This window comes from Triticum aestivum, chromosome 7D, assembly GCF_018294505.1.
Source record: "Triticum aestivum cultivar Chinese Spring chromosome 7D, IWGSC CS RefSeq v2.1, whole genome shotgun sequence".
Classification (NCBI taxonomy): Eukaryota; Viridiplantae; Streptophyta; class Magnoliopsida; order Poales; family Poaceae; genus Triticum; species Triticum aestivum.
Genome location: NC_057814.1, coordinates 114869232 through 114941042, shown reverse-complemented (window position 1 = coordinate 114941042; position 71811 = coordinate 114869232). Strand labels below are relative to the sequence as shown.

The 71811-nt window shown below is 49.3% G+C and overlaps 2 protein-coding genes and 1 pseudogene across 8 annotated transcripts; 1 reads left to right on the top strand and 2 right to left on the bottom strand.

Moving 5' to 3' along the window:
• Positions 1 to 19314: 19314 nt before the first annotated feature.
• On the bottom strand, positions 19315 to 21464 carry LOC123167402 (galactose mutarotase-like; annotated as a pseudogene).
• Positions 21465 to 23041: 1577 nt separating this feature from the next.
• On the bottom strand, positions 23042 to 38302 carry LOC123165972 (uncharacterized). Its single transcript, XM_044583734.1, has 3 exons — positions 38153 to 38302; positions 37724 to 38060; positions 23042 to 23871 (listed from the first exon to the last, which is right to left on the bottom strand). The coding sequence occupies exons 1-3, from the start codon at positions 38300 to 38302 to the stop codon at positions 23042 to 23044; spliced, it is 1317 nt and encodes a 438-aa protein (XP_044439669.1).
• A 10900-nt stretch (positions 38303 to 49202) lies between these two features.
• LOC123165615 (putative pentatricopeptide repeat-containing protein At5g08310, mitochondrial) lies at positions 49203 to 57185 on the top strand. Of its 7 annotated transcripts, none has more exons than XM_044583301.1 (5): positions 49203 to 51953; positions 52058 to 52304; positions 53909 to 55886; positions 56539 to 56603; positions 56700 to 57183. In XM_044583301.1, exon 1 carries the CDS (start codon positions 49345 to 49347, stop codon positions 51838 to 51840), a length of 2496 nt encoding a protein of 831 aa, XP_044439236.1. In that variant the 5' UTR covers positions 49203 to 49344; the 3' UTR covers positions 51841 to 51953; positions 52058 to 52304; positions 53909 to 55886; positions 56539 to 56603; positions 56700 to 57183. The 7 variants fall into 7 exon arrangements, with proteins under 7 accessions (XP_044439236.1, XP_044439241.1, XP_044439238.1 ...); XM_044583306.1 differs by having other exon boundaries at positions 55712 to 55886; positions 56700 to 57176; XM_044583303.1 differs by having other exon boundaries at positions 53909 to 53999; positions 54367 to 57185.
• Positions 57186 to 71811: the final 14626 nt, after the last annotated feature.

Sequence of the window (71811 nt, the reverse complement as noted above, 5' to 3'; positions counted from 1 at the left end):
AATCTTCTTGGTCTTGGTAGCTCTTCTCGAAGAGGTCGATCCATAGCGTTGATGTCTTCATTCCTATGCATCAATGCATCACGATGAAGTTGTCGTCCTTCCTTCAGGATCTAAACTGTACTTACGAAAGGATAAGAGGGGAAAACTCTATAAGGACGGATCCTAATAAAATTGAGCATCGGACGGTTAACTCAGGGGAAGAAGCATAAGTATCTCCCGAGTTGAAACTTAAGAAGATATCGAGAGCAAAGTAAGAAGGTACCATGAGAAGTTTCAAACGGATAGGCAATCGTTCGATGACTGAAAGACCGTGCGGAAGGGGTCCAGAGCAACGAGATTGAGTATTGCGTCTGTTACCAGAAAAGATCACTAGGACGGTGGCCCGTGAATTTCATACGAAGCCAAGCATGAGGAATAACCTTCGGAACAGTGATGTACATGAGAGTCAGGTTTCAATCCTATGGAACTGTGGGTTATGGGCCCACCATGTGGGTTAAAAGTAGGAAGGGTGGTGACATCTTGCACGATCATGTAAGCAAGGCATGTCAGAGGATAGTCTATCGGTTATGTCGGCAACAACATCGATACCAAGGGCGAGGGACGAACAAAACCATTTTCCTGCTCATTGAACGAGGCGGACCAATAGGCAAAGTTCTAGTCCATCGGCGGTTACCGAAATGTCATCAATAATAGAAACAGGGTCTTGCTGACAGAATTGTACACCGAGATGTTTACATAAGCAGGAGAATATTACTGCTTAGATCATATAGATCACAAGCAACGTTAAACCAACCAATGGAAAGGAAAATATGATTATCAGATTAAACAGAACAATGGAAAGAAAAATGTGTTTAAACACATATTTCAAGGTTATATCCTTCCCAAGGACAAGCAGAGCATGATATCCATGACAGGATATAATGTAGAAAACTCTTTAGGTAAGGGGAAGAATTTTTCATGACATTACCCATACATTGGTGTTTGGATAATTGAGCAGGAAACATGTAGCATTGGGCTTCAAATGTTCTTGTTGAAAATCGGAGTACCATAGACATGCTTCGAGATAGCACTGACATGGTCTTCAAGGAAAGGTCGGACTTTGGATACACAAGGGATCCATCAGGAACAACTTATAGAATAAGTCTTACAATTTCCTCATGGAAGAATGGCTAACTTTGTTAAAAAGGAAACTACAACAATAGGGCCTCCGGCCAGGTGTGCTAGGCATGACATCATCTTACCAGTTCATATAAAGACCAATGTTATAACCCTTGAAAATATGTTCCAACCATCATATCTAACCGAGATTCAGATCTGATTGGTGTCAGGATACCTCAAATTCAGGATGCCTGAGAAGGAAAGGTGCAACACAATTGACGAGATGACATTATATGATTCTAGGGAAATGAACTATGTAAGCGAGTTTCGAACAAGGGTTCATCATTAAGCCAAGGAGAGCATGAGGAGGTGGCTGATGGACTCAACGATAATTCAACGAGGTATCCAAAAAAATGGATCTCCACAATTATGTGGATAAGGAGATAACATTTGTCAGATCAAATGATATAATGAAGTAAGCTCGAGGAAAACATACACAATTAAACATTGGTTGAAAGGTGCGCCCGAAATATGGGTTGGGTTGCACGACCAATGTCAGGATGGTGATTCAATAATCAATAGTCTAAGAATGAACGGCCGACCATTAACTTCAAAGCAATATGGTTGCTAGAAGGGCAGAATCCAAACAGCACCGTTCGAATCAACACGAGGACCAAGAAAGAAGGATGATGGTGAGAAGTATCACTATACCCAGAATTCTTAAGAGGTGGAGCAATCCTCACAACATCCTTGTCATAAAGGACATTAATACTTCAAGGTAGAACATCATACAAGCTGGACAGCAAGTTGCATCTATAACATGAACAAGTTTTTGTTGGGGGAAGGCAAGAATGTTGTCGATGATAACACAATCATCGAGGGGCAACGATGGTATGTCTCATCATGAATTCAATTGACATCCTGAAAGGAGTCAAAATATTGATGATGATCACGACAAATTTTGTCGAGAGGCTCCATGAAGATGTATTCGAACAGCGACTGCATCCAGCAAAAGGACTGATGCAGCGAGAGATTATTGGATCCACGGAAACGACACAAACTTGAAATCAAGTTCAAGTTTGCTATTCGAGGTGAAACGATAAGACGAGGAAATCGACATAAGCTTAGCTCATTGTCGAAAGTTGTGCTCCGGGAATAAGGACCATGTAGCACAGTTAACATTTAGCACGATAATGATATAGCCGATTAGGCTTGGATTAACTTGAAGGATTATTAAACTCGTAAACAATGAAAATTACTTAGAGTTATTGAATCGGAGTACAGACTCGGTTCACTATTGGTGTCCTTGAGTGTCTAACAACTCAGAACCCAGGGAAAATTGGAATCAGTGAGAAATAATACTTGAAGAAGAACTCATAAGACGTAATATGGTTCTGTGATATTATCGAGATACCTCGGGGTAATACTCGACGACAGATCAAAATAGAGGTTGGACTGGGGTATTGCTCTACAGAAGACAAGTGCTTAAACTTGCACGTGAAATGGTATTTAAAGGAGAACATGGTCGGAACCACGATTGCAAAAGGCCAGATCCCAGATATAAGATGAACTTATACCAAGGGAATAATTTAATTTAGGAGAAGCTTTAATGGTAAGATCTACATCATGTCCATGGGCATGAACACAAAGTTCAAGGTCGACTCCCACTTCTCCAATGCATAACCTTTCATTCACTGCTCTAATAAAAATGATTTCTGTGTGAAAACCTACCGGGTGAATTACTAGAGGAGTATGACCCATGAAAAGTTTTCGGGTTCACACAGATTAAGGAAGGCATAAGGTTCAACCCATCAAGACATCTTATAAACATATACCACGAGTTTCAAGAGTAAATATCACCAGCTCGAAAGCAGAGCATGGTTGGCCAAATCAGGGAATAGGATTTACTAATGGCATTTTGTTTCAGGGAAGAATTCACAAGGCGATTAAATATGAGGGACATTGTCAAATAATAATCCAACAAAGGATCTGACGGTTTATAGTGGAGCTGATGTGAGCATCGGCACACAACTAGTTGAAGAAAGAATGCAAGGAGATCAGGTTTTAGAAATAACAGGCTAATTCAAAGCTCAAATGCAAAAGAATTATGATTTCCAAATCAAGGGATCAGAAGCAAACGCTCTGATAAAGGATGGATAAGTTGAGTAGGCTTAGGGGTACAATCGATGGCAATTTGATTGGTCGAGATCCAGCCCATGTTTAAAATGACGTCTGAGCCGAAAGGATGAATTCCAGGATCTGATTAAGGATTGCAAACATTCATAACATATTGAATCAAGGGACCCAAGATGATATAGGAAAAGGACATCAATGAACATTGCTAGGCATTTGGAATTAACCATAATGTAGGCAGACAAGAATCTCAAGAGCCATAGGCTGCAGAGGATTCTCAAAAGATCAGATAGTATTTCCATGTATCTTGTGAATCATAAGAACAACGGGGGAAGAACGGATACTCGATAAGTGCGAGGAATTATCCGTAGGGGGTATTCATGTGGCAAGAACTGCAAGGCAGTAGGCACAAAGTATTCTCGGAGCAATAGTGAAAATTCCAGGGTATCTTGTAATAACAAGATCAACGCGGAATGATTGTATGAATGGCAAGTGCACGTGGTTACCCATAGGGGTTTATCGATGGAAGGGAATTGCAATACCGATGCACAAAGTCTCGAGAGAACATCGGAGGGTATCTTTGGAATCCTTCGATGCACCAAGCAATCATCTGGAGTGAGGGTCTCTCCGGGAGGAAGTAACTACGAGACCATAGAGTCAGAGTTAGTAAATTCATTTTAACCTGAATAGAAGAGAGTTCAGAGACCCAGAGTAAAGATCGAGGAGTAAAAGATCCTAATACCACCCAAATGGCGACGTGAGCCCGTAAGACACACAGCCATGTTAGTAAAAGTTTTGCAATGTCTAGACTCGACTTTGGCCAAGGAGTGTGGAAGGGGGATTCCTACAGGCAGTCGGCTCTGATACCAACTTGTGACGCCCCCAATTCAATCATGCACTAATCATACACACAAACGTGTACGATCAAGATCAGGGACTCACGGGAAGATATCACAACACAACTCTAAAAATAAAACAAGTCATACAAGCATCATAATAAAAGCCAGGGGCCTCGAGGGCTCGAATACAAGTGCTCGATCATAGACGAGTCAGCGGAAGCAACAATATCTGAGTACAGACATAAGTTAAACAAGATGCCCTAAGATGGCTAGCACAAACTGGGATACAGATCGAAAGAGGCGCAGGCCTCCTGCCTGGGATCCTCCTAAACTACTCCTGGTCGTCATCAGCGGCCTGCACGTAGTAGTAGGCACCTCCGGTGTAGTAGGAGTCGTCGTCGACGGTGGCGTCTGGCTCCTGGGCTCCGGCATCTGGTTGCGACAACCAGGTAGAAGGGAAGGGGGAAACGAGGGAGAAAAGCAACCGTGAGTACTCATCCAAAGTACTCGCAAGCAAGGAGCTACACTACATATGCATGGGTATATGTGTAAAGGGCCATACCGGTGGACTGAACTGCAGAATGCCAGAATAAGAGGGGGATAGCTAATCCTGTCGAAGACTACACTTCAGGCCACCTCCATCTTGCAGCATGTAGAAGAGAGTAGATGGTAAGTTCACCAAGTAGCATCGCATAGCATAATCCTACCCGGCGATCCCCTCCTCGTCGCCCTGTTAGAGAGCGATCACCGGGTTATATCTGGCACTTGGAAGGGTGTGTTTTATTAAGTATCCGGTTCTAGTTGTCATAAGGTCAAGGTACAACTACGGGTCGTCCTTTTACCGAGGGACACGGCTATTCGAACAGATAAACTTCCCTGCAGGGGTGCACCACATTACCCAACACGCTCGATCCCATTTCGCCGGACACACTTTCCTGGGTCATGCCCGGCCTCGGAAGATCAACACGTCGCAGCCCCACCTAGGCACAACAGAGAGGTCAGCACGCCGGTCTAAATCCTACGCGCGAGGGGTCTGGGCCCATCGCCCATTGCACACCTGCACGTTGCGTACACGCCCGGAAGAAGACCTAGCCTAGCAGGCGTTCCAGTCCAATCCGGCGCGCGCCGCTCAGTCGCTGACGTCATGAAGGCTTCGGCTGATACCACGACACCGAGTGCCCATAACTATTCCCGCGTAGTTTGTTAGTGCGTATAGGCCAGTGGCCAGACTCAGATCAAATACCAAGATCTCGTTAAGCGTGTTAAGTATCCGCGGACGCCGACCAGGGCCAGGCCCACCTCTCTCCTAGGTGGTCTCAACCTCCCCTGTCGCTCCGCCACAAAGTAACAGTTGGGGCCGTCGGGAACCCAGGCCCACCTCTACCAGGATGGAGCCACCTGCCCCTTCAGCCCCCATCTCCGAACAGTATCATAAGTAATGTAACAGTATAAAGTATATAGCATATGCCCGTGATCACCTCCCGAAGTGATCAAGGCCCAGTAGTATAGCATGGCAGACGGACAAGAGTGAAGGGCCACTGATGGAACATTAGCATCCTATACTAAACATTAGGATAGCAGGTAAAGGTAACAATTGTAGCAACAATGACAGGCTATGCAGCAGAATAGGATTAAACGAAAGCAGTAACATGCTACACTACTCTAATGCAAGCAGTAGAGAGAAGGAATAGGCGATATCTGGTGATCAAGGGGGGAGGCTTGCCTGGAAGCTCAGCCGAGAAGGAGGGGTCGTCAACACCGTAGTCGTACTGGGTAGCAGCGGCGTTGGTCTCGGTGTCTAACGAGAGAAGAGGGGGAAGAAACAATAAATATAATGCAAACATAAGCATGACGGTGCATGACAAGACAATGCGCGGTGCTAGGTGTGCCCTAACGCGGTAGGAGGTGATACTGACGAAGGGGGAAAACATCCGGGAAAGTATCCCCAGTGTTTCGCGTTTCGGACAGGTGAACGGAGGGGGAAAGTTGCGTGTTCGCTATGCTAGGGATGTGTGGCGGACGAACGGACTGTGTTTTCGGATTCGTCTCGTCGTTCTGAGCAACTTTCATGTACAAAGTTTTTTCATCCGAGCTACAGCTTATTTTCTATGATTTTTCGAAGTTTAAACAATATTATGGAATTCCTGAAAATTGGCTAAGTCTGAGAATTGTTCAGTTTTTTTTTAAACTTCACTTGGCTGTTTTCCAAAGGCTATAACTAATGTTATGTAGACCTAATGAAGACACTACATATAAGTGTTTTACTCTACATCAACAGCACTACAAGGCCATGCCATTAGATAGCCGGAACAACTTCTGTAATAGGTCCATTTACAGCTCTGAAGTAGTTAAGACAGTAAATCTGTTTTTCAGTTTTCTCTCTTAACAGAACATAGACTTTTGTTATTTTTATAGGAATGAATCCATGCCGTATTTGAATTTGGTCCAATGGAATAATTTGGAGGTTGTCATGTGTACTCCCAACACAAATTAATTTCAACGAAGTTAGACTTTGTTTGACCATAATTTTGTTGCCATCCAGAGAGCTAAGAAGGTAGAAATAGCAAAAGCTAGCCAGCGCTACAGTAACATTCAGTTACTGTAGCAGCGGTAGCAGAGCAGTGAAACGCTGCGGCAGGAGCAGTACGCGGCGGTAGTGGCAACAGCTGACGGTCAGCAGCAGCGACGGCCGCGGTCGCGGGGCACCGACAGCGGGCAAGGGCGGCGGCAGCGGGCAAGGGCGGGCGACAATGGGTGCGGGCGCGCGCGGGGGCACGCAAGCGGGCACAGAGGCGCGCGGGGGTGCAGGGGAGCGCCCAGGCGACGGCTCGGCACGGGAGGACGCGGGCTTCAGAGAACTCAAGGCACGGCGACCAAATCACGGGGACGGCGCTACAACGCGATTAACAGAGGGGGAGACAAGGGGAATCGGCGCTGCTCACCAAGGGAGGGTTGACGTCGAGCTCGGATCGGTCGGGGGCGTGCCGGAGCATGGATCCGCGGCGGGGCATCGGTGGCGACCGCCGATGAAGACGAGGACGACGGCGATGATGGGGCGGCTCCAGGCTCGATCCCATGGGTGTAGACGACGAAGGGGAGGATGACGGAGCGGATGGGCACCTCCCTACAGTGCGGGGACGACAGAGGGCGCGCGTACGACGGCAACCATGGCGCCGGCAGCTCGGTGCAGGGAGGGGAGGAGAGGAGCGGCTCGGGAAAGGGGAAAACGAGGCAAGTGGGGGAGCTAGGGTTTGTGGAGAGGGGGCGCCGGGGCTGTGTAGGGCGAGGGGGAGTCGTGGATGCGCGCCACGGCGCCATGGTGTAGGTGGATGTGCTCCACGCAACCCCCTGCTACAGGTTGAAGGTAACCCAAGTGGGTTGGGCCTTCCAGTCCCACTTGGACCCTTTTCTTCTTCTACTTCCTTTCTTTGTTTTGTTTCATTTTCTATTTCCTTTTTCTATCATTGTCTCCTATTTATTTGAGGCACTAAATAATTTTAGTAAGATATGAAACCTAGCACATAAATGCAATGTCGTGTTATGATGATGCTCACAAACTTTTTGGAGGCAATGTGAATTAAATAAATAATTGTTTATTTTAAAAAGGTCATTTTAATTGCTGATGGACCATTTATTATTTTCTTAGGAATTAATTGGTGGGTCAAATAATGTTGGGTTCAACATGACAATGACCAGGTGAAATTTATAGAATATTCTGAACATTTTAGTTTTATTTTTTTGTAGAAATAATTTATCTTAATTTAGGTTAAATTTGAATTCTGAACCGGTTTTGAACTAACGCGAGATTAACAACAGTAACCGAGGTGACGTGGCATCATTAGCTGAGGTTCACTCTAGCTTAATTATCTGGGCGTCACACATCCACAGCAAGAACTGATGGCATCGGCGAAGTAGGAGCCACATGAGGAATTGGACACGAAGAACAGGGGACCTCGCCAGAAAGAACACCCCAGAGACGATGCCATGCATATGGCTTTGGTGGCTACTCTCGCCGGAAAATACGCTGGAGGGAGGACGATTGGTCACCGGAGAAGATGAAATGCGGCGAAGGAAGATAAGGGAAAAAGGAGAACGGGACCCTAGAACGACCCGGCGCTGGTGTATATCATGGATTCCGGGGCAAGTTTACGGGCCTCTCGTAAATGTTTGACGGGCCGGGCCGTTTTTAGCGGACCTGGTTGTCTTGCGATTTTTTGGAGCATCCCGGAAAAACGCGGCCCGGAGAGTTGCTCTAACCATCGGCGTTTTCGGCTTCTTAAACGTTTTTATTCTGAGTTTTTTTTTATGTTTCGGTTTTCCACCGGTCTTCCTTAACTTTTGGAGCAAAAACTTATTTTTGAAAAACAAATTGCGCGAAAAAACGTGTTTTTTTATTTCACGAGAGTCACTGTTTTGCTTCCGCGAGAGGCATGGTTTTTCTTTCATGAAAGTCACGACCGTGACTCTCGGAAACGAAAAAAAAACGCGTTTTCTGTTTTTTTCCTTTCGCGAGAGGCATGGCCGTGCCTCTCGAAAAGGAGAAAAAAACACGTTTTCTGTTTTTTTTCCTCCGAGAGAGGCACGGTTTTGCTTCCGCGAGAGGCACGATTGTGCTTTCACGAGAGGCACGACCGTGCCTCTCGGAAACGAAAAAAACGCATTTCCTGTTTTTTTTTCATTTCGCGAGAGGCACGGTTTTGCTTCCGCGAGAGGCATGGTTGTGCTTTCGCTAGAGGCACGGCCTGTTGGGGAACGTAGCAGAAATTCAAAATTTTCCTACGTGTCACCAAGATCAATCTAGGAGACTTCTACCAACGAGAGGGAAAAGAGTGCATCTACATACCCTTGTAGATCGCGAGCGGAAGCGTTCAAGAGAACGGGGTTGATGGAGTCGTACTCGTCGTGATCCAAATCACCGATGATCCTAGCGCCGAACGGACGGCACCTCCGCGTTCAACACACGTACGGAGTGGGGACGTCTCCTCCTTCCTGATCCAGCAAGGGGGGAGGAGAAGTTGATGGAGATCCAGCAGCACGACGGTGTGGTGGTGGAAGTAGCGGGATCCCGGCAGGGCTTCGTAAAGCGCAAGCGGGGAGGAAGAGGTGTCACGGGAGGGAAGGAGGCGCCAGGGCTTTGGGGTGCAGCTCCCATGCGCCTCCCCACTATATATAGGGGTGGAGGGGGCTGGTTTTTTGCCCTCCAAGTCCATTGGGGCATTGGCAAAGGTGGGGAAAAGAAATCCCATCATTTCCCTTCCTCACCGATTGTTATCCCCCTTTTTTAGGGATCTTGATCTTATCCCTTCGGGATATGATCTTATTCCTTCTAAGGTGGGATCTTGGTGCGCCTTGACCAGGGGTGTGGGGGCCTTGCCCCCACTACCCACGTTCATGTGGGTCCCCCCATGCAGGTGGGCCCCACTTCGGAACCTTCTAGAACCTTCCCGGTACAATACCGAAAAATCCCGAACATTTTTCGGTGGCCAAAATAGGACTTCCCATATATAAATCTTTACCTCCGGACCATTCCGGAACTCCTCGTGATGTCCAGGATCTCATCCGGGACTCCGAACGACTTTCGGATTTCCGCATACTAATATCTCTACAACCCTAGCGTCACCGAACCTTAAGTGTGTAGACCCTACGGGTTCGGGAGACATGCAGACATGACCGAGACGACTCTCCGGTCAATAACCAACAGCGGGATCTGGATACCCATGTTGGCTCCCACATGTTCCACGATGATCTCATCGGATGAACCACGATGTCGAGGATTCAATCAATCCCGTATACAATTCCCTTTGTCAATCGGTACGTTACTTGCCCGAGATTCGATCGTGGGTATCCCAATACCTTGTTCAATCTTGTTACCGGCAAGTCACTTTACTCGTACCGTAATGCATGATCCCGTGACCAAACACTTGGTCACATTGAGCTCATTATGATGATGCATTACCGAGTGGGCCCAGAGATACCTCTCCGTCATACGGAGTGACAAATCCCAGTCTCGATTCGTGCCAACCCAACAGACACTTTCGGAGATACCTGTAGTGCACCTTTATAGCCACCCAGTTACGTTGTGACGTTTGGTACACCCAAAGCATTCCTACGGTATCCGGGAGTTGCACAATCTCATGGTCTAAGGAAATGATACTTGACATTAGAAAAGCTCTAGCAAACTAACTACACGATCTTGTGCTATGCTTAGGATTGGGTCTTGTCCATCACCTCATTCTCCTAATGATGTGATCCCGTTATCAATGACATCCAATATCCATGGTCAGGAAACCATAACCATCTATTGATCAACGAGCTAGTCAACTAGAGGCTTACTAGGGACATGTTGTGGTCTATGTATTCACACATGTATTACGGTTTCCAATTAATACAATTATAGCATGAACAACAGACAATTATCATGAACAAGGAAATACAATAATAACCATTTTATTATTGCCTCTGGGGCATATTTCCAACAGTCTCCCACTTGCACTAGAGTCAATAATCTAGTTCACATCACCATGTGATTAACACTCAAAGTTCACTAGAGTCAATAATCTAGTCCACATCACCATGTGATTAACACTCAATGAGTTCTAGGGTTTGATCATGTTATGCTTACGAGAGAGGCTTTAGTCAACGGGTCTGCAACATTCAGATCCGTGTGTGCTTTACAAATCTCTATGTCATCTTGTAGATGTAGCTACCACGCGCTACTTGGAGCTATTCCAAATAACTGCTCTACTATACGAATCCGGTTTACTACTCAGAGTCATCCGGATTAGTGTCAAAGTTTGCATCGACGTAACCCTTTACGACGAACTGTTTTACCACCTCCATAATCGAGAAAATTCCTTAGTCCACTAGATACTAAGGATAAGTTCGACCGCTGTCATGTGATCCATTCCCGGATCACTATTGTACCCCTTGACTAACTCATGGCAAGGCACATTTCAGGTGTGGTACACAGCATAGCATACTGTAGAGCCTACATCTAAAGCATAGGGGACGACCTTCGTCCTTTCTCTCTCTTCTGCCGTGGTCAGGTCTTGAGTCTTACTCAATACTCACACCTTGTAACACAGCCAAGAACTCCTTCTTTGCTGATCTATTTTGAACTCCTTCAAAATCTTGTCACGGTATGTATTCATTTGAAAGTACTATTAAGCGTTTTTGATCTATCCTTATAGATCTTGATGCTCAATGTTCAAGTAGCTTAATCCAGGTTTTCCATTAAAAACACTTTTCAAATAACCCTGGATGCTTTCCAGAAATTCTACATCATTTCTGATCAACAATATGTTAACAACATATACTCATCAAAAATTCTATAGTGCTCCCACTCACTTCTTTGGAAATACAAGTTTCTCATGAACTTTGTATAAACCCAAAATCTTTGATCATCTCATCAAAGCGTTCATTCCAACTCCGAGATGCTTACTCCAATCCTTAGAAGGATTGTTGGAGCTTTGCATACTTGTTAGCATCTTTCAGGATTGACAAAACCCTCTGGTTGTATCACATACAACCTTTCCTCAAGAAAATCGTCGAGGAAACAATGTTTAGACATCCTATCTGCAAGATTTCATAAATAATGCAGTAACTGCTAAATATAATTCCAACAGACTCTTAGCATCGCTACGAGTGAGAAAGTCTCATCACAGTCAACTCCTTGAACTTGCCGGAAAACATCTTAACGACAAGTCGAGCTTTCTTAATGGTGACACTTACCATCATTGTCTGTCTTCCTTTTAAAATCCATCTGCACCCAACATCCTTACGACCATCAAGTAGTTCTTCCAAAGTCTACACTTTGTTTTTATACATGGATCCTCTCTCGGATTTTATGGCCTCGAGCCATTCGTCGGAATCCGGGCCCACCATCGCTTCTCCATAGCTCATAGGTTCATCGTTGTCCAACAACATGACTTCCAAGACATGATTACGTACCACTCTGAAGTAGTACGCATCCTTGTCGTCCTATGAGGTTTGGTAGTGACTTGATCTGAAGTTTCATGATCACTATCATAAGCTTCCACTTCAATTGGTGTAGGTGCCACAGGAACAACTTCCTGTGCCCTGCCACACATTAGTTGAAGTGACGGTTCAGTGACCTCATCAAGTCTCCACCATCCTCCCACTCAATTCTTTCGAGAGAAACTTTTCCTCGAGAAAGGACCCGTTTCTAGAAACAATCACTTTTGCTTCCAGATCTGAAATAGGAGGTATACCCAACTGTTTTGGGTATTCTAAGAAGATGCATTTATCCGCTTTGGGTTCGAGCTTATTAGCCTGAAACTTTTCCACATAAGTGTCGCAGCCCCAAAATTTTAAGAAACGACAGCTTAGGTTTCTCTAAACCATAGTTCATACGGTGTCATCTCAACGGAATTGCGTGGTGCCCTATTTAAAGTGAATGCGGTTGTCTCTAATGCCTAGCCCATAAATGATAACGGTAATTCGATAAGAGACATCATGGTATGCACCATATCCAATAGGGTGCAGTTATGATGTTCAGACACACCATCACACTATGGTGTTCCAGGCGGTATTAGTCGTGAAACAATTTCCACAATTTCTTAATTGTGTGCCAAACTCGTAACTCAAATATTCATCTCTATGATCATATCACAGACATTTTATCCTCTTGTCACGATGATCTTCAACTTCACTCTGAAATTACTTGAACCTTTCAATAATTCAGACTTGTGTTTCATCAAGTAAATATACTCAGCATCTACTCAAATTATCTGTGAAGCAAGAACATAACGATATCCACTGCATGCCTCAGCACTCATTGGACTGCACACATCAAAATGTATTACTTCCAACAAGTTGCTTTCTTGTTCCATCTTACTGAAAACGAGGCCTTTCAGTCATCTTGCCCATGTGTTATGATTTGCATGTCTCAAGTGAGTCCAAACAATCCATCTGTATGGAGTTTCTTCATGCATATCTACCAATAGACATGGTTTGCATGTCTCAATCTTTTCAAAAACGAGTGAGTCCAAAGATCCATCAACATGGAGCTTCTTCATGCGTTTTATAACAATATGACTCAAATGGCAGTGCCACAAGTATGTGGTGCTATCATTACTATTTTATATCTTTTGGCATGAACATGTGTATCACTACGATCGAGATTCAATGAACCATTCATTTTAGGTGCAAGACCATTGAAGGTATTATTCAAATAGACAGAGTAACCATTATTCTCCTTAAATGAATAACCGTATTGCGATAAACATAATCCAATCATGTCTATGCTCAACGCAAACACCAAATAACAATTATTTAGGTTTAACACCAATCTCGATGGTAGAGGGAGCATGCGATGCTTGATCACATCAACCATGGAAACACTTCCAACACATATCGTCATCTCACCTTTAGCTAGTCTCCGTTTATTCCGTAGCCTTTTATTTCGAGTTACCAACACTTAGCAACCGAACCGGTATCTAATACCCTGGTGCTACTAGGAGTACTAGTAAAGTACACATTAATATGATGTATATCCAATATACTTCTGTCGACCTTGCCTACCTTCTCATCTACCAAGTATCTAGGGTAGTTCTGCTTCAGTGACCGTTCCCCTCATTACAGAAGCATTTAGTCTCGGGTTTGGGTTCAACCTTGGGTTTCTTCACTAGAGCAGCAACTGATTTGCCATTTCATGAAGTATCCCTTCTTTCCCTTGCCCTTCTTGAAACTAGTGGTTTTACTAACCATCAACAATTGATGCTCCTACTTGATTTCTACTTTCGTGGTGTCAAACATCGCGAATAGCTCAAGGATCATCATATATATCCCTGATTTGTTATAGTTCATCACGAAGCTCTAGTAGCTTGGCGGCAGTGACTTTGGAGAACCATCACTATCTCATCTGGAAGATTAACTCCCACTCGATTCAAGCGATTGTAGTACTCAGACAATCTGAGCACATGCTCAACGATTGAGCTTTTCTCCCTTAGTTTGCAGGCTTAAGAAACTTGTCAGAGGTCTCATACCTCTTGACGTGGGCACTAGTCTGAAATCCCAATTTCAGTCTTTGGAACATCTCACATGTTCTGCGACGTTTCAAAAACATCTTCGGTGCCTCAATTCTATACCGTTTTAACATTACGCACTGAACTATCACGTAGTCATCAAAACGTGTATGTCAGATGTTCGCAACATCCACAAACGACGCTCGAGGTTCAGCACACCGAGCGGTGCATTAAGGACATAAGCCTTCTGTGCAGCAATGAGGACAATCCTCAGTTTACGGACCCAGTCCGCATAATTGCTACTATCAACTTTCAACTAAATTTTCTCTAGGAACATATCTTAAACAGTAGAACTAAAGCGTAAGCTACAACATAATTTGCAAAGACCTTCTGACTCTGTTCATGATAATTAAGTTCATCTAATCAAATTATTTAATGAACTCCCACTCAGATAAACATCCCTCTAGTCATCTAAGCGATACATGATCCGAGTCAACTAGGCCGTGTCCGATCATCACGTGAGACGGACTAGTCATCATCGGTGAACATCTCCATGTTGATCGTATCTACTATACGACTCATGTTCGACCTTTCGGCCTATTGTGTTCCGAGGCCATGTCTGTACATGCTAGGCTCGTCAAGTCAACCTAAGTGTTTCGCATGTGTAAATCTGGCTTACACCCGTTGTATGCGAACGTTAGAATCTATCACACCCGATCATCACGTGGTGCTTCGAAACAACGAACCTTCGCAACGGTGCACAGTTAGGGGGAACACGTCTCTTGAAATTTTAGTGAGGGATCATCTTATTTATGCTACTGTCGTTCTAAGCAAATAAGATGTAAACATGACAAACATCACATGCAAATCATAAAGTGACATGATATGGCCAATATCATCTTGCGCCTTTGATCTCCATCTTCGAGGCGCGGCATGATCACCTTCGTCACCGGCATGACACCATGATCTCCATCATCATGATCTCCATCATCGTGTCTTCATGAAGTTGTCTTGCCAACTATTACTTCTACTACTATGGCTAACGGTTAGCAATAAAGTAAAGTAATTACATGGCGGTTTTCATTGACACGCAGGTCATACAATAAATTAAGACAAGTCCTATGGCTCCTGCCGGTTGTCATACTCATCGACATGCAAGTCGTGATTCCTATTGCAAGAACATGATCAATCTCATACATCACATATATAATTCATCACATCCTTTTGGCCATATCACATCACATAGCATACCCTGCAAAAACAAGTTAGACGTCTTCTAATTGTTGTTGCATGTTTTACGTGGCTGCTATGGGTTTCTAGCAAGAACGTTTCTTACCTACGCAAAAGCCACAACGGTGATATGCCAATTGCTATTTACCCTTCATAAGGACCCTTTTCATCGAATCTGATCCAACTAAAGTGGGAGAGACAGACACCCGCTAGCCACCTTATGCATCAAGTGCATGTCAGTCGGTGGAACCTGTCTCACGTAAGTGTACGTGTAAGGTCGGTCCGGACCGCTTCATCCCACAATGCCGCCGAATCAAGTTAAGACTAGTAACGGTAAGCAAATTGAACAAATCATCGCCCACAACTACTTTGTGTTCTACTCGTGCATAGAATCTACGCATAGACCTAGCTCATGATGCCACTGTTGGGGAACGTAGCAGAAATTCAAAATTTTCCTACGTGTCACCAAGATCAATCTAGGAGACTTCTAGCAACGAGAGGGAAAAGAGTGCATCTACATACCCTTGTAGATCGCGAGTGGAAGCGTTCAAGAGAACGGGGTTGATGGAGTCGTACTCGTCGTGATCCAAATCACCGATGATCCTAGCGTCGAACGGACGGCACCTCCGCGTTCAACACACGTACGGAGCGGGGACGTATCCTCCTTCTTGATCCAGCAAGGGGGGAGGAGAAGTTGATGGAGATCCAGCAGCACGACGGCGTGGTGGTGGAAGTAGCGGGATCCCGGCAGGGCTTCGCCAAGCGCAAGCGGGGAGGAAGAGGTGTCACGGGAGGGAAGGAGGCGCCAGGGCTTTGGGGTGCTGCTCCCATGCGCCTCCCCACTATATATAGGGGTGGAGGGGGCTGGTTTCTTGCCCTCCAAGTCCATTGGGGCGTTGGCAAAGGTGGGGGAAAGAAATCCCATCATTTCCCTTCCCCACCGATTGTTATCCCCCTTTTTTAGGGATCTTGATCTTATCCCTTCGGGATATGATCTTATTCCTTCTAAGGTGGGATCTTGGTGCGCCTTGACCAGGGGTGTGGGGGCCTTGCCCCCACTACCCACGTTCATGTGGGTCCCCCCATGCAGGTGGGCCCCACTTCGGAACCTTCTAGAACCTTCCCGGTACAATAACGAAAAATCCCGAACATTTTCCGGTGGCCAAAATAGGACTTCCCATATATAAATCTTTACCTCCGGACCATTCCGGAACTCCTCGTGACGTCCGGGATCTCATCCAGGACTCCGAACGACTTTTGGATTTCCGCATACTAATATCTCTACAACCCTAGCGTCACATAACCTTAAGTGTGTAGACCCTACGGGTTCGGGAGACATGCAGACATGACCGAGACAACTCTTCGGTCAATAACCAACAGCGGGATCTGGATACCCATGTTGGCTCCCACATGTTCCACGATGATCTCATCGGATGAACCACGATGTCGAGGATTCAATCAATCCCGTATACAATTCCCTTTGTCAATCGGTACGTTACTTGCCCGAGATTCGATCGTGGGTATCCCAATACCTTGTTCAATCTCGTTACCGGCAAGTCACTTTACTCGTACCGTAATTCATGATCCCGTGACCAAACACTTGGTCACATTGAGCTCATTATGATGATGCATTACCGAGTGGGCCCAGAGATACCTCTCCGTCATACGGAGTGAAAAATCCCAGTCTCGATTCGTGCCAACCCAACAGACACTTTCGGAGATACCTGTAGTGCACCTTTATAGCCACCCAGTTACGTTGTGACGTTTGGTACACCCAAAGCATTCCTACGGTATCCGGGAGTTGCACAATCTCATGGTCTAAGGAAATGATACTTGACATTAGAAAAACTCTAGCAAACGAACTACACGATCTTGTGCTATGCTTAGGATTGGGTCTTGTCCATCACATCATTCTCCTAATGGTGTGATCCCGTTATCAATGACATCCAATGTCCATGGTCAGGAAACCATAACCATCTATTGATCAATGAGCTAGTCAACTAGAGGCTTACTAGGGACATGTTGTGGTCTATGTATTCACACATGTATTACGGTTTCCAGTTAATACAATTATAGCATGAACAACAGACAATTATCATGAACAAGGAAATACAATAATAACCATTTTATTATTGCCTCTAGGGCATATTTCCAACACGGCCGTGCCTCCTCGGGAACGAAAAAATATCTTCTTTTTCTCCTTCCGCGAGAGGCACGGTTGTGATTCCGCAAGAGGCACGGGCGTCCCTCTTCCGGAAAGGGAAAACCCCCGTGCTCCCGGTTCGTTTTTTTCGTCCTATTTTTTTCGTGAAAAAAAAGTTCAACAAAACCTATCAACATGGATACTGGTTTTGAAGATCTCGACGCGAGGAATCCAACAGTGAAAACGGTCGAGATTTGGACGCATGACTTAAAAGATAAAACATTTTGAATAAACGAATCTATGAAAAAAGAAAAACTCTCAGGTTGCGACAAGTGGCGCCCATGCAGCACGCCACTTGTCGCAACCTAGGAAGGTGGGAGTGATCTTTGCAACGAGTACTCCTTAACTAGTGATTTCGTGAGTTCTGAGACCGGGAATCCTATTAATCCTCCTCGATCGCTCACATATGGGCTGGTGCATATTCTGAAAAAGGTTTTTCTTTCTCTATGTGTTTACTTTCTTTTGAGTTTTTCTTCTTTTTTCATTTTACAATTCGTTTTTTTTATTTTGGGAATATTTTTTGAAATTTGCAAACCCATTTTGAATTTATGAATAATTTTTGAATTTCAGGAATAACCGTTGAAACTCATGATTTTTTTAAAGTTTGGAACAATAATTGAAATTCGTGAATATTTTTTGAACCGTTGGTTTCTTTAATCAATGTGGGAACAATTTTTGAAATGTGGGAACAATTTTTGAAATTCGAGTTGTTTTACTAATTGATGAATATTTTTTGGATTGACGATTTTTTAAATTCATGAACTTTTTTAAAACAGGTAAAAAAAGTTGTTCATGAACATTTAAGAATCGACAAATATTTCTTGAAAGTTTGGAAAAGTTTTGAATTCATGAACATTTTCTGAAATTCAAAAATATTTTTTGAATTCATAAACATTTTCTAATCCATGTTCATTTTTTAAGTTGCTACAGTGATATGTTTGTTTTCTTGGAAAACAAGACTCAAAGCGGGTTGTCTATTATTTTCAGAACTAAAACCAGTCTAATAGTCTGAAATCACTAATTAAAGAGTACTCTTTTCAAAGATCACTCGCACCTTCCCGGGTTGCGATAAGTGGCGCACTGCATGCGTGTCACTTGTTGCAATTTGAGAGTTTTTTTTCATATATTCATTTATTCAAAATATTTTATCTCTTACACAGTGCGTCCAAACCTCAAACCGTTTTCACCGTTGGATCTCTCGCGTCAAGATCTTCCAGCCTGGATCCCATGTTGATTGGTTTCTACAAACTTTGTTTTCACGAAAAAAATCAAACTGGGAGGCAGGAGCACATTTTTCCTTTCCGAAGAGGCACCCCTACCCCCAATCTTTGCCTCCATGAGAGGTAAATATGTGCCTCTCATGAAAGTAAAAAAAACTATTTTTTTCCTTTTCCAAGTGGCACGACTCTAACTCACGTGAGCAAATCCGTTCCTGCATGAAAGTAAAACCGTGTCTCCCTCGGAAGCAAAATAAAAAAAAAAAAATCCATGCCTCTACGAGAACTAAATCTATGCCTCTCAGGAAAGAAAAAAATCATCTAAAAGCCAAAAATATGTATAGAAAAGTAAAAAAATAATATTCAAAGGGAGCACCCAAAACGTGACACATGGCGATGGATGTGAGCGCACCACTGACGCGTTTTCAGCCCACCCAACATGCCCTTGCAGGGCTCGCCAAGAAGTACCCACTAATTAGTTGCTCTCAGCTTCATGCCAGGAAAAGAAACAACAAATCGGGTAAGTTGGCCTGCCAAATGGTGTGGGCCAACCTGCGCCAGGGTGCACGTTTGCTCACTATCCAGCGCACTACGCGCGAAGCTCCAGATGAAAAAACCTTGAACCTGCAGCATGCATGCTTTTATTCCTCCCTTGAAGCTCAACCGATCAGATTCAGACGGTACACAAAAGACAAGAGCGACCATGTGTTCGATCGTTGCCTGACAAACGACCGAGTTCAGGACCTCGGATACCACTAGTAGCTACTAGAAGGAGAACTTGAACACCATGTCATGCTTGTACACCTTCCCCGGTCGGACGATCTGCGACGAGAAACTCGGGCGGTTCACGGCATCGGGGAACCCTTGCGTCTCCAGGCAGTGCGCCGTACCCATTGACGGCCCGGCTCAGGAGGCCCCCGATGCGCGAGCCCACGGCGGCCGGCGTGCAGAAGTCGTAGGGCGTGCCGGCCACGGGCGTCAGGCGGCCAGTCGGGATGAGCCCGGTGTCCACGGGCGTGTACTGGGAGGCGAAGAGGCGGAACACCTCGCCAAGGACGCTGCCGCTGCCATGGCCGCCGAGGTTCTAGTAGGCGTGGTGCGCCAGGTTCACCGGGGTGGCCTTGCCCCGCGCCGTTGCGTTCATGCGCTCGCTCAGCACGTGCGGGCTCGAGAGTTGGTACGTCACGTGCACATCCACGTCGCCTGGAAACCCTGTTCAAGTTCAGCTACTTCGTTAAAATTGGTTATGTTTTGAAATAAAATCAGAAGTAAAGATTAATATATTTGATGAAAGAGGAAATTGCACAAATACACAATTTTTGGGACTGAGGTAGCACGAAACCGCAACTCTAGGGAATTTTAACAGAAAACCAAAACTCCAGGACTAATAAGTGACAAAAAACACTTCTATCTTACAAAACCTGTCCAAATTTTAAATGGCTGGGCTAAATTGGCTGAAAATTCCCCAGATTGATCACTTAGCATGTTTTGAATTACTGCAGTTTTTTCAGATTTCTTTGAAAACTTTGATTTTTTAAGAAAATTTGACCGGTTCTTACAAAACCTGTCCAAATTTAAAAATGGCTGGCCTAAATTGGCTGAAAACTTCCCAGATTGATCATTTAAGACTGAAGTCACATGTGCAATCCCCTCTCGATGAAAATATCACGAAATTGTAAGGGCTCCAAATTCCTTACCTTGCTCTCCGTCGAAGCTATGGTAATACAGAGTGATGAAGGGGGAGCTGCCGCCGGCGACGTGCTCCTTCACCGTCCATACGACCTTATCGAATCCCCGGTGACCACCTAGAGAACACGGCAGAGAAGATGATGGATTACAGCCCGTGGGAGGAGTCAGGGGAGGGAAGTTTTTCCTCTTGTACGTACCGTGTAGCGTGTTGTTGCCATCGTTGGGAATCAGCCGGTAGACTTTGCCGTCCAGCGTGAACCGGGCGTTGGCGATCCTGTTGGCGACGCGGCCGATCAACCCTCCAAAGTAGGCGGTGCCATTCTGTATAATACGTACACACGTGATCGAGATGCAAAAGCAGAAACCAACTTTGTCAGCGGCTAAAGAAGGAAGAACTGAACCATGTTGTGTTAAGAAAAGAAACAAGAGGCGTTTATGCACGCATGATCTTACCACATATTCAGCGACCATACGTATCATAGCCCAGGATCACATCCCCCAAGTTTCCTACAGTACAAGGGAACAAAAGTGAGACGCATGTTGTGTTATTTTGCAGAAGTAACGGAAGGGAATAAAGAAAGAAGCGTGTCAGTTCATCACCTCTCGAGTCGGGGAGGATTACAGACATGAGGGTGGCACCCCAGTTGGTGACCTTGATGGAGAAATCCCCCTTCTTGAGCTCGTACACACCGACGGTCTTCCTCTCGGCCGCCCCATCGGCGCGGCCGGACAGGCCAAGAGCCACAAAGCACGAGGCGAGAAGAAGAGCGACAAACACGGCCCTCGCCATTTTCATCGCAAGGTGTATCTACTATTCCACAGAGTGTCTGTCACCTTAGCAGCCAAGAAGAGCTGGAAGAAGGCAAGGGTGCTAGACGGTTATACATACGGACGTACGCTAGCTTCTTCTTCTACGGTGCCTGTCCTGTGCCGTGGAACCAACGGACAAAGCTATGTCCATGTCTCTCGTTTTGCCAGATATAAGTTGCACTGGCTGGCAGCGGTGCGCGCCCCTGAGGCTACACGCTTTACAAACATCGATCCGGACAAGAGAAAACACACGTTGGCGTTGGTGTTATCCACGGCATTCACAGACGAAACACATAAAGGCTGTGAATGGCCAAATACGTGAGGCCATCAGGCAAAGCATGTGAGCATCGGCAGCAATGCATGGACAAGCTTCACCAACAAACCTAACCTGCTGCCTCAGTCCAAGCTGCATACCCTACCCACACGTTTTTGTTGGATGCAGCTACCTGCTGTGCTGCCTCAGCGAAGACAAACCTCCGCAGCAAACTCTCAAGCAAATGGTTTTCTTTTTCTTTTGAAACCTGAAGGATATGAAGCCAATACTCCAGGATCTCCTTTTCCTATTCCCGAGGGCGCCAAACGAACTCTTCTATGAAACTCCTAACCTTCAAATTCCTCCACAAATCCTGAGGGTCACCCTACTTGGAGGCCCTTCCAGTCCGCGACAATCCATCAGTCCCCGAGAGAACAGGCAGCCTCGTGCAAATGTGATCATTTGTCTCAGAATCCATGTCGCAAAGCTTGCAAGCTTGATCATGGGGCCAACCTTGCTCCGCCAGGCGGTCTGCCATCAAAGCACTCTTATGGAGGATGAGCAAAGCAAAAAGTTTGTGGTTCGGCTCTGCCTTCGCTTGCCAGATATTGTTAGCCACGAAAACATGTTGGAGCACTGTCAAAGAGGACTTCTGTCGCCTTTGCTCAGATTTTTTGCACTGATAAACTAAATATCGAGAGCACAATACAGGCTACTTTGATTATATAAAAAAATGCCTCGCCTGAGACAGCTAAAGATTACCAGCCCAGCAGTTTGCTCAACTGATGCCTAAGAGTGATCACAAAACTTCTGGTTAATCATCTTCAGCGGGTTACCTTGATGATTATTCACCCGAATCGATTTGGTTCTCTCCGAGGCCGTAATATCGAGGACTGTTTAGCCTGGGGCTTCGAAGACATCCATCATTGTCAAGATTCTCAACCCGCCATTTTTGATCCGGAGAATCCAAATAAGACAGTCTAACCAGAGTTAAGGAACAAAATAAAATGGTTGCTCAATCCAAAAAAAAACACTAGAGGTGCATGAGTTAGAATCATAAGCTACAAATTTGAAGGGTACTAACCTTGTATTAACTACAAACATATCAACTTAGTGAACTAAGTTCTCTACTAGGTTTGTAAAGCTGCATATTGTTTGGTATCATCAATCGAAGACCATGCAAGTTTCATACTTGAAAGGAAACTAAGCCTTCTTTATACCCATTGTATATGTTGTAACATACATTGAAAAGCCAATCCAGAAGGACATAACAAATAAATCTTCCTAATGCATAAAAGCAGGGCAAATCAATATTTAAGGTTGGTGGATACAAAGTTGCATACTAAAGATATATTTGCAGGAAAATAAACATTTCAAACATAGATAATATATTTGTCTCACATTTGTCCCCATACGAGAAGCTAAAAGAGTGACATCAACAATTATTACATGAAAGCAAATAGGGCAGTTACAAATTCTTCATGGCTACGTAAGACTAATCCAACATACACCTTCAAGAATTGGGAAATACCCGACAACTGATGTTTACTAAGATACTAGAGCCATGCCAAGTATTGCAAGCTTTAGTGACCATCTGATGTCCATTCCACAAAAGAGGGAGTGTAAGGTAGACCTTCCAAGAAATCTCCAGTAGCACAGATAATATGTACTTCCTGATTATCCATATCATATGACAATGTCTTCTTCTTATTGTCAGTAAGGAAAATCAAATTACATTCTGGATGAATTGCGAACATCGAGTAGGACTCGTAATTTTCGCGACAATCCCTTCCAAACAGTTTGGAACAGCTAACAGTACACTTTAGGGTCCAGTTTCCGCTGTCATAATTTTCAAGAACCCAAATAGAGAGTTGATAATCACCTTCATTCTTTATATGCCAAGCAAACAAGCGTCCCTGGGACTTCCCAATGGAAACATCACCATATTCATTTGTCATGCCACGTGGCATCTTAATCTCGGTCCAATCTTTCCTTTCCATATCCACTGTGACTATTACCGAATAACGAGTAGGGAAATGCATAGTGTTATTCAGGAAGGTGCTTTCCAAATAACTAATTGGATATGTACTGAAATCATTGTGCTGTGTGAAAGTCCATCCTCCAGTATCTGATGAGTAGATCATGTCTGCCGACAGGCCATATGTCTGAGATGAGTTCAGGGGCACAAACACGACGAAGCGGGAAGGAATGGCCGCGTCAAAACCCAAAAAGTATTTGCTTGGGCGGAAAAGCGGAAGGTGATCAGGCAATTCTATAGGAGGCAACGAAGTCCACTCCTGAGTGGCAGGATTGCAGACAACGTGATCGAATTCGTCGGCCTCGGGCCATTCAAAAAATTGCTCGGGTTTTCCTTTGGGAAGAGAATTCCAACCGAGTTGCTTGGGATAGGGAACTTGTCGGAGGAATTGGCCACGGGTAGCCAAACCGACTACCCCTGCCTCTTCAGAAAATTTATCAGGCCTTTGGGCCTTCAAGCACTCCAAGCATTTGGGCCGCCTTCCCCGGCCGGCTACCACTAAAGCCGACTCCCGGAAGGCGACCCAGCCTCACCGACTCCAAGAAGCCGGCCAAGAAGGACGCCGACTCCTAGAAGCCGGCCAAGACCACAACCGCTCCTACATAACGACGACCTGACGGGGCATGGCCACAGTGCGGCCCATGACCCCCGAAGCCCGAGGCAGGCATGGCTACAGGAGGCCGTACGGGAGGGACGTCTCCCGTGCGGCCCGGCACTGTAGCCACGCCAGCCGCGACGTCATCCACGACCCCCTCCTGTACGGCCCAAGGACCGCGGGCCCCTTCAGCCAGAGAGAGGCGTGAAGGCGGCCCGGCTTTTCCTAGTCGGCCAGGAGCATAGCCGGCCTCCAGAAGCCGGCGACTCCCTTCCTCGAAGCAGGAGCCCCATTAAGGAGACAAGACGAGGTGAGGCTACAGTGATAGCCCCCGATGCGGATCACTGTAGCCACGCTTACCCCGACAAAGCCCTCATCATCAGAGGCGCGGCTACAGTAAGCAGCCGCCGACAAGACCCTAGGCGGTGGGGCCGGCCTGTCGACCGAGCAGCCGGCAGCCGGCGGGACCCACCAGCCGGCGGGACCCAGCAGCCGGCGGAGAAGCCGGCAGGCGTAGACACTGACGGCTGGGGCCAGTTCCCAGTCGGATTACCATTGTACCCCCGGGGGGTAGGACTATATAAACCCCCCGGAGCACCCATGCAAAGGGTTCGCACCCCTGCATGTTTGGCTTCAAAACATAGCACACACATACACACCATAGATAGAGAGAAGCAAGAGCTAGCTCTGTTCTTCTTCTCCCTTGATCCCAACAGCTCTAGGAGCGATTGTAGCTACCCCTTATCGATCTAGTGATCATGCGGAGACCCCGCAGAGCAGGACTAGGGGTGTTATCTCCTCGGAGAGCCCCGAACCTGGGTAAGATTCGCCGGCGTGCATGTCTTCGCCTCATCCCATTTCCAGGCACCGGCGACGTTTTATTGGCTCCCACAATGATAAGCCATCCTTTGGCATATGTCGCACCAACCACCCAACATTTGGCGCCCACCGTGGGCCCAGGTGCACCGTCGTCCGGAGATCTGTTCTGGACGGGAACCCTCTTCCTTCCCCGCGAGCGCAGCCAGCCTGCTGCGCCCGGTGGCGTTTGCCCCGACGCGCTGCAAGGCATCGACGACGCCTGCGCAGCGAGCCGCCTCGCCGATCTGCTCGGCGAGACTCGCATCTCCGACGAGCCTGCGTCCGACGCAGGCACCGACTACCCCGAGAGCCGCCTCGTCAGCCTCCTCGACCAATTTCACGTCTCCAGCGAGCCTGCTGCGGACATGGAGTCTGTCGGCTCCACCGACCCGATGCTCATCGACTCCGACACCGCGTCGCTCAACGCCTACCCCTCCGACGTGGTGGTCTTCGACGACCCACTCCCTCGAGCTGACAGCGGCAGCAGCGCTGTCACCGAAGTGCTGGTCATCAGCCACGTCTCCAACTCGGGCGGGAGCGCCCGCGACGCTCAGCAAGCGGCGATGCACGACCTCTCCATCCCCATCCCAGCCGACGCCGACGCCGAGACCCTGGAGGCACGCCGTCTTGCCCTCATCACGGAGAGCAAGAAGATAGCCTCGATGAGACGCCTCGCTGAGGCCCACCAGCGCGAAGTCGACCGCGCCGCCTTCGGGACGTCGCCGCCCTGCGGTCCGAGCCGAGCCGGCTTCGTCCAGAAGCGCGGCGCAGCCATTGCCAGCATGCTGGGCGCAGATCGCCCCGTCTACGCCACCCCGCTCGAAAACCTGCGAGCCGCTCAGGCGGCTGCAGAGGAGCTCAATGGGCTGGGGGCCGATGAGCTCCCCTACATGACAAGACGGATCCAGCAGCTGATCGACGCGGCTGCAGAATGGCACGAAGCCGGCGCCCGTGCTGATAGTCATCCCCCGCGCCGGGAGCACGCCGCGACGTCCCGCTCGCCGACTGCGAGCGGCACGCGCCAGAGGAAAGACAAGGAGCCGGCTGCCAGCCGCAGCCGGACTCGCATCACTATCGAGCGCGACGCGGATGGCCGCCCACGGGCGGTCGAACACCAAGGAAACCTGCCGCCTCCCCCGCCTCGAAGAGAAAGACGCCTCACTCCGCCACCCATCACGCATCCGACTCTTGGCGACCGACTCGGCCGCCGAGAAGGAGTCGGCGAGAGTGACGCCCGCCACAGGATCGACCGCCTTGCTCGATCCTTGGCGTTAGAAGAAGAAGACGATGTCGGCCCGCCATGCTTTGGCCCCCGCATCCGCGACGAGCCCTTCCCCAAAGGGTTCTCGCTCCCCAGAGACACACCCAAGTACAACGGCTCAGTGAAGCCGGAAGATTGGCTCATCGACTACTCCACAGCCGTCAGCATCGCCAACGGCAATCGGCGCGTCGCCGTGAAGTACGTCCCCTTGATGCTGCAAGGGACGGCGCGCACGTGGCTCAACAGCCTCAAGCCATACAGCATCAACAGCTGGCTGGACTTCACCGAGGTTTTCGTCCGCAACTTCACCAGCACCTACAAGCGACCTCCCAAGCCTCGCCAGCTCTCCCTCTGCGTCCAAGGGCCCAACGAGTCGACCCGCGACTACCTCACGCGATGGGCCGAGCTCCGCAACTCCTACGAGGGAGTGCACGAGGTCCAGGCCATCGAGTACTTCACTGCCGGGTGCCGAGAGGGCACCCTCCTCAAGCACCGACTCCTCTGCGACGAGCCGGCTACCCTCGATGAGTTGCTGATCACCGCCGACAAGTATGCCACTGCCGACTCCTCCATGAAGACTGAGCTCCGAGTGGACGCCTCGGGGAAAGTAGTTGCTCCGGCTCCCAAGACGCCGGCTGGCGACCCTAACCGGCGCCCCTACCAGAACGACCACAAGCGCAAGGGCCCCATGCCGACTTCCTCCAGTCGGCAGGTGGCCACAATTGAAGACGAGCAGCCCGAGGAGCGGCCCGCTCCCAAGAAGAAGGGTGGCCGGCCGCCCTGGCAGCCGTCCTTCTCCTACGAACAAGCACTCGATGCTCCCTGCAAGTTCCACAGCGGCGCGAAGCCATCCAACCATACAACACGTAAATGCCACTGGCTCACCCGCATCACCAAGGGTGAAGGGATGGTGCCGCCTCCGCCTCCCGGCCCGCCGCCTCCAGCTCCCCAGCAGCCGGCGGCCCGGCCGGCAGTCGGCGCCATCCAAGACGAGTTCCCTGAAGCGCACGACGCCTACGTCGTCTTCACGAGTCAAGCCGACGACAAGCGCAGCCAACGCCGGCAACACCAAGAAGTAAACGCAGTCGCCTCTAGTACCGCCGAATTCATGCACTGGTCGGAAAAGCCCATCAGCTGGAGCCAGGCCGACCACCCAGAGGTGATGCCTTCGCCTGGCTCCTATGCTATGGTCTTGGACGTCACCCTTGCGACGGAGAGGCGAGCCGCCAGATTTTCCCGCGTCCTGATAGACGGCGGAAGCAGTATCAACATACTGTACCGCGACACCATGGACAAGCTGAACATCAAAGCAAAGCAGCTCATGCCGAGCCGCACTGTCTTCCATGGTATCGTACCCGGCCTATCTTGCTCTCCAATCGGCAAGATCAAGATGGATGTTCTCTTCGGAGACAAAGATCACTTTCGCCGGGAAGCAATATGGTTCGAGGTGGTGGATTTGGAGAGCCCCTATCATGCACTACTTGGCCGACCTGCTTTGGCCAAGTTCATGGCTGTGCCCCACTATGCCTACCTGAAGATGAAGATGCCGAGCTCGAAGGGGATCATCACGGTAGCCGGCGACTACAAGAAGTCCATCGAGTGTGCCATGGCCAGCAGCCGGCTGGCCGAGTCCCTCGTGGTAGCCGAAGAGAAGAAAATGTTGGAGCGGGTTGTGGCCATGGCTGGCAAGCAGCCGGCCTTGTCCCCCAACCCCAAGGACTGTGATGCGCAGGGCTCCTTCCAGCCTGCGAAAGAGACAAAGAAGATACCTCTAGACCCGGAACACCCGGAGAGGTTCGCCGTGATTGGGGCGAACTTGGACAGTAAATAGGAAGGCGAGCTCGCCGACTTCCTCCGTGAGAATCGAGACATCTTTGCATGGTCCCCAAAGGACATGCCGGGTGTCCCGAAGGATTTCGCCGAGCACAAATTACATGTCCGAGCTGATGCGAAGCCGGTCAGGCAACCCCTCCGCCGACTATCAGAAGAGAAGCGAAGAATCGTGGGAGAAGAGATAGCCCGGCTCCTTGCAGCCGGCTTCATCATGGAAGTGTTCTTTCCAGAATGGCTTGCCAATCCAGTTCTGGTTTTGAAGAAGAATAACAAGTGGCGCATGTGTATAGACTACACAAGCTTGAACAAGGCCTGCCCAAAGGATCCGTTTGCTTTGCCACGGATTGACCAAGTGATAGATTCCACAGCCGGATGCGAGCTGTTGTGTTTTTTGGATGCATACTCAGGGTATCATCAGATCAAGTTGGACCCGGCTGACCGCCTGAAGACTGCCTTCATCACACCCTTTGGAGCTTTCTGCTACCTGACAATGACATTCGGCTTGAGAAACGCCGGTGCCACTTTTCAGCGTTGCATGCAGAAATGTCTCTTGAAACAACTCGGCAGAAATGCCCACGTCTACGTAGACGACATTGTGGTGAAGACAGAGAAGCGCGGTACCTTGCTGGAAGACCTCAAGGAAACATTTGCCAACTTGCGCCGATTCCAGATCAAGCTCAACCCCGAGAAGTGAGTGTTCAGAGTGCCAGCCGGCCAGCTGCTGGGCTTCCTGGTCTCCGAACGCGGCATTGAGTGCAACCCTGTCAAGATCAAAGCCATCGAGAGGATGGAGATTCCCACCAAGCTACGAGATGTGCAGAAGTTCACTGGCTGCTTAGCCTCCCTGAACCGTTTTATCAGCCGACTAGGAGAGAAGGCTCTCCCCCTGTACCGACTCATGAAGAAGTCCACTCACTTTGAGTGGAGTGATCAAGCCGACCAAGCCTTCCATGAGTTGAAGAAAATGTTGACCACTCCGCCTGTCCTGGCCGCGCCGACTGAGAAGGAGCCCATGCTCCTCTACATCGCCGCGACAAGCCGAGTCGTCAGCACTGTTGTTGTGGTCCAGCGCCCGAAGGAAGGCCGAGCCCAGCTGGTCCAGAGGCCGGTCTACTATCTCAGCGAAGTACTATCTAGCTCGAAGCAAAACTACCCGCACTACCAGAAGATGTGCTATGGGGTGTACTTCGCTGCCAAGAAATTGAAGCCCTACTTCCAAGAGCACCCCATCACGGTCGTGTGCACTGCCCCGCTCGCCGAGATCATAGGCAGCCGGGATGCATCCGGCCGGGTGGCCAAATGGGCCATTACCTTGGCGCCCTACACGATCTTCTATCAACCCCGCACCGCCATCAAGTCGCAAGCATTGGCCGACTTCCTCGTCGACTGGGCCGAGACCCAGTACTTACCGCCGGCTCCCGACTCTACCCATTGGCGGATGCACTTTGACGGGTCCAAGATGCGCACCGGCTTGGGAGCCGGCATCGTCCTCACCTCTCCCAAAGGCGACAAGCTCAAGTACACGCTGCAGATCCACTTCGCCGCCTCCAACAACGTGGCCGAGTACGAGGCGCACGTACATGGGCTCCAGCTAGCCAAAGAGCTAGGCATATGCCGGATCCTGTGCTACGGTGACTCAGACTTAGTGGTCCAGCAATCATCTGGCGACTGGGACGCCAAGGATGCAAACATGGCAAGCTACCGATTCCTCGTCCAGCAGATGAGCGGATACTTCGAAGGGTGCGAGTTCCTTCACGTGCCAAGGGCTGACAACGACCAAGCAGATGCCCTAGCACGGATCGGCTCCACCCGACAAGCCATACCGACTGGCGTCTCCCTCCAGCGCCTCCTCAAGCCATCCATCAAGCCGTCTCCGGAGTCGGATTCCATCTTCGTACCGCCTGCGCCAGAAACAGCCGGATCCGGCTCAAGCAATCCCGCAGGCGGCACGGGGACTTCGACGACTGCCCCGGGGACTGACGTAGTCGCACCCGGCCCAGGGACCTCAGAACCCGGCCTGGGGACTGCAGCAGTCGGCCCGGGGACTACAACGACACAAGAAGCGATGGCCGACTCCAACACAACACCCAGCCCACCCACCCGAGTCATGGTGGCCACATTAACAGCAGAAGAAGTCACAGCTCCCTCATGGGCCCAGCCCATCCTCAAGTTCCTAGTCAGCAGAGAGCTGCCGGCTGACGAGATCGCAGCAAGACTAGTGCAACGACGAGCCGCAGCATACACAATAATCAACAGGGAGCTTGTGAAGCGCAGCGTCACTGGAGTCTTCCAGCGTTGCGTCGAGCCAGAAAAAGGAGTGGCAATCCTCAAAGACATCCACCAAGGCGAATGCGGCCATCACGCCGCCTCAAGATCCCTCGTGGCCAAGGCTTTCCGCCATGGGTTCTTCTGGCCGACTGCCTTGGAGGATGCTAAAGAAATAGTGAAGAGCTGCAGAGGATGTCAAGTCTTCAGTTCCAAACAACACCTGCCAGCTTCCGCCCTCAAGACCATTCCCCTCACCTGGCCCTTTGCCGTTTGGGGACTGGACATGGTGGGCCCCTTCAAGACAGCCCGCGGTGGCATGACACACCTGCTCGTTGCTGTGGACAAGTTCACAAAGTGGATTGAAGCCAAGCCAATTAAGAAGCTGAACGGGCCGACTGCCGTAACATTCATCACCGACATCACTACTCGGTACGGCGTGCCGCACAGCATCATCACCGACAACGGCACGAACTTCGCCAAAGGCGCACTGGCACGTTTCTGCGCAACACAGGGCATCCGACTGGACTTAGCGTCCGTTGCCCACCCGCAGTCAAACGGCCAGGTCGAGCGAGCAAATGGACTTATCCTCTCCGGCATCAAGCCCCGATTGGTTGTACCACTGGAGCGATCAGCCGGCTGCTGGCTCGAAGAGCTGCCGGCTGTCCTCTGGAGTCTGCGCACTACACCCAACAAGTCAACCGGCTTCACTCCATTCTTCCTTGTGTACGGTGCCGAGGCTGTCATCCCAACAGACATCGAGTTCGACTCGCCTCGGATCACCATGTACACGGAGGAGGAAGCCAAAGAAGCAAGAGAAGACGGCGTCGACCTACTGGAAGAAGGCCGGCTGTTGGCCCTCAGCCGGTCCGCCATCTACCAGCAAGGCCTGCGCCGCTACTACAACCGCAAGGTCAAGCCAAGATCCTTCCAAGAGGGCGACCTTGTGCTCCGGCTGATCCAGTGAACAGCCGGCCAGCACAAGCTCTCGGCCCCTTGGGAAGGCCCCTTCGTCGTCAGCAAGGCACTCGGCAACGACTCCTACTACTTGATCGACGCGCAAAAGCCAAGAGCACGCAAGAGAGACGACTCCGGCAAGGAGTCGGAGCGACCATGGAACGCAAACCTCCTAAGACGATTTTACAGCTGAAAAGCAGTATGTATCACGCTACCCCTTTTGTATTAAGTTAGAAACCAACAGGCCCCCCGGACAATACTCGGGGACTGCCTTTTATTTATCTATGAATGACGAGTGTCATATCCATGAATGTATTATTACATTTTGAACTCTTGTCCGGCACCGGGTCCGACTAATCGGCCCGGGGACTGGCCGCCTTGAGCTATATTCTAAGTTCTTCCCGAAGTCAGCAAAGTAGTGTGCCGGCTCCCAAGTCCTCCCTTGTTGAAAGTCGCAGCTCAAAGAACTGACTGTCCGACTAGCAAGAGGAAAGACAGAAAAGACGCCCACACGAAAAACGGCTAAGGAACAACTAACCTATATAGCAAAGAGACGGCCTCCATATACGCCTGCCGGCTGTCACAGCAGCCGGCTGGCCGGCTTCCTAAAAAACTTAGCTTAAGTCCAGCAGAGCTAAAAGTACTTCCCCCTCCCCAATCGGCCAGGCACTCCCCGGCTACAGTTTGTAGAACAACTGTTTGACTAGGGAGGCGGCAACCAAGGGAGGGCGGCAAAGGAAAAAAGCAGAAGGACAAAAAGCGAAAGTACAAGGAAAAGCCGATTGCATAACTTATATACATAAAGCCGCCTAAAGGCTGGCAACAGACTTGAGTTTCAATACACCCAGTGGGTGGAATTGTGCAGACTTAACCAAACATTGTTCCAAAGCAACAAGACAGGAAAACAAAAGAAAGAAGACTAAGGTGCGACTTGGAGGCCGAACTGATCGGTGAAGGCAGCTCGCCGGCTGAAGGAGTGGCCGCCTAGTTGGTCCCGGCTTGACCACCTCCCGCGGCAGGAGACGCACTCGCACGCGACGTAGTGCTGGAGGCGCGGTCAGGCTGGCCGGCTTCTCCACCAGCCGGCTCGGCGTCTTCACCCTCCTCCTCCTCCTCCTCCTCGCCCTCGTCGCTGGAGTCGATCTCCTCCGCCGAGTCCTCGCCATGCGCCGGGTCCAGCCCGAACCAATCTTCCGGCTGGGCGACTCCATTGTCGTCCACCTCGGGGGCGAAGATGTTGGTGTCGGTGTAGTCGGCGATCGCCGAATGATGGCCGGCCGCGCCGGCTCCAGCTCCGTGTCGGCTTGCTGCCGCCAGGTCGACAGCTGGTCCAGGTTCAAGCCGGGATACCAGGCCTTGACGAACTCCAGCGCCCGCCTGGCGCCGGAGCGAGCCGCTGACGCCTTCCAAGCCTCGAAGCGGCCGACGGCCACCTCCAGCCAGTCGGCGGTCCGACTGGGAGTGCGTGGGACCACTTGGCCGGGCCAGAGGGCGGCCAAGACCGCCGACCCGGCACGCTGAAGCCGGCGGAGCAGCCTGTGAGCCGGCTGGATGCGAGCCTGGATCGCCAGGAGCTGCTCCTCCAGCGAACGGCCGGCGGTTGGCGAGATCTCGAAGCCGGCTTGCCTCTTCGCCTGACGACGGGCTTCGACGGCCTGGTTGGCGGCAGTGGAATAGCCGGGGAAGTACTCTGTGAGAAGAAGAAAAGGAAAGAAAAACACCAAAAACAGAAAAACAAGTCAAATGGCGGATGGCAAGAAAGGACGAAGTGGTAGATGACTTACCGTCAACGAGGTCCTCAATCTGGCCATAGCCAGAGACCAGAGTCTGCTTAACCTCCACCCAGCCGGCCGCCTCCGTCTCGAACTCGGCCTGAAGGGCGGCCTCGCGATCCTGCGCAGTTTTCAGCGTAGCCTTGTGGCCTTCCTCCTGGTCGGCCAGCTTCTTGACCAGGCGGTCGCGCTCCTGCACCAAAGCGGCAAGCTCCGCGTCCTTGGCATGAAGAGCAGTCTGGGACTCCCCCAGCTGCGCCCTCAGACTGGCGTTGGCCGCTGTAGAGATAGAAGAAAAAGAAGAACAATGAGGAATGATCAAGGAAGATCCGAGCCGACTGCTCAGCAGTCGGCCCGAATCTCGGGGACTACACCCAGTGGGTGCGCTGACGCGCCCCCACATGAGAAAAAGGTCAAGTCACATACCTCGGCTTTCCGTGAGATCGGCGGTCTTCTGAGTCAACTCCCGAGCCTGGGAGTTGAAGGCGGCCGCTCGGAGATTGTGGTAGTCCTGCAAGACGGACAGAAGACCGACGTGAGAACAAAAGCAGCAAAAACAAAAATCTCCAAGAAGTTCCAAGCCGCCTACTCAGCAGCCGACTCGGAACTCGGGGACTACACCCAGTGGGTGCGCTGACGCGCCCCCATGAGAAAAATCAAGTTCAAAAAAGAGAGCAAGATGAGAATACTAACCCGGATGGCTGCCCGCGTGGCGAGGAATTCGTCGGTGAACTGCCTCAGCGCCGCGGCTTGGCTCTGCAGCCGGGTCCGGACGTCTTGCGCGGCGACGTTCACCACGGCCGACCCTCCGCCCGGCGTCCACCCCGAGGTAGCGCTGGCCGCCTCCGCGTCTCGGGCCGACGAGCTGGAGCCCACGGCCGGCTGTGGCTCCGACGCAGCCCTCTGCGGTTCAGCCGCGGCCTTCCCCGCACGCCGGCTTGGCGGAACCCGGACCGCCACCTCAGCCCCCGCGGCCGGCTCGCCCCCCGCCGACTGTGCGGGCGCAGGCTCAGGCTGGCGGCCTTGGGTCGTCCTAGTCGGAGGAGTCGGCCCCGGCGCCTCCCCCAAGATGACGACATCGTCACCGCTTCTTCCCAGCCCCGGCTGGGAACCGCTGGCTCCCCCCGGCGAGGGATCCACGTCCCCGGGCGCCATGGTGCGCAGGGGGGTGACCATCAAGGCCTCCCCTGCCGCCGCTTCGGCCTCGGCCTCTGCCTGGGCCTTGGCTGCGGCCTCGGCGAGCGCCTTCGCCGCTTCCTCCTCCCGAGCCGCCTGGGCGGCAGCTGCCCTCTGTGCCTCCGCCTCCCGCGCTTCCTGCTCCTCCCGCGCCTCCCGCGCGTTCCTTTCTGTCGCCTCCAGGAGGGCGGCGCGGGGATCTACGCGGCGGGTGGTGCTCCCAGAGCCCCCTGGCGACTCGATGACGGAGCCGGCGTCCGCCCGCTCAAGTGATAGCGGAGCCCTGACCGTTGAAAAAGAAGACGAAGACTCAAGAACCACCAAAGGAAAGAAAGAAGGACAGTACGAAGAAAGAGAGAACTTACGCCGACACCGTCTGCGGCTGCTTCACCACTTTGCGGAAGCGAGCCGCCTTCGCGGCCGCCTCTTCCCGCCTGGTGGCCGCCGCCCCACCCCTAGGCTTCTTCGTCCAGCTGCCGAACATGCCCTGGGTGGCGCGACGTTTCTGGCCTCTACCCCGAGCAGGCTGCGCGACGGAAGAGCCCGCGCCGCGTCCGGAGGCCGGCTGGCGGGGCAGGACGGTTTCGGCTTCGTCCTCGTCTGGCCAGTCCTCGAAGGTAGCGGTAAACCCGGAGCCGCCTGCTTCGCCGCCGGCTTGGCCGCCAGCCGGCTCGGCGGCGTCCTCCATATGGACCGCCCCCAGGTCGGGGTCCTCCTGATCGTGCTCGGTCCGGTCGGGGACGAAGCGGCGCTCCACGTCCGCTCCGCCGGCCGGCCGAAACAGAGGATTCTGTCAAAAAGAGCGAGCCGACTGAGTTAGAGTCGGCCCAAAGGAACTCGGCGACAAAGCCGAGGGAGAAAAAGAGAAAAAGAGAAGGGGAGCGTACCGTAGGCGGAGGATTGGCGCGGCTGTATGGTTCCTTGCCAAATTGCCAGTCATCGGAAAGCTGGCAATTGGCGAGGTAGTTCACCATGTCGGCGGCGTCAGGCCGCGGCATCTCCTTGGTACACATCCGGCTCGGATCGAGCTGGCCGCTCATCTGACAGATCAGATGAGGCCGGCTCTGGAGCGGAAGGACCCGGCGCGTGACGAACGCAGCCAGGAGGTCGGGCCCCGTCAGCCCCTCCGACTGGACCATCACCCGCAGGCGGGCGATGGCGGCGTTTCCTCCCTGCAACAGCGTTACCGCCCGGAAGGACCACTGGGGCAGCCTCCCCGCCGGCGGGCCGGCTACGTAAGCCGGCAGGTTGAGGTAGTCACCTCGGGGAGTGATGCTCCGCACGTAGAAGTATGATTTCTGCCACTTCTTCACCGATTGGATCAGCGTGATGACGGGGAAGGGGTTGTCGGCGCCGGATCTCCGCGACGCGATGAAGGCGCCGGTCTGAGCCGGCACGCCCCTCACGCGCATGCCCAGCTTCGACTGGAAGAAGTCCCCCCAGAGCTCGAGGGTGGGGAGGACGCCAAGATAGCCCTCGCACAGGGTGACGAAGGCCGACAGCAGCACCACCGCGTTGGGGGTGAGGTGGTGCGGCTGGAGTTGATAGAAGTCCAACCAGGAGCGGAAGAAAGCGCTCACTGGCAGGCCGAAGCCGCGCAGGAAGTGCGAGCGGAAGACCACCCGCTCGCCCTCCCGCGGCGCCGGCCTGACCTCCTTCTCCGGCGCGAGGCGGACCTCCACTTTGTCCGCGCTGGGCAGACGCCGGGTGTCGCGGAGAAAGTCGATGTGGTCGTTGTGAACGATGGAGCCATCCCAATCCCCGCCGAGCTGCTCTACGTGGGGAGGCATAGCGGAAGCTGGCACGGCGGCGGACGAGCGCGCCAAGGAAGAGCGCGGTGGCGAGGCGCTGTCGCAAGAACGAGCAAGGCGAGAAGACGAAGGAAGTGGGAGGAGCGTGCGAGGGTCTGCCGCCCTCCACCTCCCCCTACTTATAGGCTCGTGCGGCCGAAGAGGCCGGACGTGGGGAGGGACGTGGGATTAACTGCGCCCACTCCCCCCACGTCTCGCGTTTATTGCGCATAAGTGCGAGCCGAAACTGCCGCACGGAACGTGCGGGCGGTTTCGGGATACGAAGGATCCGCGCCTGGGCCGGGGCGCGGACGTGGCGGGCCCCCTCCCTGCGGCGATGTCCCGTCACGCGCGTGGGCTGGCAGGCTTTCCGGCCACGTGGCACGCCAACGGCCCGAGGCCGGCCCGTGGCCCGGTGCACGAGCCTGCGGGTTCCCGCCCCCCGACTCCAGAAGAATTCGACTAAAGGCGGCACGCCTGCACCAAGGCCGGCTCCTAGCTGCCGGCTTGTCACGATAGGAAGCTGATCGAGCTTCTCGAACCCCACTCCACCTCGAAGCCCAATCAGCTTCCGGGACTACTGTCGGAGGAATTGGCCACGGGTAGCCAAACCGACTACCCCTGCCTCTTCAAAAAATTTATCAGGCCTTTGGGCCTTCAAGCACTCCAAGCATTTGGGCCGCCTTCCCCGGCCGGCTACCACTAAAGCCGACTCCCGGAAGGCGACCCAGCCTCACCGACTCCAAGAAGCCGGCCAAGAAGGACGCCGACTCCTAGAAGCCGGCCAAGACCACAACCGCTCCTACATAACGACGACCTGACGGGGCATGGCCATAGTGCGGCCCACGACCCCCGAAGCCCGAGGCAGGCATGGCTACAGGAGGCCGTACGGGAGGGATGTCTCCCGTGCGGCCCGCACTGTAGCCACGCCAGCCGCGACGTCATCCACGACCCCCTCCTGTACGGCCCAAGGACCGCGGGCCCCTTCAGCCAGAGAGAGGCGTGAAGGCGGCACGGCTTTTCCTAGTCGGCCAGGAGCATAGCCGGCCTCCAGAAGCCGGCGACTCCCTTCCTCGAAGCAGGAGCCCCATTAAGGAGACAAGACGAGGTGAGGCTACAGTGATAGCCCCCGATGCGGATCACTGTAGCCACGCTTACCCCGACAAAGCCCTCATCATCAGAGGCGCGGCTACAGTAAGCAGCCACCGACAAGACCCTAGGCGGTGGGGCCGGCCTGTCGACCGAGTAGCCGGCAGCCGGCGGGACCCACCAGCCGGCGGGACCCAGCAGCCGGCGGAGAAGCCGGCAGGCGTAGACACTGACGGCTGGGGCCAGTTCCCAGTCGGATTACCATTGTACCCCCGGGGGGTAGGACTATATAAACCCCCGGAGCACCCATGCAAAGGGTTCGCATGTTTGTCTTCAAAACATAGCACACACATACACACCATAGATAGAGAGAAGCAAGAGCTAGCTCTGTTCTTCTTCTCCCTTGATCCCAACAGCTCTAGGAGCGATTGTAGCTACCCCTTATCGATCTAGTGATCATGCGGAGACCCCGCAGAGCAGGACTAGGGGTGTTATCTCCTCGGAGAGCCCCGAACCTGGGTAAGATTCGCCGGCGTGCATGTCTTCACCTCATCCCGTTTCCAGGCACCGGCGACGTTTTATTGGCTCCCACAATGATAAGCCATCCTTTGGCATATGTCGCACCAACCACCCGACAGAACTTTCCAGCATTTGCAAAGGAGAAGGCTGTTGCTGCATTGCGTGACACAGAAATGCTTATAGCTGCTGCGTAAGAATGAGAGGTCGGGGTCGACCATGGGAGGACCTTTTCCGGACAAATTGTGGAAACGGCAACCGTGATCATTGTAGAAGAAGCCGGACATGGCCTGCGGCGACCTCTTGTGGACGTGGGAGTAGGAGCAGAGGGCGAGCCACTCTTTGGACACGCACTTGAAGCGGCACAGCGGCCTGCAGGGCACCCGTGACAGGATCTCCATGAGAGCGTCCTCCTGCCGCACATGCTTCAGTTTCTTGTTCTTCTTCTCGTTCTAAAAATGGTATAAACAAGAAATTCATTCGGTCATTCAGGTTACCAGTGCCATCTCATAGACCTATGATTGGAAGGAGGATGTGAGCAAACCTCAGATGCCATGGGAACGACGGCGAGGCCAGGCAGCAACGGCAACGGTGCCGGATGCGGAGAACAGGATGGATCTTCCTCGTCCCGGCCTCCGCGGGCGGCTGCCGGCTCCCCGTAGCCGTGCTCGCCTCCGCTACCTCCTAGCGGCATTTCCTCCTCTGGTTCGGCGCCCTCGGTAGGGGCCGTCACCGGCCGGCGGCACAGGTCGGCTCGTCGAGGGTTTGGGAAGGGGATGGGACGGGCGGCGGCGGCTGTTAGTTGTCGTCGTCGCCTGCGACCCAAGTGAAAAAGAATGGGATTGCTAGACGGGCTGGGCTGGTTACTTCGGCCCAAGTAATTAGCTTTGAGATGTTCTCGGCCTGCCCTTAAAGTGTGTTGGCTAAAAATAGTGTTTTGGTAGACAACTCGTTTGAAATAGGAGTAGCTCTCAAAAGTTGCTAAAAAAGGAGTAGCTCCCAAAACTGTAAAAAAAATAGTATAGCTCTCAAAGGAAACGAGTTCATTGTCTAAAAAAAAGGAAACACTTTCAAAAAAAAACTCTCAAAGAAAAAAATCATTTGCAATAATAAAGGAAAATCTTATCTGCTGTCGTCAGATTTTTGGGAAGCATCAGTCACAAAACCTGCATTATCCGGCGAAGAAGAATCTGAAGCGGCAAGCGGATGCTTAAGAGCCTGTTTAGGACTGCTCTGCTCCCTAAAATTCAGCTCCGCTCTAGAAAAACACAAGCCAAACGAGATAGCTCCACGATATGCCGCTTCGAAAAAAACTAGAATCTGGGGTACAGCTCCCAGTTATTTATGAAGCTCTTCAGGGGGTACTCTAAGAAACTCTAGAAGGCTGAAGTTGGGGGGAAATTACCCACCAGTACCATCAGTAAATGGATACCCCTTCGTTTCTCCCCCTTCATCCAATCAAATAGATCCTTTCCACCAAATTATCCATTCTTGAAGCTGAAGCTAGATGGAAGGCAAACATTCTCTTTGGTAGTGCTACAACCTCTATGTGAAACTGCTCCAAAGTGAATTTGGTGGAGTGAAACTGGTTTGGTGAAGCGGAGCAGTCCCAAACATGCTCTTAGTCTCAGAATATCTTGCTCAGTCAACACGGTGGCTGAAGGTGTTGGAGTAGAAGAACGAGTCCTTGGAGATGATGTCCGCGCCTTACGCATGTGTCGCTTGTTAAGGAAGCACTGAGACTCAGGATGACCATGCCATAATGAGGATGAGAGCGACCTTGACTGCCAGTGGTGTTGGAAATATGCCCTAGAGGCAATAATAAATGGTTATTATTATATTTCTTTGTTCATGGTAATTGTCTATTGTTCATGCTATAATTGTATTGTCCGGAAATCGTAATACATGTGTGAATACATAGACCACAAAGTGTCCCTAGTAAGCCTCTAGTTGACTAGCTCGTTGATCAACAGATAGTCACGGTTTCCTGACTATGGACATTGGATGTCATTGATAATGAGATCACATCATTAGGAGAATGATGTGATGGACAAGACCCAATCCTAAGCATAGCATAAAAGATCGTGTAGTTTCGTTTGCTAGAGCTTTTCCAATGTCAAGTATCTTTTCCTTAGACCATGAGATCGTGCAACTCCCGGATACCGTAGGAGTGCTTTGGGTGTGCCAAACGTCACAACGTAACTGGGTGACTATAAAGGTGCACTACGGGTATCTCCGAAAGTGTCTGTTGGGTTGGCACGGATCGAGACTGAGATTTGTCACTCCATGTGACGGAGAGGTATCTCTGGGCCCACTCGGTAATGCATCATCATAATGAGCTCAATGTGACTAAGGCGTTAGTCACGGGATCATGCATTGCGGTACGAGTAAAGAGACTTGCCGGTAACGAGATTGAACAAGGTATTGGGATACCGACGATCGAATCTCGGGCAAGTAACATACCGATTGACAAAGGGAATTGCATACGGATTGATTGAATCCTCGACACCGTGGTTCATCCGATGAGATCATCGTGGAACATGTGGGAGCCAACATGGGTATCCAGATCCCGCTGTTGGTTATTGACCTGAGAGGCGTCTCGGTCATGTCTGCATGTCTCCCGAACCCGTAGGGTCTACACACTTAAGGTCCGGTGACGCTAGGGTTGTAGAGATATATGTATGCGGAAACCCGAAAGTTGTTCGGAGTCCCGGATGAGATCCCAGACGTCACGAGAGGTTCCGGAATGGTCCGGAGGTGAAGAATTATATATAGGAAGTCAAGTTTCGGCCACCGGGAAAGTTTCGGGGGTTACCGGTATTGTACCGGGACCACCGGAAGGGTCCCGGGGGTCCTCCGGGTGGGGCCACCTGTCCCGGAGGGCCCCGTGGGCTGAAAGTGGAAGGGAACCGGCCCTTAGTGGGCTGGGGCGCCCCCCTTGGGCCTCCCCCCATGCGCCTAGGGTTGGGAACCCTAGGGGGAGCTTCCCCCTTGCCTTGGGGGGCAAGGCAACCCCTTCCCCCCTTGGCCGCCGCCCCCCCTTGGAGTTCCCATCTCCCAGGGCTGGCGCACCCCCCCAGGGGCCTATATAAAGGGGGGGAGGGAGGGCAGCAACCTACAGCCTTGGGCGCCTCCCTCCTCCCCTGCAACATCTCTCTCTCTCTCGCAGAAGCTCGGCGAAGCCCTGCCGGAGACCTGCTACATCCACCACCACGCCGTCGTGCTGCTGGATCTCCATCAACCTCTCCTTCCCCCTTGCTGGATCAAGAAGGAGGAGACGTCGCTGCACCGTACGTGTGTTGAACGCGGAGGTGCCGTCCGTTCGGCACTCGGTCATCGGTGATTTGGATCACGGCGAGTACGACTCCGTCATCCACGTTCATTGGAACGCTTCTGCTCGCGATCTACAAGGGTATGTAGATGCACTCCTTTCCCCTCGTTGCTAGTAGACTCCATAGATGCATCTTGGTGAGCGTAGGAAAATTTTAAATTATGCTACGATTCCCAACAGTGGCATCATGAGCCAGGTCTATGCGTAGTTACTATGCACGAGTATAACACAATGCAGTTGTGGGCGTTGAGTTTGCCAATTCTTCTTGCCGCTACTAGTCGTTTCTTGTTTCGGCGGCATTGTAGGATGAAGCGGCCCGGACCGACCTTACACGTACGCTTACGTGAGACAGGTTCCACCGACTGACATGCACTAGTTGCATAAGGTGGCTAGCGGGTGTCTGTCTCTCCTACTTTAGTCGGAACGGATTCGATGAAAAGGGTCCTTATGAAGGGTAAATAGAAATTGGCAAATCACGTTGTGGTCATACGTAGGTAAGAAAACGTTCTTGCTAGAAACCTACAAACCACGTAAAAACTTGCAACAACAATTAGAGGACGTCTAACTTGTTTTTGCAGCAAGTGCTATGTGATGTGATATGGCCAGAAGATGTGATGAATGATATATGTGATGTATGAGATTGATCATATTCTTGTAATAGGAATCACGACTTGCATGTCGATGAGTATGACAACCGGCAGGAGCCATAGGAGTTGTCTTTATTATTTTGCATGACCTGCGTGTCATTGAATAACGCCATGTAATTTACTTTACTTTGTTGCTAAACGCGTTAGCCATACAAGTAGAAGTAATCGTTGGCGTGACGACTTCATGAAGACACAATGGAGATCATGATGATGGAGATCATGGTGTCATGCCGGTGACGAAGATGATCATGGTGCCCCGAAGATGGAGATCAAAGGAGCATGATGATATTGGCCATATCATGTCACTATTTGATTGCATGTGATGTTTATCATGTTTTTGCATCTTATTTGCTTAGAACGACGGTAGTAAGTAAGATGATCCCTTATAATAATTTCAAGAAAGTGTTCACCCTAACTGTGCACCGTTGCGAAGGTTCGTTGTTTCGAAGCACCACGTGATGATCGGGTGTGATAGATTCTAACGTTCGAATACAACGGGTGTTGACGAGCCTAGCATGTACAGACATGGCCTCGGAACACACGCAATACACTTAGGTTGACTTGACGAGCCTAGCATGTACAGACATGGCCTCGGAACACGGAGGACTGAAAGGTCGAGCATGAGTCGTATAGAAGATACGATCAACATGGAGATGTTCACCGATCTTGACTAGTCCATCTCACGTGATGATCGGACACGGCCTAGTTGAATTCGGATCATGTTTCACTTAGATGACTAGAGGGATGTCTATCTGAGTGGGAGTTCATTAAATAATTTGATTATATGAACTTAGTTATCATGAACTTAGTCTAAAATCTTTACACTATGTATTGTAGATCAAATGGCCCACGTTGTCCTCAATTTCAACGCGTTCCTAGAGAAAACCAAGCTGAAAGATGATGGCAGCAACTATACAGACTGGGTCCGGAACCTGAGGATCATCCTCATAGCAGCCAAGAAAGATTATGTCTTAGAAGCACCGCTAGGTGAAGCACCAATCCCTAAGAACCAAGACGTTATGAACGCTTGGCAGCAGCGTGCTGATGATTACTCCCTCGTTCAGTGCGGCATGCTTTACAGCTTAGAACCGGGTCTCCAAAAGCGTTTTGAGAAACATGGAGCATATGAGATGTTCGAGGAGCTGAAACTGGTTTTTCAAGCTCATGCCCGGGTCGAGAGATATGATGTCTCCGACAAGTTCTTCAGCTGTAAAATGGAGGAGAACAGTTCTGTTAGTGAGCACATACTCAGAATGTCTGGGTTGCACAACCGCTTGTCTCAGCTGGGAGTTAATCTCCTGGATGACGCGGTCATTGACAGAATCCTCCAGTCGCTTCCACCAAGCTACAAGAGCTTTGTGATGAACTACAATATGCAGGGGATGGAAAAGACCATTCCCGAGGTATATTCAATGCTGAAATCAGCTGAGGTAGAGATCAGAAAAGAACATCAAGTGTTGATGGTGAATAAAACCACTAAGTTCAAGAAGGGCAAGGGTAAGAAGAACTTCAAGAAGGACGGCAAGGGAGTTGCCGCGCCCGGTAAGCCAGTTGCCGAGAAGAAGTCAAAGAATGGACCCAAGCCCGAGACTGAGTGCTTTTATTGCAAGGGAAGTGGTCACTGGAAGCGGAACTGCCCCAAATATTTAGCGGACAAGAAGAAGGCCGGCAACACCCAAGGTATATGTGATATACAAGTAATTGATGTGTACCTTACCAGTACTCGTAGTAGCTCCTGGGTATTTGATACCGGTGCGGTTGCTCATATTTGTAACTCAAAGCAGGAAATACGGAATAAACGGAGACTGGCAAAGGACGAGGTGACGATGCGCGTCGGGAATGGTTCCAAGGTCGATGTGATCGCCGTTGGCACGCTACCTCTGCATCTACCCACGGGATTAGTTTTAAACCTCAATAATTGTTATTTAGTGCCAGCTTTGAGCATGAACATTGTATCTGGATCTCGTTTAATTCGAGATGGCTACTCATTTAAATCTGAGAATAATGGTTGTTCTATTTATTTGAGAGATATGTTTTATGGTCATGCCCCGTTGGTCAATGGTTTATTTTTGATGAATCTCGAACGTGATGTTACACATGTTCATAGTGTGAATACCAAAAGATGTAAAGTTGATAACGATAGTCCCACATACTTGTGGCACTGCCGCCTTGGTCACATTGGTGTCAAGCGCATGAAGAAGCTCCATGCAGATGGACTTTTGGAGTCTCTTGATTATGAATCATTTGACACGTGCGAACCATGCCTCATGGGTAAGATGACCAAGACTCCGTTCTCCGGAACAATGGAGCGAGCAACCAACTTATTGGAAATCATACATACCGATGTGTGCGGTCCAATGAGTGTTGAGGCTCGCGGAGGATATCGTTATGTTCTCACTCTCACTGATGATTTAAGTAGATATGGGTATGTCTACCTAATGAAACACAAGTCTGAAACCTTTGAAAAGTTCAAGGAATTTCAGAGTGAAGTCGAGAATCAACGTGACAGGAAAATAAAATTCTTACGATCAGATCGTGGTGGAGAATATTTAAGTCACGAATTTGGTACACACTTAAGGAAATGTGGAATAGTTTCACAACTCACGCCGCCTGGAACACCTCAGAGAAATGGTGTGTCCGAATGTCGTAATCGCACTCTATTGGATATGGTGCGATCTATGATGTCTCTTACCGATTTACCGCTCTCATTTTGGGGTTATGCTTTAGAGACTGCCGCATTCACTTTAAATAGGGCACCGTCTAAATCCGTTGAGACGACACCGTATGAATTATGGTTTGGGAAGAAACCTAAGCTGTCGTTTCTAAAAGTTTGGGGATGCGATGCTTATGTCAAGAAACTTCAACCTGAAAAGCTCGAACCCAAATCGGAAAAATGCGTCTTCATAGGATACCCTAAGGAAACTATTGGGTATACCTTCTACCTCAGATCCGAAGGCAAGATCTTCGTTGCCAAGAATGGGTCCTTTCTGGAGAAGGAGTTTCTCTCGAAAGAATTGAGTGGGAGGAAAGTGGAACTTGATGAGGTGATAGTCACCCCTTCCGAACCGGAAAGTAGCGCAGCGCGGGAAAATGTTCCTGTGGTGCCTACACCGACTGGGGAGGAAGTTAATGATGATGATCATGAAGCTTCAGATCAAGTTACTGAACTTCGTAGGTCCACAAGGACACGTTCCGCACCAGAGTGGTACGGCAACCCTGTCCTGGAAATCATGTTGTTAGACAACGGTGAACCTTCGAACTATGAAGAAGCGATGGCGGGCCCGGATTCCGACAAATGGCTAGAAGCCATGAAATCCGAGATAGAATCCATGTATGAAAACAAAGTATGGACTTTGACTGACTTGCCCGATGAGCGGCGAGCCATAGAAAACAAATGGATCTTTAAGAAGAAGACGGACGCGGATGGTAATGTGACCATCTACAAAGCTCGACTTGTCGCTAAGGGTTAACGACCAAGGGGTTGACTACGATGAGACTTTCTCACCCGTAGCGAAGCTGAAGTCCGTCCGAATCATGTTAGCAATTGCCGCATACTATGATTATGAGATATGGCAGATGGACATCAAAACGGCATTCCTTAATGGCTTCCTTAAGGAAGAGTTGTATATGATGCAGCCGGAAGGTTTTGTCGATCCTAAGAATGCTAACAAAGTGTGCAAGCTCCAGCGCTCAATCTATGGGCTGGTGCAAGCATCTCGGAGTTGGAACATTCGCTTTGATGAGATGATCAAAGCGTTTGGGTTTACACAGACTTATGGAGAAGCCTGTGTTTACAAGAAAGTGAGTGGGAGCTCTGTAGCATTTCTCATATTATATGTGGATGACATACTATTGATGGGAAATGATATAGAATTCTTGGAAAGTATAAAGGCCTGTTTGAATAAGTGTTTTTCAATGAAGGACCTTGGAGAAGCTGCTTATATATTAGGCATCAAGATCTATAGAGATAGATCAAGACGCCTCATTGGTCTTTCACAGAGTACATACCTTGACAAGATATTGAAGAAGTTCAGTATGGATCAGTCCAAGAAGGGGTTCTTGCCTGTATTGCAAGGTGTGCAATTGAGCACGGCTCAATGCCCGACCACGGCAGAAGATATAGAAGAGATGAGTGTCATCCCCTATGCCTCGGCCATAGGGTCTATTATGTATGCCATGCTGTGTACCAGACCTGATGTAAACCTTGCCGTAAGTTTGGTAGGAAGGTACCAAAGTAATCCCGGCAAGGAACACTGGACAGCGGTCAAGAATATCCTGAAGTACCTGAAGAGGACTAAGGATATGTTTCTCGTTTATGGAGGTGACGAAGAGCTCGTCGTAAAGGGTTACGTCGACGCTAGCTTCGACACAGATCTGGATGACTCGAAGTCACAGACCGGATACGTGTATATTTTGAATGGAGGAGCAGTAAGCTGGTGCAGTTGCAAGCAAAGCGTCGTGGCGGGATCTACATGTGAAGCGGAGTACATGGCAGCCTCGGAGGCAGCACAGGAAGCAGTCTGGATGAAGGAGTTCATTACCGACCTAGGGGTGATTCCCAATGCGTCGGGCCCGATGACTCTCTTCTGTGACAACACTGGAGCTATTGCCCTTGTGAAGGAGCCCAGGTTTCACAGGAAGACCAGGCATATCAAGCGTCGCTTCAACTCCATTCGTGAAAGTGTTCGAAATGGAGACATAGATATTTGTAAAGTACACACGGACCTGAATGTAGCAGATCCGTTGACTAAACCTCTCCCTAGGGCAAAACATGATCAACACCAGGACGCAATGGGTGTTCGATTCATCACAATGTAACTAGATTATTGACTCTAGTGCAAGTGGGAGACTGTTTGGAAATATGCCCTAGAGGCAATAATAAATGGTTATTATTATATTTCTTTGTTCATGGTAATTGTCTATTGTTCATGCTATAATTGTATTGTCCGGAAATCGTAATACATGTGTGAATACATAGACCACAAAGTGTCCCTAGTAAGCCTCTAGTTGACTAGCTCATTGATCAACAGATAGTCACGGTTTCTTGACTATGGACATTGGATGTCATTGATAATGAGATCACATCGTTAGGAGAAAGACCCAATCCTAAGCATAGCATAAAAGATCGTGTAGTTTCGTTTGCTAGAGCTTTTCCAATGTCAAGTATCTTTTCCTTAGACCATGAGATCGTGCAACTCCCGGATACCGTAGGAGTGCTTTGGGTGTGCCAAACGTCACAACGTAACTGGGTGACTATAAAGGTGCACTACGGGTATCTCCGAAAGTGTCTGTTGGGTTGGCACGGATCGAGACTGGGATTTGTCACTCCGTGTGACGGAGAGGTTTCTCTGGGCCCACTCGGTAATGCATCATCATAATGAGCTCAATGTGACTAAGGCGTTAGTCACGGGATCATGCATTGCGGTACGAGTAAAGAGACTTGCCGGTAACGAGATTGAACAAGGTATTGGGATACCGACGATCGAATCTCGGGCAAGTAACATACCGATTGACAAAGGGAATTGCATACGGATTGATTGAATCCTCGACACCGTGGTTCATCCGATGAGATCATCGTGGAACATGTGGGAGCCAACATGGGTATCCAGATCCCCCTGTTGGTTATTGACCGGAGAGGCGTCTCGGTCATGTCTGCATGTCTCCCGAACCCGTAGGGTCTACACACTTAAGGTCCGGTGACGCTAGGGTTGTAGAGATATATGTATGCGGAAACCCGAAAGTTGTTCGGAGTCCCGGATGAGATCCCGGACGTCACGAGAGGTTCCGAAATGGTCCGGAGGTGAAGAATTATATATAGGAAGTCAAGTTTCGGCCACCGGGAAAGTTTCGGGGGTTACCGGTATTGTACCGGGACCACCGGAAGGGTCCCGGGGGTCCACCGGGTGGGGCCACCTGTCCCGGAGGGCCCCGTGGGCTGAAAGTGGAAGGGAACCGGCCCTTAGTGGGCTGGGGCGCCCCCCTTGGGCCTCCCCCCATGCGCCTAGGGTTGGGAACCCTAGGGGGAGCTTCCCCCTTGCCTTGGGGGGCAAGGCAACCCCTTCCCCCCTTGGCCGCCGCCCCCCCTGGAGATCCCATCTCCCAGGGCTGGCGCACCCCCAGGGGCCTATATAAAGGGGGGGAGGGAGGGCAGCAACCTACAGCCTTGGGCGCCTCCCTCCTCCCCTGCAACATCTCTCTCTCTCTCTCTCGCAGAAGCTCGGCGAAGCCCTGCCGGAGACCCGCTACATCCACCACCACGCCGTCGTGCTGCTGGATCTCCATCAACCTCTCCTTCCCCCTTGCTGGATCAAGAAGGAGGAGACGTCGCTGCACCGTACGTGTGTTGAACGCGGAGGTGCCGTCCGTTCGGCACTCGGTCATCGGTGATTTGGATCACGGCGAGTACGACTCCGTCATCCACGTTCATTGGAACGCTTCCGCTCGCGATCTACAAGGGTATGTAGATGCACTCCTTTCCCCTCGTTGCTAGTAGACTCCATAGATGCATCTTGATGAGCGTAGGAAAATTTTAAATTATGCTACGATTCCCAACAAGTGGGAGTGCGCAAGAGCAGCAGAGCACTGCAACGGGAAAAGTTGAAGTCGGTGCAGCACACGACGTAGCAGGAGCTCGAGCAGTGAACATAGAGGGAACCTCAAGTAAATCAAGGCCGCGTAAGCGAGTCTCCTTAGCAATCCCACAAAGCGCATCCATGAGGGAATACGACCACACGCAATGAGCGCGCCAGGTCTCAAATTTCTTACGAAGCCGAGACAGGAACTCGTAGACACGATGAAACTCCAAAATCAACACAACAACCTGACAAGACTGGCAAGTGTGACAACCAGTAGTGCAGAGAGAATCAACTTGACGCCGAATAGCAAAGTATGTGCATAGAAATCATCAACACTAGAGTCGCCCTGGCATGCTCATGGCGGATCACAGACATGTATAAGGCATCACCAGAGGGCTGATAGCGCTGACAAAGACGGGTCCACATCTCAAATACGATAGGAAGGCCTAGGAACTCAAAGAAAGACTGAAACAGAACACTACAAGTGTGAACAGCAACAACAACACGAGCATCATCATCAAGCCAATGAGTGTAAACAGACGAAGCCTCATGATAAGTGCGAAGAGCCTCCTCATATGCTAGAACCGGCTCATCATAAGCACGAACGACAGTCTCATCAGAAGCTTAGCTGCATCCTTCGCAACCTGATTAGCATCGACGGCAAGAACCAGTGGCATCGGCGGAGTAGGAGCCACAAGAGGAATTGGACGCGGCGGACAGGGTATCTTGCCAGAAAGAACACCCCAGAGACGAATACTGCGCATATGGTTTCGGTGGTTACGCTCGCCGGAAAACTACGCTGGAGGGAGAGCGATTTGAAGCTGGAGAAGGTGAAATGCGGCAGAGGAGGATAAGAGAAAAGGAGGACGGGAACCTGAAACACGATTAGGCGCCGGTATATATCGCGAATTCGCGGGCGGTTTACGGGTCTCTTTTAAACGTTTTACGGGCCGGGCCGTTTTTAGCGGACCTGGTCGAACTGTTTTTTTTTTTTAGTGTCCAGTTAATCCGCCTGAAAATCGCGGCCCGGCGAGTTGCTCTAACCACCGTTCGAGAGTCCCATCTTCAAGCGACAAAAAAAAGGAGAGAGAAAAACTCGAGAGTCCACCGTTCGTTGCCGCTTGCCGACAGCGTAGCGTCCACCTTCCGCCTCCACTCCGCTGCGTAAAATCCGGCCGTCTCGATGGCTCTCCGGCGCATCGCCGGCGCGTCCACGTCGTCCTCCTTCTTCAAGTCCTTCACCACTGTTCTCCCACAGGCAGCAGAGCCCGCGCCCGCCTCCCCGTCCTACCTCGCCCACCACCTGCTCGACGAATTCTCCCGCCCGCGCGCCTCCCGCGACGGGGAGCGCCTCCGCCGCCTCGCGGCCCACCTCACCGCTCCCGCCGTGGAATCCGTCATCGCGCGGCTCCCGTCCTGGCGCCACGCGCTCGACTTCTTCCGCTGGGCCGACGAGCAGCCGGGCTTCCGCCACTCCTGCTACTCGTTCAACGCCATGGCCTCGCTCCTGCGGCGCCGCCAGCCCGCCCACCTCGACCGCCTTGCCGCCGACGCGCTCGCCGCGGGCTGCCCCATGACGCCCGGCGCGCTGGGGTTCCTCCTCCGCTGCCTCGGCGACGCCGGGCTTCCTGACACCGCCGCTCGCGTCTTTGACAGCGCGAGGGCGCGCCTTAGCTGCACTCCCAACTCGTACACCTTCAACTGCCTTCTTGACGCGCTGGCTAAGGCCGGCCGCGCGGACGACGCGGAGGCAAGGCTCCAGGAGATGCTGGTGAAATGCGGGGATGGAAGTGTCGACAAGTACACCCTCACCTCGCTCCTGCAGTGCTACTCCAATGCAGGCCGTCCAGATGACGCCAATGACGTGTTCCAAAGGATGAGCCAGCATGGGTGGGTGGACGAGCATGTGCTGACGATGCTGGCGGTGGCGTTCAGCAAATGGGGGAAGGTGGACGGGGCGGTTGAGCTCGTGGGGAGGATGGAAGTGTTGGGGATGAGGCCGAGTGAGAAGACACTTAGCGTGCTAGTCCATGGGTTTGCAAAACAGCGCAGGATCGACAAAGCCATTGAGATGTTTGACAAGATGGCCACTTATGGTTATGTTGCTGATTTGCCAATGTACGGCGTGTTAATTGAGGGTCTCTGCAGGCAGAAGAAAATAGGAAAGGCGGTGAAAATATTTGAGGTAATGAAGAGCAGCGAGGTTGTTCCTGATGTCCGCTTACTCAAGAATATGATTGAGGCTTTCATTCATGAAGGAGATTTTGCCATTGTTGGCCCGTTTATCAATGAAAATGCTGGGAAGTTAAAACCTAGTGATGTTACTGCACTGTACAATGTGGTTCTACAAGGGCTTGTTAACCACGGGCAGGTAGAAGTAGCTTATCAGTTGCTCACCTCAAGGGTACGTGGTGTTCAGGGGATTAGTGATGGTTTGACTGTTGGTGCACATGTGTTCGATACCATGCAGGATGTGAAGCCAAACTCTGATTCCTTCAACATTGTTGTGTGCGGCCTTTGTAAGGTTAAGAAGCTGGATGATGCCTTAGCTCTCGTAAAGGATATGGTTGGCTTTGGCAGCAAGGGAAAGCTATTGATGTTTAATGATTTGATCTATGAGTTGTGCAATGCAGATAGGTTAGATGAAGGATACAAATTGTTTAACCAAATGAAGGATCTTGGTGTGATTCCCACGGAGTTCACATATAATTCATTATTTTATGGCATTTGCAGGAGAAAAGATCCAAATGGTGCTTCTGATTTACTGAGGGAGATGTGCACCAATGGACATAGACCATGGATAAAGAATTGCACAGAAATGGTGCAACAGCTTTGCTTTAGTGGCAGGATAACAGAAGCTCTTGGCTTTCTAGAAGAAATGCTCAAAATGGGTTTTCTTCCTGATATCGTGACATACTCCGCAGCCATGAATGGACTGTGTAAAACCGGTGAGGTGGACAATGCGTTAGGACTCTTCCGTGACATTTCTGCCAAATCTTATCTTCCTGATGTGGTAGCACATAATATCTTGATAAATGGGTTCCGTCTATCAGGTAAATTAAATGAGGCGCAAGAAATTATGGAAGAGATGTTGGAGAAGGGTCTGTTTCCGTCTGTTGTTACCTACAACCTTATGATCGATGTTTGGTGCAAGTCTGGCAATATTGAAAAAGCGGTTGATTGCTTAAATAAAATGGTTGATGAAGAAAAGTCGCCAACAGTAGTTACATATACAAGCTTGATAGATGGACTCTGCGGTGCTGGAAGACCTGACGAAGCCATTGTTTTGTGGCACAAAATGAGTGATAAAAGTTGTGCTCCAAATAAGATAGCTTATACTGCTTTTGTAAATGGATTGTGCAAGTGTGGTCGAGTAGAGACTGCTCTGACCTACTATGAGGAGATGATGACGAAAGGTTTTGTGTTAGATACCTTTTCCTGCTTATATTTTATAAATGCTTTGATATCAAATGGGAATACAACTAAAGGATGTGAACTTCTGAAAGAGGTTCTTCAAAGGGACATGACACAGGGTGATGATTTGAAAATGGTAGGATTGATAAATAAAGCAGTTGAAGTGTTGTCTAAAGATGGAAGAACTTCTCCAGAGATAAGTATACTTGTAGAGAAAGGTTTAATTTCAAGGGCTCAAACTATGGGCAAGAAAGATGGAAACTGACATTTGTTGCTGGCATGAGTTTTGGATGATTTCCTCAAGTCCTTGTCTCTAACCAGGAAGCCCTTTCCTGCTGCTAGCAGATTGTTCCTACTGTGTGCAACTACTTTCTCAAGGTATCTTTGATCTGGAAAACGCTTCTCAGTGGTTACTTCCCTCTTTGTAGTACAATAATATTTCTCTTGTCAAATTACGACATGATGTTTATCATCTATTGTAGGTCCTGTATGTTAATTGTTGGCAGCTTGGGGCTTAAGATCAATGGAACTAAATTTGTGGAGTTCTCAATAGGTGTTCCTCATGGTTGCTTCTGAATTGGATGAACACCTTCTGGTTTAAATATCCTTTATAGGCCCCAGTCGTATCCAAGACTTCAAGTGTTGATTCAAATACCGTATGTAATTGTAGAACTAAATGTGATATGGTGTATGTGAAGGCTGCCGAATTTGCTAAGAGAAATATGGAAGGTAATCCTGCATTCAATTACAGCAATTCCTTTTCTGTACTATCCAATATGGAGATTATGTTTAGAGCATCGATGATGGGTGTTGATATACCCCTGGATAATTTTGATTTTATTGATGTTCTTAAGGAATTGGAATTATCCAGGGAACAAATTAGTAAGAAAAATGAACTGTTTAGATATTCATGACTCGAATGGAAATGTCGCCCCCCTGTGCCCTGTGGCTAGCTGTGTTTGGCAACAAAATATTGTAAAAACCGAAGTATTGAAAAACTACAGTATTTTAGCATGTGGTTATAGGATACCACGGTTTTTACATATCAACATATTTTGAAGTATCAAGAATACAATGGACCTGTTTGATAGCATGGTGCGCATCAATGTAAAAAAATGTTGGCTAGCCGTGCTGTAGCAAACACGCGTGTTTTTTAAGCCAGCCGCCATTGCGTGCAAACAGTAGTTGACTAGTTCACCAACGGAGTCGCTACTTCTGCGTCCAGCTTACCATGCCGATTTTTAATCGTGTACTGGACTAGGAACCAGCCTAACTCTTGGATGTTTCGTTGAGTCAAATCACAGTGAGTTAACTCTTTGATGTTTCGTTGAGTCAAATCACTGTGAAGATCCTAACAGATAGCCAAATCACCGAGCTGAAGATCCTAATAAATTGGGCGCCATCAGAACCGGTTAAGTAAGAACAACGACCTTGAGCCGTGCGTGGATTCGTCTTTTTCGGTTGCTCAGTTTAAAAAAAAAGAGGTCAGTCCCTCTTTTTTTTAGACAGAGAAAATACCATGGTATTAGAGATACTGTGGTATTAATATTGCAGTTTTTTAGGTAACCAAACAACTCACAGTAATTAAACTGTGGTAACTAGAAAAACTGCAGTATTCCTAAAATACTTAGAAAATACTTTGTTATCAAACGGGCATGATACTGTAGTGGAAGAGTAGGAGACATTTACTGTAGTTTCTAGTAAAAAAAGAAAATGTCACTATTTCGTCTCTTACCTCCTCTTCTATACCTTGTACTAGAAGTCAGCAGTCATGCTCATCCCCTGGATGTCCTGGGAATTTAAGAGACTACAAAGAGGAAATATAATGATGTTTTTTTTAGAAAAATTGATCCTGGATTTTTTGTTTTGATTGGCACTGCATTGCTTCTGTTGGGAAGTCTCGGGATATTCTTTGTGGTATTAAGATGGAAACCTGGGATACTATTTCTGTTAGGAGAGGGTTTTATATTATGCAGCTTAGTGTGAAGCATAAAACGTTGAATTTGGAGTTGGCTGTGTTAGTTGTGTATGGAGCTGCTCATGCTGAGCATAAGTTGGAATTTCTTTCTGAGATGTCTGAATTTTGCAATAGTATCGCTGTACCCCATGTGGTGATTTAATGTTTTGAGACATTGTGGGCAAAAGAATAAATATACATCGCTCCCTCGATCATCTGATATTTTTAATTCAATTATTCATACTTTAAATCTGAGAGAAGTTCATATGATTGGGGGTACTTTGGAAGCTCAATATCCTGGTCTGTTTGACATTTGTCAACGGAGGATTTTTACTGTGGCTGATGCTTTAAACTCTGGGCTGGCTTTATCCTTTAGAAGAAGGCTTTATGATGGAAGTCTCTCACATTGGGAGGGGAGGAGATTAAAAAATGCCGAGTCTATGGTGTTGAATGATATTCCTGATAAGGTGAGTTGGGCTCATGCTAAGAACAAGCTGTTTTTAACCAAATCTGTTTATAAGTGGTTGGAGAATGGGCTTGCTGGGGCTAATAATCAATGGATTGGGAGAGCGCACATCCCAGTAATGATTAAGGTCTTTGTGTGTCAGTTATTTCAGAACTCTATTCTGACACGTGATAATTTGCGCAAGAGAAACTGCCTGGAAATCCTTTGTTCTTTTTGTGGTGATGTTACAACGGCCAAGCACTTGTTTTTCTCATGTAGTGTGTGGCTAAGTCGGCCTGGGGAACTATTCGCAGGATTCCGGGCACCTCTTATTGTCCTAGGAATTTGTGGCAAAGTTTGACATGGCTGTATGCTTTCTTGCCGGGCAGGTCCAAATTCTATGTGATGTGTATTGCAGCTGTTTGCTGGGGAATATGGAGTGTCGGCAATAAGGTCACCCTTGAGAAGCATAAGATGCAATCCCCTGTGGAAGTTGTGTTTACAATCTGTGCACTTCTCTTATACTGGGCAGGTTTGCTCAAAAGTGAGGAGCAAGGCGTCTTCAGGGCCCGAGTCGAGACACTGATACTCTGATAAATGAGGCTACCACTCTTGCGTCTCTCATGAGTTCGGCTTCTTCAGGGGGCGAAAACATCTTGTATTCCTGGAGCTTGCGTCCGGAGGGATCTGGAGGCCGAGTGCTTGGAGTAATGCGAAGCTGGGGTCTCCTGTAGTCGTTTATTTAAGTGGCTGTAGAATTGCACCTGTGTTTTGTGTCTTTTGGATTGCTCCTGCAATGTTGGCAGTAGATGCATGTCTGTTACTCCCTCCGTTCCAAATTACTCGTCGTGGTTTTAGTTCAAAACCACGACGAGTAATTTGGAACGGAGGGAGTAGAACTTATGCTGGTTTGGTGGTAGCAGGTTTTTGCCCGGTGGTGGGTGGTTCGATGGCGAACTATCTACAGCGGGTTTCCTGCTATCTGCCCAGACTGGTAATGGCTTAGTAATAAGCTTTCGATAGAGAGAATTCCTTATTGAGAGAACTCTTGATCTTTCAATGCGTCTCTCCGTCAGAACTGATCGGCAAGGCACAATATGCCGTTTATTACTCTCCACCAAAAGCTTCTCACTTTGGGATTGGGAGGAACATCCATGGCCCGAAGTTTCTTCCAGTGATTACTGTTACCTGAGTGGTTGCCCTCCATACACTTGGCCCTGATTCAGATTGGGTGGTTGGCAGTAACGCTATGTCATTGTCTCCTCCCATTTATACGTGACGACGTCTTCCCTTATCTTAGTCTTGCCTGCTCGCCGGCAGGGTTGAAGGCTTGAAGCTCCTCGGTCCTGAGCGAGAGGGCAGGGGGTCATCTCCGGCGGTAGCCTGGTTGTGTTGGTGCCACGAAGGCCGGTGGTTTCTTCCAGGTGACATGCGTTCTTGTGCCATTGGCGGCCTTAGGTTGTGTCTCGTGGTGGTCCGGCCTCCCCTATGATTTTTCTCGGCGGCTTTCTGACATCATCTAGTTGTGTACTCATGGTACTTATTAGCGGTGTTTGGTGTGTTTTGTCGTGCTTTTGTTTGATCAACTTGCGAAAAAAAAAACTTGTATGAAGATTTCCTCAACAACTTGTCATTCGGCCATGTGGCTATATTTATTTATAAAGTAGGGTGAAAGCATGCTTCAAGAGACTCCTTGGCGAGGATATCTTGAAGAAAAGCCCAAACGTTTAACAGGCCGCGAGTACTCCACTGCTGTGCGCCAGGGCCGCCAAAGCTGAGCCGGATGTCGGCATGAGTGAACTCTGGCAAGAAGATGATGGCAGGAGGCGGACCCAAGGCTTCGTCGACCTGGCCCTCATAGGCTACAGGGACACTCATGACACCACCATCAGCAAGAATGGGACACCAGGTCAGTACCCTCTAGGGTCTATGTCCCCCAACTTCTGTAACCGGGATTTGTTCTGCAGCTTCAGTGTACAATTGTTACTATAATTTGTTCATGTATATTATGTTTGGTATCTTATTTTAATGGGATGCTAATCAGATTGTGTTTGGAAGAAGAGAATAATAGGATATGTTTTGCTATGATACCAGACTTTGTTTGAAGCTATTATAGTACTCTAAAAAAGTTTGAATGCAAATAGTAGGTGACTTTGTGATCTACCTATGTACACGTGCTATGATCAGACTGAAGTTTAGTGTTAATCTGCTACAGTAGTGGAGCGAAACAGATTTCCTTAATTTTGTGTAGATACTTAATTTAGACTCCTTTGGCAAAAAAAAAGTAGTCTTGATCCATCCAAGTTGTTATGCACCCAAATGATTTACCGGAACTATTGTTGTAGTCTCCATTATGAAAGTGTTGGAGATAAGTTACAAGTAATCTAAAGAGTAGTTTACTGAATGTGCCGAATAAGGTGTCAACAAAGTTCTGGTTTTCATTTCAGTTTTCAACCATTTTTGTTTTACCGGGATGTTAATCTGCTAGTTGCGTGAAAAAGAATGTTAGAGCTTGAAGTTGACGTAGAGTAGCCATGGTACTTTGGCGTTTTATTTTGCAGCCGACGGTGGTACCATGTCTACCATCGCCCTCCGAGGAACTAAGACAACCAGCAACGCGTTCCTGGTAAGATCCTTAGTTCCCAGTGCATGAAAGATATGGCGGGGTGGCGGTTCGCCATTCATATGGGAGCAAACTACTGATCGGAGAGACTGGGCGCAGGAGCTGAGGGCATCTTCAACACCGACACACAAACCTCCTGCATGCATGCGTCCGGATCAGGTTGTTCAAAGCGCGGAAGTCATTTAATGCGGTCTTGTGTCGGTCCGCGGTGCGGTTCGGATGTGTTTTCTACCGTAAATTGAAGACAAACGTGTGGGGGAGGGGGGTTTGCAGGAGTCTGAACCGTTCTCAAGCCCTCTTCTAACCGCCCTGGCCCACCCAAAACCCCTTCCCCCTCCCGCGCGTTTTTGGTCAGTGCTACTCTAGAGCATCAGCATCCGCTCCGGGAGGGGAAAATCGAAGCCATCGTCATCACCAACAACTCTCTCATCATGGGAGGGCCAATCTTCATCAACATCTTTAACAACACCATTTCATCTCAAACGCTAGTTCATCTCTTGTATTCAATCTTTGTATCAAAACCTCAGATTGGTACATGTGGGTTGCTAGTAGTGTTGATTACATCTTGTAGTTGATGCTAATTGGTTTATTTGGTGAAAGATCATATGTTCAGATTTATTATGCTATTCAATACCTCTTTGATCTTGAGCATGAATATGTTTAGTGAGTAGTTACTTTTGTTCTTGGGGACACGGGAGAAGTCTTGTCATAAGTAATCATGTGAATTGGTATTCGTTCGATATTTTGATTTTATATATATATATATATATATATATATATATATATATATATATATATATATATGTTGTGATTCCCTTAGTGGTGTTATGTGAACGTCAAATACATGACACTTCACCATCTTTGGGCATAAGGAATTGCATTATGGAGTAGTTATTAGATGATGGGGTTGCTAGAGTGACAGAAACTTAAACCCTAATTTATGCGCTATTTTGTAAGGGGTTGATTTGGATCTATATGTTTAATGCTATGATTATATTTTATCTTAATTCTTCTTTCATAGTTGCGGATGCTTGCGAGAGGGGTTAATCATAAGTGAGAAGCTTGTTCAAGTAAGAACATCACTCAAGCACCGGTCCACCCACATATCAAATTATCAAAATAGCGAACACGAACCAACAACATGATGAAAGTGACTAGATGAAATTCCTGTGTGTCCTCAAAAACGATTTGCTTATTATAAGAGATTGTTCTGGCCTATCCTTTGCTACAAAAAGGATTGAGCTACTTTGCTGCACTTTTGTTATCATTACTATTACTTGCTCGTTATAAATTACTTTGCTATCAAACTATCTATTACCAACAATTTCAGTACCTGCAGAAAATACGTTCCTGAAAACCGCTTGTCATTTTCTTCTGCTCCTTGTTGGGTTCGATGATGACCCACAAGTATAGGGGATCTATTGTAGTCCTTTCGATAAGTAAGAGTGTCGAACCCAACGAGGAGCAGAAGCAAATGATAAGCGGTTTTCAGCAAGGTATTCTCTACAAGCACTGAAATTATCGGTAACAGATAGTTTTGTGATAAGGTAATTTGTAACGGGTAACAAGTAATCAAAGTAAACAAGGTGCAGCAAGGTGGCCCAATCCTTTTTGTAGCAAAGGACAAGCCTGGAAAAACTCTTATATAGAGAAAAGCGCTCCCAAGTGAAAGGATCGATATAGTTGACTAGAGGGGGGGGGGTGAATAGGCAACTAACAATTTTTAGCTTTTCTTTACCAATTTAAACTGCATCAAAGTAGGTTGTCTAGATATGCAACTAAGTGAGCAACCTATATGATGCAATGACAACAAGCACACAAGCAAGCAAGGGATTTAACACAAGTAAGCTTGCGAAAGTAAAGGGACGAGATAACCAAGAGTGGAGTCGGTGAAGACGAGGATGTGTTACCGAAGTTCCTTCCTTTTGAGGGGAAGTACGTCTCCGTTGGAGCGGTGTGGAGGCACAATGCTCCCCAAGAAGCCACTAGGGCCACCGTATTCTCCTCACGCCCTCACACAATGCGAGATGCCGTGATTCCACTATTGGACCTTTACAAACAAGGTTGGGGCAATCTCCACAACTTAATTGGAGGCTCCCAACGACACCACAAAGCTTCACCACAATGGACTATGGCTCCGCGGTGACCTCAACCGTCTAGGGTGCTCAAACACCCAAGAGTAACAAGATCCGCTAGGGATAAGTGGTGGGAATCAAATTTCTCTTGGTGGAAGTGTAGATCGGGGCCTTCTCAACCAATCCCGAGCAAATCAACAAGTTTGATTGGCTAGGGAGAGAGATCGGGCGAAAATGGAGTTTGGAGCAACAATGGAGCTTTTTGGGGGAAGAGGTAGGTCAACTATGGGGAAGAAGACCTCCTTATATAGTGGGGGGACAATCCAACCGTTACCCCCAAAACAGCCCCGCAGGGGCGGTACTACCGCAGGAGGCAGCGGTACTACCGCTGAGCACAGCGGTACTACCGCTCCCCCGGGCGGTACTACCGTGGAGTTTGGAGGGCAGGAGAGATACGGGCCCGAGCGGTACTGCCGCGGTGGTAGGGCGGTACTACCGCTCATGAGCGGCACTGCCGCTGCAAAGTACCGCACAATCCGACACGAAAAATGACCCCTCGAGTCGACGCGGTAGAGGCCTGGTACCACAGCGGTACTACTGCTGAGGACCCACCGGCGGTACTACCGCTGTGGAGCGGTACTGCCGCCTGTGACCCCTAAGTGGTACTACCGCTGGGTACCGCGGTACTACCGCTGGGACCAGACTCGGCCCAAAGAAGGGGGAAAGAGACCTCCAAAGAAGCGGAAAGGCTCAGAGGGTGTAAAGAGGATGTGTACGTGTTGATTCCACCCTAGCCTTACCAAAACGGACCCCCTCTTGATAGTACGGTGACTCCTACGAAACTAGTTCACCAGAAAAGAAGCGAAAGAGCTACACCGTCTTGACTGACACTCCGAGGGGAAAGAAATCGTCTCGTGCCAAATGATGAATCTTTGAAATGCTCAAAGCACACAATTAGTCCGCAAACATGTTGTCATCAATCACCAAAACTACATCTAGAGAGATATGCCTTAACAATCTCCCCCTTTTTGGTGGATTGATGACAACCAGGGATTTGCACAAGGATGTATCATGAAAGTAAAGATACTTAGAACTACAAAATATAGACGGGCTCCCCCTGAATGTGTGCACCTAGTTAGTAGTGCCTTTGGAATGTAGGACACACACATTAGGATCAACACTCCCCCTATATTTTATAGTCCAACAACCTAAGCATAGGATACATGAGAGCAGGTAATATAACAGGATAGACAAGCAACTCAAGAGATACCAAAGTACTAGAGAGACATAGAAAAAGATAAGGTAGCATATGTCTTACACCATATATCTGGAACTTAGGTCTCACTGGCACACAACCAAACAAGGCAAATGGCGAGAAAACACAACGACACAACAAAGAAAATGACGACACCATAAAGCACACCATAAAGCACAAATCCCTAAGCTCTCTCCCCCTTTGGCATCGAGACACCAAAAGGGCAAAGAGCGACGCTACGGCTCCAGGTGAAGGCAAACTGAGGAGCTCTCTCATCACATCCTGGCAGGGTCATCTGCACTGCCATCCTCAGTCAGAAACTGCTCGGTGTCGGAATCGGTCCACGGACAGTGCTGCTGAATCCACTCCTCTTCCTCAGTGATCTGGCCCTTAGACCCACTAACAACGGTCGCACCCAGCTGACGCATGAGCTCCTTGTGACGCCCCCTGGCCTTCTTCTCAGCCACATGAGTCATGTACTGACCACGAGACTCCATGCAGAAGAGCTTCTTCATCTTGCGCTTGATCTTCTTTGCCCAAGAGGGCTCTGTCCCAGAAGGCTCATAATCCTCATCGTCATCATCAGCCTCAGCCCCGTCCTCGGTCTCCATGTCAGCAGCAGAAGATGGACCCCCGGATTTAGGGGCTGGGGTGCCCCAACTGTCCTTCTTCCTCAGACGCTTGATCTCATGAGAAACCAATTCTCCAGTTTCCAGCATCACTTGGGGATAGACACGTGCCCAGGCCTTCTCAATGAGCAGCATGATGAACGGACCATAGATCGGGCACTTGCGCTCAGAAATGGCAGTGAGAAGTTCAGACCACATAACATGAGAAATGTCCAGGGACTCGCCAGTGTTTGCTTCCTTCTCATGCTGGCAGAAAAGAAGCATATCCACGAGATAGGAGTGGACCATATCCAGATTCCCGATGCGAGGAAAGAGGGTCTCCCGAAAGACACGATGAAGGATGTCCAGGTAGGTAGACAGCTCATAGGTTTCCTTCTTAGTCACAGGGTGAACAGGTTCACAGTGCAGTAGGGCCAGAGGGCTTGCTTGTGAGTGGAGTTGACATTGCGGTGAGGGCGAAAGCCGACAGGAGTCTCAAGCCCGTGATCTTCCACCTCAAGTAACTCCATGAAGGCCTTCCACTTGACAGACAGTAACTTGCCATTTGTCATCCAGGTCAGAGTCCTTTCTTCATCAGTGCCAAGATGGACAGTAGCATAGAATTGAGCCACCAAATCTGCATCAAAGTCCTTGTTGAACTGCATGATTCTGAGAATGTTGAGCTGAGCACACATCTGAAGAGCTTCACCAAAGTACTCAGGATCCTTTTCTATGGCATCCGTGTCGATGGAGCGAACATCAACATAAAGATTCTTCTTGGCCTTGATCACATCAAAGTAGATGGCAAACTGAAAGCGGTTCCAGAATGGGCGGTTGACCAAATTGGGTTCTTGGTCTTCCGCATAGGGGTTGCGGCGACGCCTTTCCCAGAACTCCTTGGCAGACAACTCAGTCACAGTCTTGCCCCTTGGCTTCGGCCTGTTGGCAGGTTTCTTCTGGAGCTGAGGTGGAGGTGCCGCACTTGAGGAGGCACCTACTGACTCTGAGGTGCGGTAGCGCTTTGAAGTTGCACGTCCGGGGTTGACACGGCGGACTTGCTGCTCAGGATGTTCATCACCTGGAACCAAACACACGAACAGAAGAACCAACACGAAAGAAAGAGCGTAAGCTTCCAAACACAACAACATGGATCAAAATAGTGGTAGGAAAATGATGGAATCTGGCAGGCAGCGGTAGTACCGCTGGCCATAGGCGGCAGTACCGCGCAAGCGGTAGTACCGCTCTAGCGGGAGCGGTAGTACCGCCCCGGACTGGGACCGGCGGTTCCTACTGCTGTGGTCAGATCCAGCACTACTGGACTGCCAAATTCAAAAATACTCCTACCAAAACTTAATCCACACAGTCTAGACGCCTTCTCCAAACTACTCAAGCCAAGATTTAGCCAAAAATCGAGAGATGCAACCACTATTGCCCCAAAAACGCTAGATCTGAGAACTAGACAAAAAGAGAGAAGGAACGAGGGCAATACCGGCATCCATGGCAAGAGGACGAGGTGGGGATCGACTCCACCAAAGGGAATGGAGAGGGATGGCCCGGAGACGGCGGCCCGCCGGAGCCCTCCCGCGGTGAGGCGATGCTGGAGAGAGGAAGAGGGACGAGGGGGCGGTGCGATTGGGTATGGGGGAGGAGAAACCTCCCCCTGCCCCGACATAACCCCCTGGTCCCGCCCCCAGCGGTAGTACCGCTCGGGTGGGCGGTAGTACCGCTTGTCAACATAAGCGGTAGTACCGCGCACCACCAGCGGTAGTACCGCCCAGCCAAGACCCCAAAGACTAGACACAAAAGGCTTAGCTCAAAATAAAAGAAAAACAAACGGCAAGAAGAGAGAGCAAACACAAAGCAACAAGAACACCAGCGAGAGGACAAGAAACACACACCTCTTCAAGAGAGGGCGGTGGCCGAGGCCACCTATGTTTGAGTCAATTGGTATGGCACCGCGAAGAATTATCCTTGGGCCCATGACCAAAACTCGTCTTTGAAGCACAAGTACCATCAAAAATGGCTAATGTGAAAGAGTTGATCAATTTATGCATAATAAGGGGAGGGAGAGTTCATTAAGAGAACAACACTCCCCCTATGTCCATGCCTACACCTAAACAAGATAACAAGTTGAGTATGGTGGGGAGTGCAAGTGTTCAAGCAACATTGCTCGAATCAATGATATTTAGCTCATGCCTTAACTCGCGAAATCTTGCTTCATCCAACGGCTTCGTGAAAATATCTGCAAGGTTATCATGAGTGTTGACATAGTTGAGCTCGATCTCCCCTCGCCTAATATGATCCCGGATGAAGTGATACCGAATCTCAATATGCTTCGTCTTGAAGTGTTGCACCGGGTTGAGAGAAATCTTGATGGCACTTTCATTGTCACACCAAAGAGGCACTTTGTCACAAATGACACCGTAATCCTTTAAAGTTTGCCTCATCCATAAGAGTTGTGCACAACAACTGCCGGCCGCCACATACTCCGCTTCGGTGGACGAGAGAGACACACAACTTTGCTTTTTAGAAGACCAACTTACCAAAGAGCAACCAAGGAATTGGCACCCTCCGGAAGTGGACTTCCTATCCACTTTGTCTCCCGCCCAATCGGAGTCCGAATACCCTACAAGCTTGAAGTTTGCTCCTCTTGGGTACCATAAGCCAAAGTTTGGGGTATGAGCCAAATATCGAAAGATTCGCTTGACCGCCACAAAGTGGCTTTCCTTAGGTGCGGCTTGAAAATGTGCACAAATTCCCACACTCAACATGATATCCGGTCTAGAAGCATGAAGGTAAAGTAAGGAACCAATCATGGAGCGATATACCTTTTGATCCACCGCTTTACCATTGGGATCGATGTCAAGTTGGCACTTGGTGGGCATTGGAGTGGACGCCGGCTTGACATCACTTAGCTTGAATCTCTTGAGCATGTCTTGAGTGTATTTGGCTTGGTTGATGAAGGTTTCTTCTCTTCTTTGCTTTACTTCGAAACCGAGAAAGAACTTCAACTCTCCCATGGAAGACATCTTGAACTTTGAGGTCATGAGTGCGGCAAATTCCTCATTGAAAGCTTTGTTAGGGGAACCAAAGATACTGTCATCAACATATAGTTGGCACACAAACAACTCCCCTTTGACCTTCTTAGTAAAAAGAGTGGGGTCGATTAGCCCAACTTCAAACCCACGATCTTGTAACAACTCGGTAAGATGGTCATACCACGCACGTGGGGCTTGTTTAAGGCCATAGAGTGCCTTATCGAGTTGATACACATGATCGGGAAAGTAGGGATCCTCGAACCCGGGGGGTTGCTTGACATAAACCAACTCATTAATAGGACCATTAAGAAAAGCACTCTTCACATCCATTTGTTGCAACTTAAAGTTGTGATGAGAAGCATAAGCAATCAACAAACGAATAGATTCAAGGCGAGCAACGGGAGCAAAGGTTTCACCGTAGTCGATACCCTCGACTTGGGAGTAGCCTTGTGCCACCAATCGTGCCTTGTTGCGGATGATGGTCCCATGAGCATCTTGCTTGTTCTTGAATATCCACTTGGTTCCAATGACATTGTGGTTCCCCGTTGGCCTTGGCACTAATCTCCACACCTTGTTGTACTCGAAGTTGTTGAGTTCTTCATGCATGGCATTGAGCCAATCCGGATCTTCGAGTGCTTCATATACCTTTTGGGGTTCCACACAAGAGACAAACGCGTGATGTTCACAATAGTTTGCCAATTGTCTACGAGTGCTTACCCCCTTTTGAATGCTTCCAAGCACATTCTTCATGAGATGACCCTTGGTGGAGAGCTTGGAAGCAATCTTGGCGGCACGACGCTCCAATTCCTCCTCGGTGGTGAGTTGAGGAGCGGTCACTTGATCATCTTGAGCGCCGTCTTGAGCTTGTTCTTGATCTTGAACTTGCTCGGAGGAGAGAACTTGACCTTGGGCATCACTTGGTGTGTCACCACCGTCTTGAGCATGATCTTGCCCTTGGTCTTGTTCATGAGGTTGAGGGCCTTCACTTTGTTCTTCGGAAGCGTGTGGGCCTTGGGTTGGTGATGGCTCCACTTGAGTGGAGCATTGTCCTTCTCCTTCGGCCACAAGGGGTTCCTCAATGGGTAGGATAAAACCAACACCCATTCTTCTTATGGCTTGAGGAGGAATTTCATCACCTACATCACAAGTGCCACTTTGCTCCACTTGGGAGCCGTTATTCTCATCAAACTCCACGTTACACGTCTCCTCAATAAGTCCCGTGGATTTATTGAGGACACGGTAAGCATGAGAGTTTGTAGCATAACCAACAAATATGCCCTCATAAGCTCTAGCCTCAAATTTAGACAACCGAACACCTTTCTTGAGAATGAAACACTTACACCCGAACACCCGAAAGTACTTGAGGTTGGGCTTGTTACCGGTGAGTATCTCATATGGAGTCTTGTTCAAGCCCTTGCGGAGGTAGAGCCGATTGGATGCATGACACGCGGTGTTGATGGCTTCGGCCCAAAAGTTGTATGGAGACTTGAACTCCGCCATCATGGTCCTTGCGGCATCCATCAACGTCCGGTTCTTCCTCTCCGCAACACCGTTTTGTTGAGGGGTGTAAGGTGCGGAATATTGATGCTTGATCCCCTCATCACTAAGAAACTCATCCAAGGTGTAGTTCTTGAACTCGGTGCCGTTGTCACTTCTTATTGTCAAGATCTTTGCATTGTGTTGACGTTGGGCTTCATTTGCAAAGTTAATGACGGTTTGTTGGGTCTCACTCTTCCTCTTGAAGAAATACACCCAAGTGTATCTTGAATAGTCATCCACAATCACCAAACAATATTTTCTACCCCCAAGACTATCAAAGGATGGAGGCCCAAAGAGATCCAAATGAAGGAGCTCCAAAGGCCTCTTCGAGTAAATGAGAGTCGTGGGAGGGTGAGCCTTCTCATGAAGCTTTCCTTCGATACAAGCACGATCTTTAGCAAAACTAACGTTCGTTAGTCCACGGACATGGTCCCCCTTGAGAAGACTTTGCAAAGATCTCATATTGACATGGGCTAAACGGCGATGCCAAAGCCATCCCACGTCAACTTTAGCCATTAGGCATGTCGCGGTCTTAGTGGGTCGCTCCGAAAAGTTAATCACATAGAGACCGTTCTCGACATGCCCAACAAAGGCTACTTTAAGAGTCTTGCTCCACAAGAGGGCCACGGTATCAATATCAAAGAAGGTGGCAAAGCCCATGATAGCAAGTTGACGAACGGAAAGTAAATTGTATGCAAGGGACTCAACAAGCATAACTTTCTCGATCGTGAGATCATGAGAAATGACTACTTTGCCGAGTCCCAATACCTTAGAAGACGAGGCATCACCCCACTCGACATTGGTGGGCATAGATGGAATCTTGTGCACGTCCACCACCAAGTCCTTGCTTCCGGTCATATGATTTGTAGCTCCACTATCGAGCAACCATGATCCCCCACCGGAAGCAAACACCTACAAGAGATCAATGCTTGGTTTTAGGTACCCATTTTGTAATGGGTCCTTTGATGTTAGTAACAAGGGTCTTAGGAACCCAAATAGACCATTCAATATACTCATGAGGAGAACCAACAAATTTGGCATAAACATGCCCATCACTAGCACGGCATAGCACATAAGAAGGATTAAAGTCGCCGGCTTTGTTGGAAGGGGTGGCATTGCCCTTCTTGACACCGCCACCCTTCGCATTGTTCTTCTTCTCCTTGGAAGCACCCTCTCCCTCCTTCACAAAAGTTTGCTTGAGAGGAGGAGGTCGTTTGGTCTTGTCATTCTTCTTCTTGTTCTTGGGCTTGGGTGCGAACCCAATCCCCTCCTTGGCCACAACTTCCTTTTGATTGCTCAAAAGGTCGTTGAGGTTCTTCTCACCTTGTATGCATGACACAAGGCCTTTCTCAAGATGCTCCTTCAACTTAGCATTCTCCTCAACAAGATGCACATGCTCACAACAAGGGTTAGTAGCATTTGCATTATCAATTAACACCATATGAGGAAAGGTGGCTTTCTCCTTAGTTAGCTTCACTTGGAGTTGATCATGAGACTCCTTGAGGCTAGCATGAACACCCTTCAAGACTTTGTGAGCCTTGTCGAGAATGTCAAACTCCTCTTTGAGTCTAGCAAGATCAACCCCAAGCTTTGCCTTCTCGGAGTTTAGCACACGAGACACAACAAGAGCATGATCAAGATCTTTCTTTAACTTAGCATGATCATCGTTGTATGACTCCTCAAGAGCCAAACGAAGACCACGCTCTTCGTCAAGAGCATTGGAAAGATCCGAAATCTCATCGGCATAGTCACGACTATGCCCCTCCATCTTAGAGATGGTATCTTCGTGAGCCTCGATCATGTCATTGGCTTCACCAAGTTGTTCCAAGAGAGCAACGAAGTGCTTCTTGGATTTACCCTTGAGTTTACCCATAAAGGTCTCAAACTCATTTTCCTCCACATTTGTCCCCTCATGTTCATCAATGCTATCCGTCGAAGAAGGATGATTAATGATGGTAGTTTTGATGTTGGGGGTTACCTTGTTGGTGGCTTTAGCCATGAGGCACTTGGCGGTGATGTTCTCATTGGGTGAGTCGAAGAGAGACATCCGTGGAGTCATCGCAATGGCAACGGAGGCCATGGCAACCGACTCACCATCTTCATCATCGTCATCATCCTCATTGTACTCTTCTTGTACCACCAATGCCTTGGGAGGAGTCTTCTTGGTGAAGTTGCTCTTGTTGGGGAACGACTTGGCCTTGTCCTTTCGAATGAGCTTGCCACCATTGTCTTCCCTCTTCTCGTAAGGGCACTCCGCAACAAAGTGGCTCACATTGCCACAATTGAAGCAAGTCCTCACTCGTTGCTTGCCCTTTGCGCCACTTGAATTGTTCTTGTTGAAGTTTGGCCTTGTGTTCTTCTTGCTCCAAAATTGCCTTGAAGCAAGAGCCATGTGTTCATGATAGGCATACTTCGTATCTTCGAGGTTGCTCTCTTCTTCTTCCTCTTCATCCTCTTCCTCCATACTAACCTTGGCCTTTAGAGCAAGGTTGGGCTTCTTTACTCTTTGAGAGCGAAGAACCGCATTGTCGGCGGTCTTGTCCAAGATGCTCATGGCAACGAACTCATCCAACACTTCACTTGAGGACAAGGTGTGGAAGTCCGGCCTTTGACGAATGACGGAGGACATGGCTTTGTGGTAGGGCATCATTGCCTTGAGGAATTTGCGCTTGATCCAATTGTCATCCGTGTCCTTACTTCCATGATCTCGGAGAGAGACCGCGAGTTTGGTTACTCTCCGAAAAAGCTCACGAGGTTCTTCATCTTCTTTCATTGCAAACTCGTCGGCTTCATCTTGCACCACTTCATAGTTGGAGCGTTGAATGCTTGCGCTTCCCCGATAGAGGGAAACAACTTGGAGCCAAGCATCTTTGGCCACGGTGTAGGGCCGGAGATGAGGAAGATCTTCGGGTGGGATTGCTTCTTGGATGATGAAGAGAGCATTCTCATTGAATTGATGATCCACAACTTCTCTAGGAGTGAAGTTACTTCGGTCATGCGGATAGAAACCTTCTTCAATGATTCTCCAAAGGTTAGTGTTCACATGATTTAAATGACGCTTAAAACGATAGACCCAAGAATCAAAATCTACATTCTTCTCAATCTTAGGGGCCGGGCCGGCATGATTCAAATGAGTGGAAGGGAGCGGTCCACCATAGACAAGTGGAGGTTCCACATGGGCAAAGATGCCGGTGCCATTTTTACCACTAGAAGAAGGAGCTTTCTCGCTAGTAGCTTCCCCTTTGTCGGAGGTAGCATCCGTCACCTTGTTGGCGGGATCACCCACTTTCAACGGTGCGGTGGAAAGTTTAAGCCCTTCTAAGAATTTATTAAACATGCTTTCGACCTCGGTAGTCATGGAGGTTTTCAATGTGTCCAACGCCACATTGAATTCCTCACGAGAGACCGCGGTTCCCCCATCTCCCGTAGACGAGACCGGATTCACACCGGAGTGCTCCTCCACACCGTCTACGACGTCAACCATACTCTTCGGACGGTAAAGTCCTTAATAAAGAGACGAGGCTCTGATACCAATTGAAAGGATCGATATAGTTGACTAGAGGGGGGTGAATAGGCAACTAACAATTTTTAGCTTTTCTTTACCAATTTAAACTTTGCATCAAAGTAGGTTGTCTAGATATGCAACTAAGTGAGCAACCTATATGATGCAATGACAACAAGCACACAAGCAAGCAAGGGATTTAACACAAGTAAGCTTGCGAAAGTAAAGGGACGAGATAACCAAGAGTGGAGCCGGTGAAGACGAGGATGTGTTACCGAAGTTCCTTCCTTTTGAGGGGAAGTACGTCTCCGTTGGAGCGGTGTGGAGGCACAATGCTCCCCAAGAAGCCACTAGGGCCACCGTATTCTCCTCACGCCCTCACACAATGCGAGATGCCGTGATTCCACTATTGGTGCCCTTGAAGGCGGCGACCGGACCTTTACAAACAAGGTTGGGGCAATCTCCACAACTTAATTGGAGGCTCCCAACGACACCACAAAGCTTCACCACAATGGACTATGGCTCCGCGGTGACCTCAACCGTCTAGGGTGCTCAAACACCCAAGAGTAACAAGATCCGCTAGGGATAAGTGGGGGGAATCAAATTTCTCTTGGTGGAAGTGTAGATCGGGGCCTTCTCAACCAATCCCGAGCAAATCAACAAGTTTGATTGGCTAGGGAGAGAGATCGGGCGAAAATGGAGCTTGGAGCAACAATGGAGCTTTTTGGGGGAAGAGGTAGGTCAACTATGGGGAAGAAGACCTCCTTATATAGTGGGGGGACAATCCAACCGTTACCCCCAAAACAGCCCCGCAGGGGCGGTACTACCGCAGGAGGTAGCGGTACTACCGCTGAGCACAGCGGTACTACCGCTCCCCCGGGCGGTACTACCGTGGAGTTTGGAGGGCAGGAGAGATACGGGCCCGAGCGGTACTGCCGCGGTGGTAGGGCGGTACTACCGCTCATGAGCGGCACTTCCGCTCTACTGCCACTGCAAAGTACCGCACAATCCGACACGAAAAATGACCCCTCGAGTCGACGCGGTAGGGGCCTGGTACCACAGCGGTACTACTGCTGAGGACCCACCAGCGGTACTACCGCTGTGGAGCGGTACTGCCGCCTGTGACCCCTAAGCGGTACTACCGCTGGGTACCGCGGTACTACCGCTGGGACCAGACTCGGCCCAAAGAAGGGGGAAAGAGACCTCCAAAGAAGCGGAAAGGCTCAGAGGGTGTAAAGAGGATGTGTACGTGTTGATTCCACCCTAGCCTTACCAAAACGGACCCCCTCTTGATAGTACGGTGACTCCTACGAAACTAGTTCACCAGAAAAGAAGCGAAAGAGCTACACCGTCTTGACTGACACTCCGAGGGGAAAGAAATCGTCTCGTGCCAAATGATGAATCTCTGAAATGCTCAAAGCACACGATTAGTCCGCAAACATGTTGTCGTCAATCACCAAAACCACATCTAGAGAGATATGCCTTAACACCGAGGACACATGGAAATTATTGTCAAGCTAGTTTCATCACGCTCATATGATTCACGTTCGTTACTTTGATAATTTGGTATGTGGGTGGACCGGTGCTTGGGTGCTATCCTTACTTGGACAAGCATCCCACTTATGATTAACCCCTATTGCAAGCATCCGCAACTACAAGAGAAGTATTAAGGTAAACCTAACCATAGCATGAAACATATGGATCCAAATCAGCCCCTTACGAAGCAACTTATAAACTAGGGTTTAAACTTCTGTCACTCTAGCAACCCATCATCTACTTATTACTTCCCAATGAATTCCTCTAGGCCCAAACAATGGTGAAGTGTCATGTAGTCGGCGTTCACATAACACCACTAGAGGAAAGACAACATACATCTCATCAAAATATCGAACGAATACCAAATTCACATGACTACTTATAGCAAGACTTCTCCCATGTCCTCAGGAACAAACGTAACTACTCACAAATGATATTCATGTTCATAATCAGAGGGGTATTAATATGCATAATGGATCTGAACATATGATCTTCCACCAAATAAACCAACTAGCATCAACTACAAGGAGTAATCAACACTACTAGCAACCCACAGGTACCAATCTGAGGCTTTGGGACAAAGATTGGATATAAGAGATGAACTAGAGTTTGAGAGGAGATGGTGCTGGTGAAGATGTTGATGGAGATTGACCCCCTCCCGATGAGAGGATCGTTGGTGATGACGATGGCGATGATTTCCCCCTCCCGGAGGGAAGTTTCCCCGGCAGAACAGCTCTGCCGGAGCCCTAGATTGGTTCCGCCAAGGTTCCGCCTCGTGGCGGCGGAGTTTCTTCCCGAAAGCTTGCTTATGATTTTTTTTCTCGGACGAAAGACTTCATATAGCAGAAGATGGGCACCGGAGGCCTGTCAGGGGGCCCACGAGGCAGGGGGCGCGCCCAGGGGGTACGACGCGCCGCCACCCTCGTCGCCAGGGTGTGGGCCCCCTCTGGTGGATTCTTTCGCCAGTATATTTTATATATTCCAAAACGTGACTCCGTGAAGTTTCAGGACTTTTGGAGTTGTGCGGAATAGGTCTCTAATATTTGCTCCTTTTCCGGCCCAGAATTCCAGCTGCCGGCATTCTCCCTCTTCATGTAAACCTTGTAAAATAAGAGAGAATAGGCATAAGTATTGTGACATAATGTGTAATAACAGCCCATAATGCAGTAAATATTGATATAAAAGCATGATGCAAAATGGACATATCAACTCCCCCAAGCTTAGACCTCGCTTGTCCTCAAGCGGAAGCCGATAACGATAAATATGTCCACCTGTTTAGAGATAGAGGTGTCGATAAAATAAAATACGGACATGAGGGCATCATGATCATTCTTATAACAGCAACATATATGGATATTGTCATATGGTTTATTATGCTCAAGTAATAATCTATTCACAATGTAAAGTATGAATCAGAAACTTCATTGAAAACCAACAAACTATAATCTCGGTCATTGAAGCAATTGCAATTTATCATAACATCGGAAAGAGTCAATATAAGAGCTTTTCAGCAAGTCCATATACTCAACTATCATTTAGTCTTTCACAATTGCTAACACTCACGCAATACTTGTGGGTACGGAGTTTTAATCGGACACAGGGAAAGATAGGGGCTTATGATGTTGCCTCCCAACCTTTTACCTCAAGGGTAATGTCAA

Excerpts from the sequence above, each read along its gene's own strand:
- LOC123165615 (XM_044583303.1), top strand. The coding sequence starts at position 49,345 with ATGGCTCTCCGGCGCATCGCCGGCGCGTCCACGTCGTCCTCCTTCTTC.
- LOC123165972 (XM_044583734.1), bottom strand. The coding sequence starts at position 38,302 with ATGCCGCTAGGAGGTAGCGGAGGCGAGCACGGCTACGGGGAGCCGGCA. Across the intron at positions 38,061-38,152 it reads TCGTTCCCATGGCATCTGAG|AACGAGAAGAAGAACAAGAA; the intron begins GTTTGCTCACAT and ends TACCATTTTTAG. Across the intron at positions 23,872-37,723 it reads ATGCTGGAAAGTTCTGTCGG|TTCCCTATCCCAAGCAACTC; the intron begins GTGGTTGGTGCG and ends TCCTCCGACAAG.